The sequence below is a fragment of the Lactuca serriola genome, chromosome 5, assembly GCF_051521515.1.
Source record: "Lactuca serriola cultivar US96UC23 chromosome 5, Lser_US96UC23_V15, whole genome shotgun sequence".
NCBI lineage: Eukaryota > Viridiplantae > Streptophyta > Magnoliopsida > Asterales > Asteraceae > Lactuca > Lactuca serriola.
This window is the reverse complement of record NC_136412.1, coordinates 268728230-268800318: the sequence shown is the minus strand read 5'-3', so window position 1 is coordinate 268800318 and position 72089 is coordinate 268728230. Positions and strand designations below refer to the sequence as shown.

Below are 72089 nucleotides of genomic sequence, written 5' to 3'. Positions count from 1 at the left end.
ACCATTGATTCTAGGAACCGCCACAGTTAGTTTTACATTAATACCCTGTTTTTATTTTCACCTACCCAATTTAGTCCTTTTTAGTTTTTTTTTGTTTTATGTTCTCTGAAATATTTAAATATATTTTCTATCTGAAAACAAATGTGGTATTAAATTAATAACATATATTTATAATTCATCCTATTGACGCCACTGTTGTTTTTTTTCTTCGTGGATAGTAATTGTGTTTTTTAAAAGTGTCCTATTTAATTCGGTTGAGAAAAATAATATAAATATATTATTTTGTGTAATCTCTATTTTGGTTTAATAAAATAATAAATTATTTATATTTTGTATTAGTTAAAATTCAACAAAGTTCAATATGGCATCCATTTGAATCCAAAGATATAATCTCAATACTTGTAATTTGTTACTTTGTCTAACTTCTTCCTAGTTTTTAATAAAATCATTGTCGTTTAAAAAAAATACAAATTTTAAATAAGATAAATAAGTTAATGTTGGTAATTTTATTGTTACCAGACATTTTGTGTAATTGAACTGACATGTGAGTTAAGAGGTTTATCATTTGTGCTCTATATTATATTTTTGGAGAATGCGGAGTGCATGCATATATAAGATCGAATTATAAGTCGGTACGGCAGAAAGACGGGGGCCAAAGGGTTCACATCCCCTTGCAGGGCCTAGGGGCAGCGCCCCTAGTGGGGTCAATTTGGTAGTGAATTCAAATTGCACTACATGAATATGAATGAAAGTATTGCTATGTCGAGTGTAATTGAAAAACTTCCACCATCATGGAAAGACTTCAAACATAATCTGAAACATCAAAAGGAGGAATATCCATGGTTCAATTTGGTAGTCATTTGTGTATTGAAGAATCTCTTTGTGCGCAAGAGAGTGACAAAAACAAAGGAAAATTTAAATCTGGACAGCCGCGGTTCATATGGCTGAAAACAAGCGAAGAAATTCAAACAACAAAGGACATGGAAAACACAAGCAGGAACATGTCCCAAATACCCCTAACAAAAAGAAAATGGAACTGGTTTGTTCAAGGTGTTTAAGGGTGGGACATTGCAAGCATGATTGTCGTGTGAATCTAGACAATAATGGTACCGGAAACAATGAAGCAAATGGAAGTGGAAACGGGTCCAAGGACCAAGTGAAAGGAGGTCAGTTATTGACTAACATTGATAATTTTAATCGGAATTATATTTATCATGTTTCCTTTATTCCTAAATCATTCTATGTACAAAATGATGACGTTACTTGGTGGATCGACTTGGGTGCAACAAACCATGTATGCATGGATAAAAGGTTGTTTGAAACATTAACATTGCTTGAAGATGGATATGTGTTGCATATGGGAGACGATTCTTTTAAACATATTTATTGTGTCGGTGATGTTTGTTTAGAATTTACATCTGGAAAGATAATTAAGCTTTTTGATGTTTTATTTATTCATGAGATTCGAAAGAATCTGGTTAGTGGTAGTTGTTTGAATTTGGATGGTTATAAACAAGTTTATGAATCGAAACGATATGTCTTATCTCGAGGTGGATTATTTGTTGGTTTTGGATATTTGAATAATAGAATGTTTCGTTTGAATGTTATTGATAAATTGTCATTTATTCAAAATTATGCTTTGTGCCATCGTTTTCATCTAAAATTAGTGACTCTATGCTTTGGCATGATAGATTGGGTCATGTCAATTTTAGAAGGATGCATGAAATGTCAAAAGATGGTCTTATACCACCGTTGGACATGAATCTTAAAAAATGTAAAACATGCATGCTTACAAAACTTACAAAACAGCCCTTTCCAAATGTTTCTAAAAAGTCGGTTATTTTGGAACTTGTACATAGTGATCTGTGTGATTTCCACTCTACTCTATCTTTGGGAAATAAAAAGTGTATGGTCACATTCATGGATGACTGTACTCGGTTTTGCTATGTGTATTTGCTTAATCTTAAAAATGAAGCATTAGAAAAGTCCAAAATATACAAAACCGATGTAGAATTGCAATTAGGCAATCTGGCTAAATGTCTTAGAACTTATCAGGGAGGTGAATATATGGATTTCATACACTTCCAGTCAGTGGGTATCATTCATGAAATCACATCACCATACTCGCCCCAATAACATGGAATCGCCGAATATAAAAATCGAGTGTAACATGGGATTGAGTGAGGGATTCTGAGGAGAGGCCATGTTAACGGTGTAACGCCCGTATTTCTAGGCTAGACATTAATGATGATGTAATAGCCTAGGTTAACTTTTGTAACTCGTTGTGAAATAATAAAAATGTATTATTTTGAGTGTTATGTGTTCTATGCTTAATTGTGTAACTTAAATGAATTAAGAACAAGAATAAGCGTAATAATAAAATATTAGATAAGCATGATATCTATGAAGGAAGTTGTAGTGGTCGTGGAAAGGTTACCGAATATATAAAGAATGCCAAAATCCGAGTTATAACGAAGAAGTTATGACATGTCGAAGTTTCATGACAGAACCGGTACGACACTGCATGATCTAAATAGTGAATTTACGATAGAGCAATATTTAGCCTTAGTGGTCTAAATGAAATTCGTAGAATAAGTTAAACCGAGAGCGTGCATAAAAAGAACGTCTAAATCTGACTTTGTATGACGAAGTTATGTTTTTTCCAAGTTTCGACTTAGCAGTATGCATCCCAAAGTTCGAATATGAGATCGAGTGATTTCTAGCCGAAACAATCTAAATCATAATTGAAGATCTCGTCAATAGTAGTCCAACGGTAAAAAGACAGACGAAAATGGACGTCAGATGAAGGAGTTGTGAATTCCTAACAGAGTTTTCCTGTCCCGGCCTACTAAAAATAATATAATAAAAGTTAAAGTCAAAATTAGCAGACGGAGTCTAAATGAGAGTTGTAGAGCATAATCTCACCTACACGTGCACATAAAGAACGTCGAAAACGGAGTTTGTATGAGAAAGATATGAATTTCTAAAGTTCGGGGCACAAACCCCGACACTGTGTCAGAATTCACGACGTGAACACAGTGTTCACAATGTGGATTCAGAAGTGACGCCTCCCAGAGCAAGTGGACTGATGACGAACGCAATGACCTATGCCTGACTGAACTCACGACGTGAATTTTGAGATCCAAGACGTGAATCCAGAAAAATAGCCCTGTAAATAGAAATCGAAGGGCAACCGGCCATGGTTGCTATTTCCCCACTCTCTCACTCTATACCCTCTCTAAGCCATCTTGAAGTACCCCCGAATCCCTGGTATCATCCCGAAACCTAAAGCAAGTCTCGAAGCTCCAAAGATCCCGAGAAGAAAATAGTTTAGAGCCGAAGCTCTGCCCGCGAAAAGCCCGGTGTGTGAAGATATCATGGTTTCATCGAAGAATAATGCTTTAAGAACCGTAGTGCTGTCCGATAATCTTCTTATCAAGTGAGTGCATAGTCTCTTTCATAAACATGATTTTAATACAAGTATTGTTTGAATGTATTAAGTATATGTTTTCAGTGAGTGTGTAGTTGCTTTCTTCTAACACATAGATATGAATTAATCTCTATAATATACGTGCTATGTGTTCATATATTATCTGTTATCTGGAATGTGAATTGAATGGATATATTATATAGGTTTTAAAGTTGAATAAGTATATATATATATATATATATATATATATATATATATATATATATATTGATATTGATATCTACTAAAATGTTGGGTAAAACATGGGTAGATAGTTGACGTGTGATAAAATGATGAGTGGCATCGATGTTGTTGTTGATCTAGTCATCTAGCGGAGTATGGATGACGACCACGGACTCTTTCTAGACAGTCCAGTGGAATGCTGGCAAGCTTATAACCTGTAAGTGTTGTGAACGATGTGTTCACCGGTGTACTCTATCCCCCTCATGGTTGCCTTTAGGACATCTATTGTTGAGGAAACCCCTTTGCAGTAATGTTCATCCTAATGAAAATTCTAGACTAGGTCCCACGCGATAGTTGTTGTTTTAGGGACGTAAAGTGAGGATAACGGGAATGGGTAATCGGGTTATTGTTGGTTGGTGAAATTAAATATAATTATGTATTGTAGGTTGAAAACCCTATATGCTCACCAGGCTTCCTAGCCTGACCCACTCAGTTTCTTTGTATTACAGGTAGTGGCGCGAGAGCATAAGTTGGACAACTTGTGAAGATATTTTGTTTATAGGCCAGTAGTTATATATAACTGTTGTAAGACTTATAATGTGCCGTTTATGCTTTTGGTATGTATCGGAACATGACATCCCGAGTTCTGTTATATATGAAAATACATTTCTTTAAGGAATGCTTTGATAAATTTTATTTATCATATTTTGTTCTGGGAACAACTTCCGCAACTCTTTTAAATCAAATGATTACTCTGAAAATTATTTTAAAAGCATAAATTAAATCGGTCTTTTCTGGCCGTGATTTTGGGGATGTCACAAACGGCCTGCTATTTGCTAGACAAGGTTCCAAATAAATGGAACAAAACAGTCTCATATGAACTTTAGCTAAAGAAAAAGTCAAATTTGAGATATTTTCGGGTTTGGGGATGTCGGGCAGTTGTAAAACTCACCGAGCCCAAAAGGAAAACTTTGAAATAACATTGAATTAATTGTATATTCATTGGATATTCTGAAAATTCTAAGGCTTATAGGTTTTATGTAATAAAACCTAATGATTCGGTACCGATAAACACTGTTATTGAGTCACGTGATGCAATTTTTGATGAGGTGCATTTTTCATCGATTCAAAGGCCTAAGGATCTGACTTTTAGCACTAAAGAATTGCAAAATCCAGAAAGTCAAGATGGTGGTAATGGACAAGAACCACAAGAGCTTCGTAGAAGCAAAAGAGGCTGAATTGCGAGAAAATTTGGATCCGACTTCCAAATGTATTTGGGGAAGGTTCAAGGGATGAAATAAGTCTTGAATAATCATATTATTATAGTATTAAGGATGATAAGAAGACATATCAAGAGGCCATGGAGTCTTGGGATTTCGTCTATTGGAAGGAAGCAATTGATGATGAAATGTCATCAATTCTTGAGAACAACACTTAGGTGTTGTCTGATTTGCCTCCTGGTTCTAAACCACTTGGTTGCAAATGGATTTTCAAAAAGAAAATGAATACTAATGGGACTATACAAAGCACGGTTGATCATTCAAGGTTTTAGACAAAAACCCGATGTTGACTATTTTAATACGTATGCTCCGGTTGCACCTATTTCTACTATTATATTGTTGATTGCCTTGGCAAATATTCACAATCTGATTACCCATCAAATGGATGTCAAAAAAACATTTTTAAATGTTGAATCAGATGAAGAAGTTTACATGAAACAACCAAAAGGTTTTGTCATGCCCGATAAATAGCATATGGTATGTAAACTTGTAAAATCTTTCTATGGGTTGAAACAAGCACCCAAACAATGTCATCAAAAGTTTTATGAGGTTATTTTTGGTGGGTTTTTGAGCATTCCAACACTCCTATGGTGTACATGCAACCCTATATGCATTGGATCTATGTTTTCTCTATTATACATGCATACATTCAAAATTCCAAAGAATCATCCTAACTAGCACACAATGGAGTATTTATACTACAAAAGTCTAGTTAGATGACATACCTTTTGATAGAGCTTGAATTCTTGAACCTTTAAGAGCTTAATTCACCAAGTGTTGCACCTCAAATGGAATCACACAACACCACCAACAATTGGAATAACTTGAGAAAAGGTTACTTGGTTCACTCTATGAAATCGACTTTGCCCTCTTTGTGTATCCAATAGTTCCTCCTTAGTCCACTTTCATGAACCATGGGGTCCTTTATATAGCGTGGCTCATTTAGGGTTACACCATGTAACTCATGACTTTTCCACATTCCTCATGATCCATGGGTTTTAATCTCCATGGAATATCCATGGGTTACCACATGGGTTAAGCCCAACATGAAGGACTATGGATCACAAGCCCACATATATAAGAATGAATGATTTACATAATCAATCCCCATATATTTAATTAGTCTCTTTTGATCACAAAATTAATTCCAAATTAATTCTTCATCAATACTAATTAAATAATATGATTTCATATTAATATATTAGAACTTATAATATATTAATATAAATAACCTTTGCTCATTTGTCTATCCAATTATTCTGATGCCATGCAACCCAAATGGACCATGCTACTCTCGGGTCGAGTACATACCAATAATAGTTATGGGCTTAGACATCTAATCCAACAGTCTCCTACTTGGATAAGTCTAAAACTATTATTCAAGTATGACTCCAAGATCCCGACTAGCAATCATAGCTCTTAAAGCCGTTGTCGAACTCTGATCTAGACAATGATGTGTCCATTAGATAAGGGATCATATATTCCTCCATTCTATATATCATATGGAATGAGACATGGATTATAATCATTCTCTCTGTCCATCTGTTGTTTCCCAATTTCAACATATCTACATACCAAATCAACAAAAAGGAGGCGTGGTTACTCACTTATACGGTTACTTGAGGATGAATTTCATATTGTTGCAATTCATAATCAACTTTTGTCTCTGAAGCTGTCAAAACAACATATTATGGTTGAGTCTAAAACCTCAACAATATAACAAGTTTCTCTATGTATATTTAGCCTCATGAGGTTACCTAACCAGCCTCACCACCAATTCAACTTCTACATGGTTTGAGTCTGAACAACTAGTTTACTCCTTTTGATTTTCTCACTACAACTTTAATATACACCAATATATAAGCATACAATATTATTTCCAAGTTCCTAACAACTTACCCTAAATTAGGGTTTCATTCATCATCTCCGATCTTAGCATATAAAGAACTTGTGTTTCTAATTGGAAATTTAAAGCTAGAAAACAAGCATTCAACACTCTACCTATTATAGTTCATCAATAATTTCACTATTAAAGATTATAAGGTAATTAGGGTTTACAAACCATTCCCCAATTCAACTGTGAAATCAAGGATTATCAAGTGAATAAGAAGCTCTACCTTTGATTCAAGTTAGATGCAAGTATTCTTGCACACCCTTGATTCTACTCAGATTCCTTCAAGTTGATGTTCAAAAATCTTTTAGCTAGGGACATTCTCCCATGTTTAGAGAGCTTCTTGAGGGAGTTGAATGTGTTTTTGAAGGAAAATGCCTGACTTACCTTTAAATTAGGCTTATAAGCACTCAACGACATTAGACATGTAATGTTCCTCACAACATGGTCGTGTCCTTCCTCATATATACCCATAATAGCATTATAATTCATTAGAATAAGTTTTAAAAACTTTTAAACCATTACACGAATCATGTTTTCTCAAAACATGCTCATGCTTTTCTCCCAACCTAGCACTAGGACAATGTACTTTCAACAGAAACTTCAAACAATCATAAATTCCTCATTTGGTCCAAGTTTTAGCCGATTCTTTCGCTCACGCGTTCTATACTGTCATGGATACATTACAATACCAAGAATAAATAATTTAAATTTGTTAATTATTTCTTTCATAATCCTAAACCTTTTTTATCAACTAGCAACTAATTAATATGAAACCAACAAATCTTGTTGAAACAACACAACTTTCCATTGTATTACATTACCAACATATCCTTTGGGCCTTAGTGGGCCATCAGAAGTCAGATAATTTGGACCAAGAATATGTATGGGCTTAGGGTAAGGCCCATTAGAGGGATTGAGCCTAATTTAGCAAATTGGGCCACTAGTGGGCTTGGGAAGCCTACCTAGTGTTGGGCCTTTTTTGTATTATGGTTTTGGGCCTTAGATATGGACCAATTTCGACTAGGGGTAAAATGGTCATTCTACCCTAAGGAGGATTATTGTTTTGGACTAATTGTTATTTTGGGCAATGGTAGCTCGGGGAGTCGAGAGATCAGCAGTTTGGGGATCTGCCAGCTAGCAGCGAGAGGTTTATCCGCAAGATTCTTCAAGCAGCTTGTGAGGTGAGTTTTCTCCTGTAGGAACGGGTCTAAGGCACCAACACCGTTCCGTTTATGTATGTTAGTTATACCGGATTTAAATCCGATGTCGGGGTTAGCCCGATGTAGTTTTTATGCTTCCGGATTACAGTCCAAAGTCGGGCGGGGCCCGAGGAAGGTTTACATGTATGTTCCAAACTACGGTTTGATGTCGGGTGGTACCCGAGGAAGAGATGCATGTTTAGTTATACTTGTTGTCTTTGTGATACTTGTATGTGCCTGGTAGGGAGATAAGTGTGGACGGGGGTCCGTATCTCATCACTAGCTGAGTATGGACGGGGTTCCATATCTCATTAGTAGCAGAGTAAGGGCGGGGCCCAAGATATGCGGGGCCTTGAGACTAGCAGTTATAGTGTTTTGTTGCTTGTTATAGCTTGATTATGATTATATGTTTGCATGTGTATAACGGGTGGGGCCCAGAGACATGTGGAGCCTGGTAGAAACATATATGTATACCAAGCGGGGCTCGATACTAGGCAGGGTCTAATGTCGGGCGGGGCCCGGGGTAGTGGGCTAGGCCCAATATTTGCAGTATGTGATTATGTGCATGGTATGTGGTAGTTTGGGGAGACTCACTAAGCTTCGTGCTTACGATTTTCAGTTTTGATTTCAGGTACTTCCAGTTGCAAAGATAAGAGCTCGAGATAACTGCATTGCACACACCAAGATGTTTTAGCCTGGGATGTTTACTCTGATGTTTTGAAACTCTGATAATAATGTTTGAGATATTATAACTTATGTTTTGATGAAATGGTTTGATAAATGTGGTTTTACTATTAGATTATAATGAAAATTTTGGACCATATTTTTGGGATGTTTCAAAAACCCGGAATATTAGGGAGCGGTTAACATGTCGTGTTCCAAGAGGAAACATGTAGTGTTGCCCAAATAAAACCCACGCCTTTTAATATCCAGACACGCCATGTTGGTGCCTCCAACACGCCGTGTCCAAACCTCAATTATACCCAAAAGTGCTACCACTTGACCAATTGACATGAAATAGAATTATAGGGATGAATTTAAAAGTACCTGAACATCGGGGTGTTACATTCATCTCTGTGTTTACATGCCAATATGGCTTGAGTAGTTTCATATCTTTCAACTTAAGGAAAACGTGATGTTGGGAGAGTTACAAGAGGAGGAAGTGGAAGAGTTGAATAGAGATGATATCCAGTTCCGCCATTTCCTAAGGAAGGGAAGACATTTTCACCTTGGCTTGAAAGTGGAAGACCATCTCTAAGATATTGATGAAAATCAATTTCATAAGAACGAGGAAGACCAATTATATCCTGTTAAGACATCAAAATTAGGAGAAGAGAGAATTCAAGTTAGTTGATTTTAATCCTTAATTATTAACCCAAAATTTAAATTAAGGCTAGTGATTCGACCGATTTTTTCTTATACATCTAATTAATTTTAAATGCAACATACGTTGAATAACAGAAACCTAGTATTAACCCTAACAATTTTGAAATCTTGAAATTAAGGTTAAGGGTTTACATACCTTAAACTTGTTATAACAAACAATTTACTTGAATCCTTCATTTGAAGTGCTTGGAAAGTTAGAACCAAAAGGATGATGTCTCTAATGAGTCACACCCAAGCCTTAGAACTAGAAGACTCTTGAGGAGAGATGAGAATTTCGTTCATAACCCTCTTGGAAGAGAAAACCATGAATTACAATATCCAAGGGGCCCTATTTTTAATTTAGCTAACTTAGGGACAAAACAAGATTTAAATAATTAAATAATGAATTTAATTTCAATTCAAATCCTTTCCTTATTAACATCCAGGAGACTTTTGGAAACCCTAGAAAGGCTCCCAAAAAAGTCCACCCTTGGATGGTTCTAGAATTAACTCTTTTCTTCAACTATTAAACAATTACAATCCACCTTTAATTAATTCCAATTAATCCCAAATTAATTCCAAATTAATTCTGATTAATAATTAATTTTTCTACCGCTTTGGTTTATATCCTGAATAAAGAAATTCAGACTCCCGTCCATGATATCCCGTTGGAAGGAATGTTGCAAAGAGCTCACCGGCTCCACCTTACCCTTAAGGAAGTAGTACGCCTCCACCCTTATATTCGTATATGGCGAAAGTTCCATGATACGATAAATCTTTTGCTCACCAAACATAAGATTGAAGAGCCTATCTTGCAATAGACCCTTTCTTTCTAATACTATGAGTTCAAAATATTCTCTATCAAGTATGGACCTATAATGGGGCACATCAATAGCTTGCTCAAAGTTATTGTGAACAAGCCCCTCATACTCCCCGGGAATATTCTGGGGAGGAAGGTTGTAGTAATCACGGCTCTGGAGACTCCGTATGTGAGCATAAATCTCAGCTTCGTTATCGGCCGCTATTTCGGCTTTAAACGTAGCCAATGATTCACTGCTCGAGGAAGACTCCAAAGCCGGAAGACTACTTTCATTTCCACTTTCGGAAGATACTTGCCAAATGCAAGCGCTTGTCATTCCTGCCAGCAGAGAAAAACACAAATATCTAGCAAAAGTACAGAATACGTAAATTAGAATGAGAATGACGAAGAAAAGAAAAGAACTCTTCTTCCCTTTGGAAACTCAAATTATATAAACCAGTATTAAAGTGACCAAAAGTAATAATAAAGCGATACGGTGGAAATTATGGGGCAGCTGTCCGTTCCTATAAAACGTCCGACAAAGAAAGCCGACCCGAACATCGGAAAAAGCGTAAGGAATAAAGTTAGTGGCATCTTGATTCAGTGATGTGACTTCTCCTGCTCCAGTAAATCAGTCTGGAGACTTGCTAATTCAATTCAATTGCCTTGGTTTTTCCAAAAATACATGGGAAAAATAGGGAGAAAGAAATGGGATTGTGTCAACAGGCCCCTACTCCGACGAAAAACAACCCCTTTTCTTTTTGTTTAGCCTGTTCCTATCAGATAAATTCTTAAGAGAAGAGGAAAAACCCTCCGACATCAATTTCGAAGTGAATTTCCCCAGTTGAGGCATCTTGATTGAGAATAAAGGATTCCCCCCTAGGGTTTTATTTTCAGGGTGGTAACGCGCTACTACTTAAACTACTTATGTTAATTCTACTTACGCTAAATAAAAAAAAGAAATGTAGCTCCCTGTTAGGATCGACAATTGAGAGAAGGGCCCCATTGGAGGATGGGTCCCGAGCGGTTTTGCATTGAGTTTTCTTTTAGTGGGAGTGAGGGAACGGACTCATCGCTCTCCTGTCGTGAGTCCTTAAAGGCGGGAGAGAGAGTAGAGCATACTAGGTAGTTACCGAATGCCCCAAAGCATCTTCCTTTTAGGACCGGCGCTAGACTTCCTCTCTTTTCTATAAGATATAAAAGGCGAAATTGATGCTCTTAACTACCCCTTTTTCTTTGAAAAAATGGAACGAATCGTCGATTTCAAACTGAACTAACCCTTTTTTGCCCGCCCACTTACCCCTTCTTCATGATCCGGCTTGTCCGTGATATGAGAATACCTTTGCTCGAAACGGATTCTGTTAGCGCCAAACTTAATATGATGCCTGCTACTGTGACTTCCAGTCCTCTTGCCCTATTTTGGCTCCCACTCCCACTAGTTCCTGGTCCCTCCAGCTTCAGGTTGTTTTCATGAGTGCGAAGAAAGCGGACTCCTTTTCAATAGAAAGGAAGAAAAAGAAAAGAAAGAAATATAAAAATATAACAGAAGCCATAAATCACACCGCATAGATGAAATGGAACAATAAATGAAGAAAACCTGAACGGAGAAACAATAATTAAAGCCTTTTTGAAGCTCGAAAAAAGTCGGAAAACTGTAAATGAAGCTTACATCACCTAACCTAAAAAGATTTGTGCATATTTTGAAAAAGAACCTAAATCTAAGACTACCCATCAATCATCCAACACAACCAACTATTCAGAAAAGAGAAATGAATTACAGAACTCAGTGAGTGAAATAATACGGCGATCCAAAATAATGGAATAAAAGACCTAGGAACGAGCAAGGAAGATTTTTAATCGAGAAATAGGTTTGATTGTCCATCTTTTTGATATATTGGATATCTATATTTGATATATTGGATATCTATATAAGGCATTCTCCGGATAATTCAAATCGAAGCAATTGGATGTCCAATTCGGGCCTAGATGACATGACTGATCAATAGAAATACTCAAACACTCCACTTTTATCATATATTCCATACATCACACTAGATAGATATCATATTCATGGAATATGATTCACTTTCAAGATGCCTTGGTGGTGAAATGGTAGACACGCGAGACTCAAAATCTTGTGCTAAAGAGCGTGGAGGTTCGAGTCCTCTTCAAGGCATAATATTGAGAATGCTCATTGAATGAGCAATTCAATAAGAGAGCTCGGATAGCAATACCGATTCGATCCGAGCTCTCTTGGAATAAGTTCGGCAGCGGATCACGAAATCTTGGTCATCTTCTCTATCTAATGAATGGGGAGTCCGCTTTAAAATCGTCCGCCCTGCACCCACTCCCCGAGTATATGCTTCAACAGGAATTACACAAGGGTAGATTATAACTAGTAAAATGACCGCCCGTAACCCAACATATAAAGTACATTACATAGCATTACATAGTCCGTTTTAGGGATTGGCGACTTACCCATTCAGTGACTTTGGTACTGGACGTTCCCCAAACGGGTACTGTCGGGTCGGGTGAATTCAATAATAGACGCCTGTTGGCATTCCAGCCTTCCTTCGCCTTTCATGGCCACATATCTTTATGGCTAAGGAATGGGAAATCCTTATCCTGTTCCATGAATCCAATTTGCATTTCATCCGGGAAAATCCATCTTTTTCTCAACAATGCCTTTGTCATTTGATCCAATAGTGTTCCGTTAGATGGGAACAGATTTGATAAATACTGATAACTCTCGGATAGAGTATTAGAACGGAAAGATCCATTAGATAATGAACGATTGGTTCTAAGCCATCTCTAGCGATTAATCAACAATTCAAAGTGCTTTTCTTGTGTCTTCTTGATAAACCAACGTTTATATAGAAATGTAGGACGATTTTTTTGGGGAGTAAGAAGCCCCTTTGACATTTCTTCATCTGCAAATAATTCTCGATGTGAAAACACAGAGACAAAGGTCTGAGCTTTGAATAGGAAAAAGAGTGGATCTACAGGGTCCCAAATGAATTGGCTTATTCGAAAAAGGCCTTGTTCTTTGGAAGATATATCTCGTGTCTGGTACTGCACGGTTCCACTCTGCAAGAACTCTGAATCATTCTCTTGAAGCTCATCCCCTTCATCATAAACGATCCGCTTGCCCCGAAATGACCTGGACCAATAGGGAAATCCCAATTCATTGGGCCTTTCGATACAATCAAATAGAAAGCCCCAAGGGCGCCATATTCTAGGAGCCCAAACTATGTGATTGAATAAATCCTCCTCTATCTGTTGTCGCTCGTCCCCCTCTTCAAACTCTGATTCGTCTTTTTCATAGAGAAATCTCTGATCAAGGATAGAACAAGTTCCATTTTGCATCATATCTAAGGGATTCCTTGGTTCGGGTCGAAGAAGCAATGTCACTCGATCCTTATCAAACTGACTGCATGCCCGTGAGGATCCCACCAGAGCGCCTTCCACTTCTAATAGGCCACGAACTAGACCAGAATCATTCTCAACGAGTCCATAAGGAGTGATCCCATTTTTTTCATCAGGTCCGGGTAGAGACCAAAGATCTTGAGTGACCGATCCGGCAGAACAACTCAACTTCCTCGTTAGCCAGTCTGGCTCTCGACCTGCTTCAGTCTCTCTGGCTGCTGGGACTATTGCAATACTTCGTTCTGCTACCTTCCAATGTTGCTTACTACCAATCCGATAGCTAACCTTGCTTTTTGTCTACCTTATTAGTAACTGCTATATTCGGAGACTTTACCTAAAGAAAACGGAGACATAGAACTACTTGGATTCCATGGTTTCTCAAAGAAATGCCCTTATCTCGATCTTTCTTAGAGGCTCTAATTGATTTCTCGTTAATTTATTAATCATATAAATTAACAAATCAATTACTTTAACCATTGTTCTCATATTAATTTATTAATCACATAATAAATTAACAAATCAACTATCTATTTCCAATTAATATATTAATCATATAATATATTAACAAATCATTTCCTCATAATTTCCAATTAGTTTATTAATCATATAATAATTGAATAAATCATCTTATCTCTATAATGTCATTCTAATCAAGTTCTAGTTATGAGGGCAACCCAAAAAAGACTTTGTTTTTAATTACAAAAATATATCAATTTAATTATTGGCTTAGATACATTAATCTAACAATATATTGCTTTGAGTACATATATGCATACTTCTCCATGTTGGGCTTGTGATTCAGCTTTGTCAGTTTCTCTCTTCTCATATATTCATGTTTCTTTGCATTATAATGGTTGAAATTTTATATCCAATTAATTATGACATACAACTATAAAGTTCATAAACCAGTAAGTTCGCATCCTAATGTATGCATGTCATGACCCTTTAAATGACATTGGTTATATAGCTTATAAATAGCAACATGTGTCCATTTTTGAGTTAATACATGTCAAATAATGCAACATACTTCATGCAAATACCTTAAATGTAACAATGTATGAATACAAAAGATAATACACGTATACAACCATGAATCGTATTCATCATCTATAATAAGTAATAACTTTATAAACTTAAATATCATCTATAATAAGTAATAACTTTATAAACTTAAATATCACTTTGATCACATATTTTTAAAATTATTCTTAAAATTTTTAAATGATCTGTAATATGATATATTTTAAGATAAAAAAATATGGAATAGAGTAAATTACACAAATGGTCCTTATGGGTTGGGCTGATTTGCGCGCTGGGTCCCTAACTTATTTTTTTAACTCGGAAGGTCCCTACTATTTGTTTTTGTTACGCGCTTGGTCCCTACTGTTTGTTTTTGTTACACGTTTGGTCACTGTCTTACCTAAAAAGACTATTATTTAAATAAGAAAAAAATGATGAGGTATGTAAGGTAAGGTGATGGTTGGGGTTGAGTTGAGTTGTGTTTATTTAAATAAATTAAAAAATCAAGGGAAAAATAGTTTTTTTAGGTAAGACAGAGACCAAGTGCATAACAAAAACAAATAGTAGGGACCTTCGGAGTTAAAAAAATAAGTCAGGGACTAAACACGTAATTACTCTAAACCATATGGATCATTCATGTAATTTAATGTAATTTACTCTATGGAATATGATTTAGTTTAAGTAAAATAAAGACAAAATTACAAAAATGGTCCCTGTGGTTTACTAAAGGTCACAATCTCAATCCTTATAATTTTTTTATGCAAATGGTCGTTGTGGTTTGCAAAACTTGCAAGGATAACCCTTTTTACTAACTCCGTTAAAATTTTTGCAAAACTTACAAGGATAACCCTTTTTACTAACTCCGTTAAAATTCTAACGTTAGTGCATCCAATGTGGGGGTATTTTAGTCTTTTTCAAGTATAGGAGGGACTGAATTCGTTACATTTAGCAAACCAAAGGGACCATTTTTTGTTATTTTTCTTAAAAAGTCAAGAAAATGGGTCGAACTCACCACCTCCACCTCTTATGCATATACTTGGTTCCAAATGAGCTGATCAATCCCATGTTTTTACTTCCTAAAACTAATTATATAGTAAGAAAACCGTTAAAACATAAATAATAAAAATATACAAAAACATATTTTTTTTTTATTTTTTTAATCAAACAAATATATTTTTTCGTATTATAAAAAAATATATACAAATAAAGTTTTATGTTTTTTTTTATGTAATTTGCTTTGTAAAATATGTTTTTTATATGTTTAAAAATACATTTTCCGGCAAAAAAAAAGTTATGTTGTTTTTAATACATATTTTTTTAACCGAAAAACAGTATTTAGAAAACCTATTGGGCCAATACAAAAACTTATTCGACCGATTTTGCATTCCAATAAAATGTAATAACATATTATATAAAAAACGTATTTTTTAAATACATATAAAAGCATATTTACATAAAAAAATAAGTTAATTGTATACTGTTTTTCGGTTTAAAAAATACGTATTAAAAAAAATAACATAACTTGTTTTTTTTGCTGGAAAATGTATTTTTAAATATATAAAAAACATAGCAAATTACATAAAAAAAACATAAAACTTTATTTGTATATATTCTTTTATAATACGAAAAATATATTTGTTTTATTAAAAAAATCACGAAAAAATATGTTTTTGTATATTTTTATTATTTATGTTTTACCGGTTTTCTTACTATATAAATGAGATTTAGGAAGTAAAAACATGTGATTGATCCGCTTTAAAGTATATGCATAAGTGGTGGAGGTCGTGAGATCGACCATTACCACCTTAGTTTCTTGACTTTTTAAGAAAAATAACAAAAATGGTCCTTTTGGTTTGCTTAATGTAACAAATTCAGTCTCTAATATACTTGAAAAAACTAAAATACCCTCAGGTTGGATGAACTAACGGCAGATCTTGACTTTTTAAGAAAAATAACAAAAATGGTCCCTTTGGTTTGCTTAATGTAACAAATTCAGTCTCTCATATACTTGAAAAAACTAAAATACCCTCACGTTGGATGAACTAACGGCATAATTTTTGACGGAGTTAGTAAAAAGGGTTATCCTTACAAGTTTTGCAAATCACAATGACCATTTGCATCAAAAAAAAATTATGAGGAACCACAGCGACTATTTTTGTAATTTTGTCTAAAATAAATCGTTAATGTTGCTAATGTGTGAAATCTCCATGAGCAAACACAAATAATAGTTTGTTCTTGATTTTTTTTTTTGTTTTTGATTGATGTCTTATGTTTAAAATACACGTAATTACAATCTAAAAAGTCGACACTCTAGATAAAAATACGAATTTACAAAGTATACTGAAAATTAAAATAATAAATATATTTACATCGTCTTGTATTATTTTCTAATACCTTTTTAGTAAATTGTTTGTTTAAAAAAATTTATCAACATAGTTTATAAAAACAAGAAATTTAAAAACAGAAAACCAAAAAGACGGAAACAAAAATAAAATATAGTTATGCTTATTTAACCATGTTTGCACATTTGTTCCCAAAGGAATAAGTCAACAGCTTCTTAATTAATGTCAAAATTAATCCAAAATATTCGTTGAGTTCAAAATTTAATGCTACAGCCTACAAGTCCACAACATTGCTTATAAGATTGAATTATATTTAAAAAGTTACTTTAATTAATTTTCATTTCATTTTTTACTTTAAAAAGAATTATTTTATAAAAGAATTTAAAATACATAAAAAATAAACATACATATTCACATTTTTTTTACATTACATACATGAAAATCGTATAAAACTAACTTTACGATAAACGTAAATATCTGATTGGGAAACTTTTTAGTTAAATTTTACAAACTATAAAAATTAAATTAAAATAAAAAATAAAATTGTGGGGTTTCAAGTAGCTAAGTACTAACGAAGAAGTAACTATGATCTGTTTCACACACACTCACACAACCCCCGTTTCTCTCTCTCTTTAACTTTTGAATTTTATTTTGGTTTCTTTTTCCAACTTTTCCACCAGGGGTGCTTTACTTTGTTCCCAATCTTCTTCGTCCATCTCTATCGTGTTTAGATTCTCTATCATCAGTGCGACTGTGTGTTGGAGTTGGAGTTCTTCACTCAAGCTTCATCAATGGCGGACATAAGTCACCCGCCCATGGAACAACTTCAAGACCTGGAGTACTGTATAGACTCCAATCCGCCATGGCGTATGCGTCCTTCTCCTTCTCCTTCACCTTTTTTTTAACACAAAACGTTTGAGAAGGGTTTTAGCTTTTTATATTAAGTCGCAGGGTTTTACCTCTCGAAACAGAGCATCCGATAGAAGTTACCATGCAATCTTCTATCCCGATTTCAAAATTGGGTTGTTTTGTTTTTGGATTTTTGGGTTTCTTGGGAAAATTTTTATAATGTTGGATTATTTTATTTTTATTCTCTGGAGATGGCATTTCTGGGATGAGTATGTCTGTCAGGTATAGAAAATTATTCGTGTTTTGTGATGGAATTGGGAACAGGAAAAGCAGAACACCAATGCGGTTTTTTTTTAAAATAATTTCTTCTATCGAAATGTGTAGAAGAAAAGTCAAGGGTTCAGAATGTTGTCTTTGATTATTTATTGACCAAGTGGGTCACCCAATTTTTCATCATTTTCCTAATAATTCCTTCTTTTTCTTGTTCGTAAAAAGGAAGAACAAATCTATCTTTTTTGGATTGGAATCATTCAGAAATCATGATGATTTGAATGTGATCTTTATGAACTATAATTAGGGTTCTATCAAATCCATTCTCTTAAATCATGATCGGTGATTGCTAGTGTGCTACTTTAGGGTTTTTTTATAGCAAACAATACATAGAAATAAATACGAAATCAAGATTCATATCTCAAATTCTCAATTAATATAACATTGTTTTGCAGCCGAAACAATTCTATTAGCATTTCAAAACTACATTCTTATGCTTGGAACAAGTGTAATGATCCCTTCACTACTAGTCCCTTTGATGGGTGGATCAGATGTAAGCATATTTTAATTTTCTTCCTCTCCCTTTCTCCTATTTTTAATTCAATTTTTACTTTTTTAAATAATTTTCTTGTAGGGTGATAAGGCGCGTGTTATACAAACATTACTATTTGTAGCTGGGATCAACACACTTCTTCAAACACTATTTGGAACCAGGTTACCTGCTGTTGTTGGAGGCTCATTTGCTTATGTTATGCCCATACTTTACATCATAAATGATTCATCTCTGCAACGAATCCCCGATCATCATGATGTATGTTGTAAAATGTCTTTTATGCCCTTGATTACATATATAATGGTGAAAGAAATCTTTGTGTAAAATTGATTCTGCAGAGATTTATACAAACAATGCGAGCTATTCAAGGAGCTTTAATCGTTGCTTCCAGCATTCAAATTGTTGCTGGTTATAGCCAGCTTTGGGGTCTCTTCTCGAGGTATATTCAATCATTTCCAACCCTTAAATTCTATTTCATTTTCCTTTCTTTTCTAATTTTAATTTTGAAAAAAAAATTGCAGATTTTTCAGCCCACTTGGCATGGCCCCTGTTGTTGGTTTAGTTGGTTTAGGGCTTTTTCAGCGTGGATTTCCCATGGTATGTTGTCGTTCATTTCATTTCTAAACAAAAGGGTAAAATAGTCATTTTACTCTGATTCAGACTTAATCCAATACATGAATACATGACTTAATGTTAGTGCCATTTCAGCTAGGAAATTGTGTGGAAATCGGGTTGCCTATGCTACTTTTAGTCATTGGAGTTTCACAGGTAACTTTTTTTTTTTTTTTTGGGGGGGGGGGGGGGGTAATTCATTTCAATGATGTATTATTGCGTTAAAGAATCTAATAATTCCTAAAAAATTGCAGTATTTAAAGCACACAAAACTACTGAAAGAGGTTCCGATTTTTGAGAGGTTTCCTGTATTGATATGCATATCAGTTATATGGATCTATTCAATCATACTAACAGCTAGTGGAGCATATAGAAATAGACCAAATGCAACTCAAATAAGTTGTAGAACAGATAGAGCAAATCTCATATCCACTGCTCCATGGTTAGTATTTATTACTAATAAACTATAAAACTTCATTTAATATCTTTTTACATATTTGGTTTTGGTTCTAAAATAGTAAAATCATGTGTGAGTTTTCAGGTTTAAGTTTCCATACCCGTTACAGTGGGGTCCACCTACTTTTTCAGTTGGTCATTCGTTCGCGATGATGTCTTCAGTTCTTGTGTCAATGGCTGAGGTAAGCGCGTGTCATAATTTTTAAAAAAAGTTCCAAATATGATTTCTTTTTTCTTTTTGTTTTTAATGAGATTTCGTTATGACACACACAGTCAACTGGTGCTTACAAGGCTGCATCAAGGCTGGCAATTGCAACTCCACCTCCTGCTTATGTACTTAGCAGAGGCATTGGCTGGCAGGTGATCAATTGAGTTCTTATTATATTATATAAAAAAGATGAGATTTTTAAGGTCAAAATCTTCAAGTCAAATTTGTTTTTTTTTTAATCAGGGAATAGGTGTGCTTCTAGATGGTCTTTATGGAACAGGAACTGGATCCACAGTGTCAGTGTAAGAACCAGTTGGTGCTATTTAAATGGAAATTGACATGTTTCATAATATTACATGTCTTTATATAAATGCATAATTAGACATGTAACAACTAATATGTGGAATTGGCTATAAGTTGATGAAATATCTGCAATTCCATAGAACAAGTTTGAACAAAATCATCTTGTTTCAGGGAAAACGTGGGTCTTCTTGGATTAACCAGAGTTGGGAGTCGAAGAGTTGTTCAAATTTCTGCTGGTTTCATGATTTTTTTCTCCATATTAGGTTAGTCTTTTCAAGATTTTATAACATTAGTCCCCTTTTGAGAATGTTTCTATATATGAAGTGATATTTTTTTTACTAAGATCCATATTACGTGTGTTTCAGGGAAATTTGGAGCAGTTTTTGCATCCATACCATTTCCCATATATGCAGCATTGTATTGTGTTCTTTTTGGGCTTGTAGGTATGTGACTACAACTCCTTGTGATATATAAAGTACATTTCCATTTTCTTTATTGTCTTTAAAGACTTTATGTATGCATGCATATATGGTTTTGTAGGTGCAGTTGGATTATCGTTTCTTCAGTTCACCAACATGAATTCCATGAGGAACCTGATAATCATTGGGCTTTCTCTGTTTCTTGGAATTTCAATACCTCAATATTTCAATGAGTATGTAACTCTACATCATGGGCTAGTTCGCACAAATGCTGGTTGGGTAAGTAGAACCTTATAAGTTGATAGAAAAAAGATTTAATTATGGTGAGGTGAGGTGACAAATAAAAAATGAAAATGGTTTGTTTTTGCAGTTTAATGCGTTCTTGAATACGATATTCTCATCACCACCAACAGTAGGGATGATGGTGGCAGTGTTTCTTGACAACACATTGGATGTGGTGAATTCAAAGAAAGATAGAGGGATGCCATGGTGGGTGAAGTTCAGAACATTTAGAGGGGATAACAGGAATGAAGAGTTTTATACGTTGCCATTCAATCTAAACAGATTCTTTCCACCAACATAACAAACACAAACAGATTTTGATTTTGCAGTTGAAAATCATTTTAACTTTATGGACAAGAATGTTCCTTTAATTTTGGGACTGATTAGGGTTGGTTGTTTTTTTTTGAGGGGGGCATAAGTTGAGAGAGTTAAAGCTTATTGTGTTGATCCATTAGGTGGTATTTTGTGTAGGAGCAGGGTACAAATATTGAAATGTAGAGCTTTTCATCATTGGTTCCTTTTTAGGATTCTAAACTAATAAAAGGAAATAGCATAGAGAGATTTGATCTCAGAGTTTGTGCTCCTTTTGCTTTATAGGTCTCTCTCTCTCTCACACACACATACACGTATTTATGTATACATTGATTGATATACATATACATGCATACATAATACATATACATCTTATATCCATATACCTTGTACATTCGGATAAAAACCAAAAGGTGTACGAGCAAAACAGGAGAACTTGGAAACCTTAAAAATATGTAGCTTAACCTTTATTGTATGTCAATTCGGATTGCTTGTGTATCTATGTAGCTTGCTTATAGCAAAAGCAATGTGATGTGTGGTATTTCACGTTTGGTTTAAAAGGAGTATTGAATTACTTTATAGTTAAACCTTGAAACTTAGTATCTTCTCAATGTAGTGAGACCCACTTATAGTGATATGATCATTTATCCTCATCGACATAGACACCAAGAAAGGTATTTACATCTTTAAGATCTTCTATTTTAAAGTCTGAGGATATGTCGTTTTGTTTATCGGTAATACCACTTGGAGTCGTATCGCATATCAACGTATCATTATATATATATATATATATATATATATATATATATATATATATATATATATATATATATATTAAAGCGCATGGGATCTAACAACAGGAATGTTTAGAACTTTAGGTTTTTGACTTCTATGGGGGGTTTCATAATTTTGGTCCCTTCAATATTTATCCATGCAATCTCCACCCAAAAGTATATCCAATTGTGCAGTCTCCACGTATCGTATATCAACGTATCATTAGCATAAATACAAGTCACCATTGTATATTGTTTTATACTTTTGGTGTATGTACATACATCTATATATAAGCATTGTTATGTTGAAATTAAAACACGTAATTTTGGTATTGAACATCTCATGCCAATGCTTTGAACTTGTTTCAAACCATATAATGACTTGATAAGTCTGCACACCTTGTTCTCTTTCTTTGAGATCGTAAACTATTTGGGTTGATCTATGTTGGCCTCCTGGTTTAGGTTTCGTAAAGATTAGTTTACATTCATAAATGAATGTAGTCTTTTTTTTTTTTAGAGTCGATATTGCTAAGTTCTTATAAAATCAATCCTAGAATTGAAGCATGGCTATCAGAATAATCAATACAATCTTTTTGTATGTAGTCTTCAGCAACCAATCTTACTTTAAACATATACATATATCCATCTTGGTTCAACTTTCTCTTGAAATCCATTTGGATCATATAGATTTCACTCCTTGGGCGAATACCATAACTCTTAAGTTTGATTACTAATGATTGCATGTATCTAACGATCTATTATTTTGTAGGGTTTCATAATATGGATAATTGATAAAAACTCTCAAAACAACAAATCTATCGACAACATCAACAGATCTTTCATTAATGAAAAATAAGATCCAGTTGGTTTTCACGAACTTACAATTCAAAACTCTCTACAATAACACTCACACTCAAATATACACAACAATCAAAAAAGGTTCTAGTCTACAAAACAAGTTTAACAAAGAATCAAACTCTAAACTTGAACAAACTCTAAAACGATAAAGATGAAGACGACTCAAGAACAGAGAGACTCGACTTGTGTGTAATGGTAAAAATGAATTGAATTGATCAAAATAAGACGGCTGAGCTTACATATATATCTCGGGTAATATCCACGAACCAAACCTGAATAAACCCGATCCATACCCTTCCTGAAAGATTCGCGTGCTTCTTCTCTTATACAGATATCATGTTATACCCCCTGCACTTACTGAAACAAACACAATATACCCAAATAACACAAATCCATTCTTATTCTTTTAGTAAACCACTTCTCAAAGTTTTACAGTTTCAACCCAGTTTTAGGAAAGCATTCAATGTTAATCTTGAACTATAAATAACACAATATTTTAACAATAATACTTATGAAAATTCAACAAAAGAAAAGAACAATCTTGAAACTGAAAAGCCATAGCACGTAACACCAATTTTTTTTAGAATATGTAAGAGTAAACTGGAGGTGTAGTTATCTTTCAAAGGGGAATGGTTATATGATGACAACCCTTGAATATGTTTGTGGTTAAAAGGGTAAAACCAGAAAATTTGTTAAGTATTGGGGCTATTACAATTACGCTACACGTAATTTACGATGTGCGACGCATACAAATTGACATAAAACGATAGTGTATGTTGCTATATTGGAGCTAGTAAAAGTTGGCATGGGAAGTAGATTTACGCGCACATAATTAATGTTATGGTAATTTACTATGCTAGAGTTGCGTGTGACACGACACATTTGTAAGTATGATGCTAGGATTGGAAAAGGGATGTGACGCATAAGAGATACCCTACGCGACGCGTACGGGAGATGTATGTGACATGTAGAATTTGACAGCACACAAATAGAGTAATTATGAGGAAATCGGTCATTTATCCCCATTTTCCATTCTAACCACTTTGAAACCTTCCTGGAGCAGGGGAGATCGAATTATAGTGGAGTGGAGCTCAAAATTGAAGCTAAACTAAAGGGAATCAAACATCTAACCTCATCACATGGATTAGATGTATTGTTTCTCTTCCTATACGTTTGAATGAAATTTCATGATGGAGTTGAAAAGTGGTGAAACCTTACTTGTTTGATCTTTAAATGGAAGGAAATTGTATTGATGTTGTTGTAGTGAACTTGGTAATACCATTTTCAAGATAATTGTGTTAAAATTATGATTAGATAAATGAATTGGAGATTTGGATCATAAACCCTAAGTTGGGTGAATTATGATATGAATGAAATTGAGTTTATAACTAAATGACTTAAATCATATAGATGACTTAAATCTGGAATATAATTAGTTTTGATGAAATAAATTAAGTCGTGTATGAATGACTTATACTTTGAGTTATTATGCTAAAGTTGGTGAAATAATGAACAATGTGACATTAAGCCCATGTATTAATGAATTAATGCATGTCCACAACTAATTTATGGAGGAATAGTTGTTATATAATTGGGGATTATGAACTTGATGAAAGTGTTGAATCAAGTTCAGCATAAGCGAGTTGTACCTTGATTTGTAATACTCAAGAATTATGTGTTATTTTGAAAATTAATGGAGTTTCTAAAACAAGAGCAGTTATGGAACTTCTAGAGTTGAAATTCTATTCATATAAAACTTTTCAAGGTGCGTAACTGTGATTCCCTCCTAGATATTTGATATCTAGATATGTACTTATTCTTGTATTATGTGAATGATACAATATATTGATTGTTGTTGATTTATGTGTTACGAGTGAGTATATGTATATAGTTGAGATATCACAACATACTAATGTTGTATGGGGTAATGAACTGATATAATTGAGATTTACAACATATTATTGTTGTATGGGGTAATAAGGTGATACAACTGAGATTTACAACAAATAATTGTTGTGTGGTGTAATAAGATAGTGTAGTCGGGATTTATAACATGTTATTGCTATATAAGTAACAAATTTTTATAGTTGAGAATGATAGCATATTATGGTTAACTTATACAACTAGAGTTATATTTAATGATTGGTTGATTAATATGGGGAGCATTTATAACAAAGAGTTATTCATGTATGTTGATATATGGAGATAAGAGTTTGAGTAATTTTATATATATATATATATATATATATATATATATATATATATATATATATATATATATATATTTCTAATTTTATAGTTGGTAATTTACTATCTTATTATGTGATTAGAAGTAAATTGTAGGGAGAACATTAATGAAACGGGGACAATGAAACCTAATAGCCTTAGTGGTAATATTATGGTTTAGGGAATGTTAAATCCTGGTGGTAGCCTTTGTGGCCATAAATATCATGGGTGAATGTTATCAGGGTACGATGGTAGCCTTTGTGATAATAATATCACCGTTGAGGATTTACAAGTCAATGATAGCCTTAGTGGTCGTAATACGATATTTTTATGTTTTTAAACAATAGTGGTAACTTGAGTGGTTGTAATACCACTTGGGAATATTGTTAAACAATAATTGTATCTTGAATGACTATAATACCATGGGAAATGTTTTTAGGGTATAGTAGTAGCCTGAGTGGTTATAATACCACGATGAACTGTTATTGAGGTACAATGGCAGCAGCTTGAGTAGTTGTAAGTCCATTATTGAGGGTTGTTAGTCGAAATGACAACTTTAGTAGTTGTAATATTTAATATGAGTATATATTGTGGGGATGTCAAAAACCTTCGTAAGACCCCAATCCCGCGAGACCCTGTTTCCATATGGGCAGTGGCGAATCTAAAATTCAAATTTATGGGTGTCGAATTCAATCAGAGGATAACATAGTCGAAGATGTTTGGTTAATTATCGGGTTGGATTGTCAATAACATCATCTAAATAAATTATAATTTAAATACCAAATAACAAACATAAGTTAAAAAATACCATCTTAGATAAATATAATTCTAATAGCAAAACCAAACATAATTTTAAAAAATATCATCTAAAATAAATAAATTTTAAAAATGATCATCCATTTGCCAATGATTGTTTGTTTGTTTTTTTTTTTAAAGTTGTGCCGTTACTTAATTATTATATCCATATGTGAATTATTAAGTTACGATGATTGAAATTAGATATATTGAGTTATCTTATGGAGAAAAGAGTTTTTAACCATAATTGGGTAGTTGAAAAAAATATTTACCATTAAATTTTAATGTCCTTTCAAAAATATTTATCAAAATAGTATTTTTCTCATTTTCTTTACTTTTAAGTTTTCTTTTAAGTTTTTTTTTTAAATATCTTATTTTCTTCTCTTTTATTCACCTTTTTATTGTTTATATATATATATATATATATATATATATATATATATATATATATATATATATATATATATATATATATATATATATATATATATTTCTAAATGACAACTTTTATTTTAGCTTTCTAACCTTTTTTACTGTTTTTTTTAATAACAATTTTTTTTTTCTGTTTTTTTTTTTCTTTTTTTTAAGTATTTGTTTTTCTTATACAACCTTTTTACCATCAAATTTTCGTCATCAAAAATTAAAAATACAATATATTTTAAGTTGCAAAAACTCCAACATTCACGTACAATATTTTTAAGGTAAAAAACAAACAAAACTTCAACATTGTTTGTTAAAAACACACCACAAAATAAACTCCATCATTGTTTATTACAAAAAGAAAAAAACATCACAATTAGCTTGAATTTGAACTAGTAACAAATCTTTACCAGTAAAAAAAAAAGAGGAAATAACCACAACAAATACCATAAAAATATTTTTTTTAAGAACCTTGACATTGACGGGCATTGTTTTAGATTATGCTCCGGTTGCCTACAAATTCCACAAAGATTGACATTTCTTCTTTCTTTAATATCCATACCGAAAACGATGTCCGTCTATGCTAAGGTAGTTCAAAAAAATATTTTATGGTCTTTCTTGTGGTTATTTCTTTTTTTTTTTAATTTTTTTTACAGGTAAGAATTTGTTACCGGTTCAAATTCAAGCTAATTGTGATGTTTTTTTCTTTTTGTAATAAACAATGTTGGAGTTTATTTTTTGGTGTTTTTTTTGTAATAAACTATGTTGAGGTTTTGTTTGTTTTTTTACGTTAAAAATATTGTATGTGAATGTTGGAGTTTTTGCACCTTAAAATATATTGTATTTTTAATTTTTGATGGCGAAAATTTGATGATAAAAAGGTTGTATAAGAAAAACATATATTAAAAAAAACAGAAAAAAAAATTAAAAAAACTATTATTTAAAATAACAGTAAAAAAAAGTAATAAAAAAAAACTAAAATAAAAGTTGTCATTTAAAAAATATATATAAAAAAACAATAAAAAGGTGGAATAAAAGAGAAAAAAAGATATTTAAAATAAAATAAAAAAAAACTGAAAAGAAAACTAAAAAGCAAAGAAAATTAGAAAAACACCATTTTGGTAAATATTTTTGAAAGGACACTAAAATGGTAAATATTTTTTTCAACTACCCCATTATGGTCAAAAACTTGAAAATGAGACTAGAGTTATTTTGCGAAAATCAAGCTCATCATTAATTGAGTGTGAAACCATATCATCATAGAAAAATTAGTAAACGGTAAGAGGTGTTCATTTTTATTTGTTTAGTTATAGAAGCTTCTTCTATATTTAAATTTATTTTATATTACCCTTCTGTTATGAAAACAAACGGTGTCCATGGACACCCTTTCAATCAATGTAGATTCGCCCTTGCATATGGAGTATTTTTAGAATGTTTTCTGATTCGGTGGCGGAAGCGGGTATGGGTTTTACCCGCATTTAGTTCCATCCCGATTACCATGCATGGCCACCGAAATAATTACCATATATTTAACTATTTTATTTAAAAAAATAAATATTAAACATAGAGTAACCATTGTGTAATGTATGTTTTGTATTTGAATAACTAGTATAGTATGTAAGGTTAAATGAAATAAACGAGTGGAAAAATAAGGCTATCTTTTATGAGGGACGGATATCCATATCCATGGCCAAACAGGCACAAAATATCCAATAACAAGTTAATTCATTACCTTATCCTTGCATTAGTGTGTTATCAAAATAGGAAGTTCACGAACCAATCAAAACCACAAAATATCCACTGTATTCCACTGTGTTGCAACATGGAATAACACATAAGTTAGCACACACACAAATATAGATCACACAACACACAAACAAAAGACACATAAAGAAATAACAATGTAATTAGGAATATATATACCCATACATAGCACTCTACTTTCATTTTTCTATATTTGTCAAAATAGAAAATAAAAGTACGATGTTATATTTGACAAAAAAATAAATAAACATACATCGCTATTGGCAAAATGCAATTTGAGTCTATCTTTTTCATTCATGTGGTATTGCAAAATTGAAACTTTTTAGGCAGATTTGGTCATTCGAGTTAAATGTCATTTAAATAAAAATAAAAATAAAAGATAAAATTGCACTTTTGGGGTTACTACAAGGACAAGCTTTGCATATAAGTTTCAATTTTGAACTGACCACACAAATTAAAAAATATATAGTTCAAATGCACTTTTTGGGATACTACACGAACCAAATCTACATAAAAGTTTCAATATTTAATTAAACATACAGATGAAACTGACCATACAAATTTTAAAAAAATAAAAAATAAAAAATAAAAAATAAAAAATAAAAAGAAGAAGAAGAAGAAGAAGCTCAAACTGCTCTTTTTGTGATACACAAGGACCAAATCCATATTAAAGTTTCAATTTTGCACCGAACCAAAAAAAAATGCATTTTATGAGATACCATTAGTATCAATTTTGCAATTTAGTCAAAAAACAATTTGAATATTTTATGCCAATATAGTGAAAAAAAACCGGTTATTTAGAGAGGAAAAATTACAACTTATTTATAAATGAAACAAACAATTTTTATAATAACATACCTAAAAGAGCAACATATAAATTCCTATTTAACAAATGAACTCAATTCACCTTACAATACAATTGCAATTTGAGTTTCAAAGCATGAAAAACAATACAATTCCTTTTGTAGCATCTCGTGTGTTTTCCCAACTTCTGTGACATTAACATTAGGGGGTACGTAGTTTTGGAAGAAATGGGAGAAAAAGGCATGCGGAATCCATCAATATTGCCTTTTTTTGCAGGACGGGAACTAGGGGTAGTTTTGGAATTAATATCTGGTTTGGGAGTTGCATGTTTTGGTGCACCTAATGATAATCTTCTATTGCTTGTAGCATTTGAATTGCCAAATGACAATCTTGACCCTTTCTTAGTAGCAGTTTTGTTGCTTCATTGGACTTGGTTTGGATCTAAAAAGTGATTCTTCTTCTGCTATCAATCCTAAAATACCAAAAAAAGACATCGTGCTTCGCACGTGACTGAATTATTATTACTATTATTATTTTTTGTGCATCTGATGTGGAAGAATAGTTAGTCGGATAATAAATTGACATTTCATTACTTGATGTGGATACAAATACCAAAAAAAATACACATAGCGAAAGATAAGATTTTTTTTTAATTACTATCTGATGTACAAGATTAGCAAGTGGGATAATATATTCAAATTTCATTACTTAACCTGAAGTATCTAGATACAAAAAGATATAAATAGCAAAAGATTGAGGATTCAAATCTCATAGATACACTATTTGCAAAAGATTTTCTTCTTTTGTCTTACCGCTCTTACTCTTACGGATTGCTTTTTAACATAAAAAGTCCTTTTCGACAAAATGAATTTTTGACTTATGACTTTTTTCAAAAAGAGTTTTTAAAACATCTCATTTTTCTTCTTGTCAAAAAATCAATCTAAAAGCACTTTTGAAATTGCCAAACACTTTTTTAAACTTTTAGTTTTTTGAAAAAGTCAAAAGTCCAAAAAATCAATTTGAAAAGTAATCCCAAACACCCACTTAGTCGTTAACAGGGTTTTGATCATCTTTTTGTAAGCAAAGATAGATTTTGCCACATCCTCCATGTTGGAAATAAAATCGATAAGGTTGGCGTCAGCCTTTTTTGCATCATGCAACGGTTTTTAGAGAAAATATAATTCATATTGTATGGATTAGTGGGAAGACTTTCCATCTTTTGTTTGATTTTTGTTTGACTTTCTGAAGCACTGATATCAAGTCTTTTTTCTTCAGTTGTAGTTAGTGAATGAGAGTGTCAAGCATCATTTGCATCTCGACCGATTCCATTTCATGATATATGTGGGTGACAAAGGTAACGATGGTGAATTATTTCTTAAGTAATAAAGAATCACATATACATCATTATCATTCTCTCCCACACTCTTATCATAAAATGAAATCAGAAAAGATGCTTGACACTTTCATTCATCAACTACAGCTGACGAAGAAAGCCATGACAACAATACAACATAAAATCAAGCAAGATTATGACGTGAGTCAACAAATCATGGAAAGCCAGCCCACTACTCCACACTATATGAACTATATTTTCTCCAAAAACCTTCTCCATGATTCAAAAAAGTCCAACACCAACCGTGTCGATTCAACATGTCGTAGGATGTGGCAAAATTCATCGCTACATACAAAAAGATAATCAAAACTCTTAACTCTTACAGAAAACTAAGGCAAACAAAGAATTTTTTTTGCTAGTACTTGTATCCATGGAATATGAATCCTCAAATTTTTTGCTATGTGTATCTTTTGGTATCTAACCCAAATTAAATAATCAAGTGTGAATATAATATTATCTAATTTGTTAATCTTCTACATCAGTTAGTAATCAAAACAAATTTTATCCTTTTTCTATATGTATCTTTGAGTATTCATATCTAGATTAAGTACTGAAATGTCAATAGATTATCCAACTTCCTAATCTTCCACATTAAATGCACGAAACAAAAGAAAATAACTTCAGTCTCGTACGAGTCATGGGCATATCCCCTAGTTATAAAGGATAAAAAACTAATTTAACATAAACATCAACTTCATACCTCTACATTAAAAAAAAGAAATAAATGATTTTTTAAAACAAAAATAAAAAAAGAAAATTACAATTATAGTCATACTTCCTAATTACTTTTCACTTAATAGTCAAAAACTAATCCTTAATGTAACGACCCAATTTTTATCAAGAATTTTTTTCATTTTTAATTACTCAAACAATTCCCATAATCCGTAGATTTCCAAACCATTTGTTTCCCAATTCACAATTATTACAATTTCATTATACATTTGAAAACATCAGAGACTCTCAACACACAAAAAGAGAGGTAGAGTGCACGTCACGTCATCACGCCTTGTCTTTGCCCTTAGGCTCTGAAGTACCTGAAACAATTAACAACTTGTAAGCGAAATGTTTAGTGAATTTCCCAGAGCATACCACATACACAAACCACATATCATATATCCTGTTAGCTATAAAAGCTATACACATATCATGTAAGCCATGCATGCATGAAAACTGTTAGATTGCCATGGGCTACCCCACATGGTTTTTACCTAGGACTGCCATGGGGTCCCCCACATGGCCTTACATCCAATGCCATGGGCTACCCCACATGGTCTTCACCTAGGACTGCCATGGGCTACTCCACATGGTCTTACATCTAATGCCACGGGCTTCCCCCGGGGTCTTCATACAAAACATGCAATCACATAACAAACCCAAAATGTCTAACACATATAACATAATCACATAATGGGCCGGCCTTGGTGCCTTAGACCCATAGGTATGGTGAGAAACTCACCTGTCACGAATGTTGAACTGACACTTTGCGTCCAAATGTACCCCACAGGCTGCTCCACGCAACTGCCTAAAAATGTCATACAATATCCAGTCATTTCCCCAAAGTCCATCCTGGTCAACCACAGCCCAGATCAAGTCAATCGGTCCCTGTTGACCCTAACTCGCCGAGTACAACTCGTGACTCGCTAAGTTTCCCGGGATAACATCTACTCGCCGAGTCATTAAGGTGACTCTTCGAGTTCATGCAGTCTTGATCGATAATCTAAGGTCGTATGTCGAGTTTCCTTGCTTGCCACTCGATACGTCTACGAACATCCAACCATTGGGGAAATCTTACTCGACTCGCCGAGTTGTTCCTTCAACTCGCCGAGTTCTAGGTAATCTTCATCCGACTCGCCGAGTTGTTCATCCAACTCGTTGAGTTCATAGCAATATTCATCGGGCTCGCCGAGTTGTTCGTCCAACTCGTCGAGTCCATGCCTGCCTTCATATGACTCGCCGAGTCGCCCCCTATGACTCGCCGAGTCCTATCAGATCTCAAGCCATACAGACCCTTTTTGAGCCATGCAATGCTTCCAAACTACAGATCTAGGCTCCTGAGGCATGCTTTCCACGTAAAGTTGCAAACTTTACGTGCATGCAAGGCTTTAAGGCCCTAAAATGGCAAGTCTAAGCTTGGAATGGAGTCATACACTTGAGGGAAGGCACATGCTAAGCTCAACTGATAACTTTATGCATCTTAAGGCCAAAAGGGGTTCAGATCTGAAGTTACAACTTCAGATCTTGGCATAAACACAAAAGCCCTTTCTTAGAATCCATGCACAAGAGGGTTTTGGGTGGAAATGAGCCAACAGAAAGCTTAATACCTTCAGAAAGTGCTCTACAGAAGTAGATCTTGAATCCCCACGAGTCCCTTGCTCCTTCTAGCTTGATTCCTCAAGTGATTCCTTCACCAAATCCCTCCTTCAAGCTTTAAAACCACCAAGAAGCACACTCACACTCGAATCAGGGTTTTAGGGAGGTATAGAGCTGTAAAAGGGGAGGCCAAGGGAGGCTAATGACCCTTTAAATAGGGTGCAAGGCCCTGGAATATAGGGTTTCATCTGCCAACATCTACTCGTCGAGTACCATAATGGACTCGGGAGTAGATCATTAACCTCGCGCCCCAAACCCGCTACTACTCGACGAGTAGGGAGGCCAACTCGCCGAGTAGGTTTTCAAAAATCCCAAACCGAAATGTTAATGTTAATACCTGATGGACAGGGCGTTACAACTCTCCCCCACTTAAATTAGGCTTGGTCCTCGAAGCTTGCTAGTCCAAACAACTTCGGATAGAAACCTCGCATCTCATCTTCCGGTTCCCAGGTCCATTCGGAACCCTTTCGGTGTTGCCATTGCACCTTTACCAACTTCACTTCTTTATTACGGAGCTTCTTCGTCTTCCTGTCTAGGATCGCAACTGATTCCTCAACATAATTCAGACTTCCATCCAACTGAATGTCGTCTAATGATATGACTGAAGATTCGTCGGCAACACACTTCCGGAGCTGAGACACATGGAAGATGTTGTGAATCCGACTAAGCTCCTCCGGTAGCTCTAAACGATATTCCACCTTGCCCACCCAGGCTATGATCCTGAACGGACCTATGAACCGAGGTCCTAATTTGCCCCTCTTGCGGAACCAGATAACCCCTTTCCAAGGTGACACCTTCAGTAAGACAAAGTCTCCTTCCTGAAATTCGAGATCTGACCGTCGTCGGTTCGCATAGCTCTTCTAGTGACTCTGTGCGACTCGCAATCGGTCACGCACCTGCTGAATCAGTCTGGTGGTCTCAAGTACCACCTTCGTGCTCCCCAACACTCGATGTCCAACCTCATCCCAGCACACTGGAGTCCTGTACCTCCGTCCATATAACATCTCAAATGGTGCTCGATCGATACTGGCATGATAACTGTTATTGTACGAAAACTCTCCCAGTGGGAGGTACGTATCCCAACTCCCTCCGAAATCCAGCACACATGCCCGTAGCATATCCTCCAGCGTCTGGATCATCCTCTCACTTTGGCCGTCGGTCTGGGGGTGATATGTCGTACTAAAATGCAGCTGAGTACCCAGTTCCTCGTGGAACTTCTTCCAAAACCTGGATGTAAACCGAACATCCCTATCTGAAACCACTGATACCGGCACTCTGTGCCTAGCCACCACCTCTCGAACATAAATGTCTGCCAACTTCTCTGCAGATATACTCTTGGAGATCGGAATGAAGTGAGCACTCTTCGTCAATCTATCCACGATCACCCATATGGCGTCGACTCCCCTTGTTGTCCGCGGTAGCTTCGTGATGAAGTCCATAGTGATCTCTTCCCACTTCCACATGGGAATGGGTAGTGGATGAACCTTTCCATGAGGTCGCTGGTGCTCGGACTTGACCTTCCTACAGGTCAAGCATCGCTCCACATAACTGGAGATCTCCCGCTTCATGCAGGGCTACCAATAGTTCATCCTCAAATCCCTATACATTTTTGTCGCACCTGGGTGTATGGAAAATTTGGACTTATGCGCTTCCTCTAACAATCTCTGCCTCACTCCCCCCGACATCGGCACCCATACTCGGCCACATTGTGTCAACAAGCCACGACTATCCTTAACAAACAAAGGATATTGCCCCCGAATTCTTTCTAATTTCCAGTTCTCCTTCTTCACCCCCTCGACCTGAGCCTCTCGAATCATGTCTATCAAGGGTGGACTTACCGTCACCCTCATACAAATACCCCTGATCGGCGACCCCGTCGCTTTGCGACTCAAAGCATCTGCCACCATATTGGCCTTCCCTGGATGGTATAGGATCTCGCAGTCATAGTCCTTTAGCACGTCCAACCATCTCCTCTGACGCATATTCAGGTTTTGCTGGTCCATCAAATACTTCAGACTCTTGTGATCGGTATACACAACGAATGTCACCCCATATAAATAGTGCCTCAAAATCTTGAGGGAAAACACCACTGCCCCCAACTCCAGGTCATGTGTGGGGTAATTTGCCTCGTGAAGCTTCAACTGCCTCGAGGCATATGCGATCACACGTCCCCTTTGCATCAGTACCGCACCCAGTCCTGAAATCGATGCATCACAGTATACCACGAACTCGTCCAACCCCTCGGGCAATACTAGGATCGGAGCCGCACATAACTTCTGCCTTAGGGTCTCAAAAGCCCTCTGTTGATCCTCACCCCATCGAAAGGCCACATTCTTCTTGGTTAAACGGGTCAATGGCACTGCAGTCTTGGAGAAATCTTGGATAAATCTCCGATAATAACCCGCTAAGCCCAAGAAGCTACGAATCTCCGAGGCATTCCTCGGTACTTCCCATCGCATCACAACCTCCACCTTTGCTGGGTCAACCGAAATACCCTCTTGATTAATGACATGACCCAAAAACTGTACTTCCCGCAACCAAAAGTCACACTTAGAGAACTTCGCATACAGCTTCTTGATGAGAATTATTACCGAGATTTGAGAAAGCAAAGTTTGATTTGAGTAATTGAAGATTTAGAACACGAAGAGTAAATATCAATTAGATCTCATATTGATAAAGACTGATTACAACATAAGCAGAAAAGAGATATTTGTTATGAAAAAGTCTCTTTCTACTTCTAACCTCAGTCCCTATTTATAGGGAACATGAGTGTACAAAAAATATACTAAGTCTAGACATTTAACTTCACATAAAGATGACTTAGTAAAATAACATAAAATGCGAAACTATACAAAACACTATATTCGACTTTTACAATTTTACATCTACATTCTCCCCCTTTGTAAACAGTCGAAGCTATTCATCCCATAAGCTTTTGAACAGCTGAGTGGATTGTCTTTCGCACTTCTCCATACCAGGAGATCACCTTCTTGAGATCTTTCTTGTCTCCTTCATTGTTCTTCTTGTAATTGTTCATACGAACAATAAAGTGCGTATATTGCGAAGAATTATATATTTCCACCTCTGAGACTTTAAACAAGAACTTCTTAGGTTTCCCTTTTGTATCTCTTCCAGAAAACACCATGCCGAACGGTTTCAGACATATTTCTCCAACAACATATTTCGATAATGCTGATTGAGATAAAGTTTCTTCCCAAGGAACGTTTACTTCTCTTCCCAACACATTAGCCAGTTCTTCATCTGTAAGGGCCAAACAATCGAAGTAATTATCGATGTATGTCTTAACATGTGCGAAACCTATCTTGAACACTTCAGTCTCAGAGCCTTTGAGATTATTTTCTTCCAAATGCTTCAAAATCAGAGCCACTTGAATTAAATCATTGCAGTTCATTAGAGGAAAATCTGCTACAGTGAAGTCATACTGCTTGTTGTCTGCTCGGATAACAAAATAACGAAAATTTTGAAGCATGTCTTCAAACAATATGTCTTTCTTGATTGTTAGCACCTTTTTGATCTTCATTAAAGACCAAACTTCATCTGGATTCTTCCCCAAAACAGCATGAAATCTGATTTTCATGTGTATATAATCATCAGGATTATCAAACTTCTCACTAATTTTGTACTGAGCAGTGATGAATAGCATTTCATTTATTGGAAAATCCAGCTGACAATTGTCTGAATTCGCAATATCATAACTTCTCTTTGGCTTCTTCTCGAATTCGTACATTTCCCTCCCCACCACTTTTGACTCTATAGTTTTGTAAGAGTAAAGCTTCGCAGGATCTCCTTTGTTCATCGTGGGAGGATCACTTGCCTTCTGCCTCATGATGCTTTGTACTTGCCTCATCCTTTCCAACTCTGCTTCAGCCTCAGCTTTCTTCTCCTCCTTTGATTTTCATATAAAATCCCTTTTCTTTTCCCACCATATCTGTTTGAGGTTTTTGAACTTGAACCTCCTTCTTTTCCTCCAATAACGATTCCTTTAGCAATCATTTTTGTGGTTACTGTGGTTGAGGAAATTGGCTTCGTAAGTATGGGAAGAGTAGTTATAAGCTAAGTAGATATAACTTTTCCAACTGTCTTCGCATCCTCTTCTTTACTTAAACTTTTCTCTCCCCCTTGCACCCCTGTGAAAGCAGGTGGGGCACCCTTTGGTAGTAAAGAAGTAAAATTGGCGAGTGGAGCAAGAGCTTTCTGAATTGCTTGTTCTAAAGTATTAATCTTTAGAGATAAGAACTCAGGAGTGAGAATTTGTGTAGTTGAAGATTGCGAAACCACCATTTTAAGCTCAGACACCAACTTGGTTAGCTGATCAAGCTTCTCCTTTGTTTCTTCGTTATGGGCTTCAAGAATAGGAACATCAACAAACTTTTGTACTCTTGAAGAAACCTCCGCAATCTGCTTTTGAACTTCAGCATTTTGAGTATGAATATCCTGAATGTAACAGCCCGGAATTCCAGGTATCGTTATTTTTATGTTTTGGGTGTTTTAAGAGGGGACTCGGCGAGTTGGAGCCTAGACTCGCCGAGTAGGATCGCGGATCTGGCCACGGGTTCGCGACTGGACTCGACGAGTCCGGATATGGACTCGGCGAGTCTGCGCTGTTTAGCGAAAACCCTAACCGTTCAGGTTGGGACGTATATGAGGGACTTTATGGCCGTCATTGTTCACCCTAGTCCTCTGAGAGAAACCCTAAGTCGTTTGTGAGCATCTGGAGCAAGGTAGAAGACCATTGTTGATTTTGGAAGTGTTGTTTTGCAAGGAAGAGAAGACTTGGTTAAGGGAACAACAAGGGAAGTCACGTTCTGAGAATTGGGGACACAGAGAGCACATTATTCAGGTAATATTTCGAATTGCATCCTTCTATGATTGATGTGTGTATGGATTTAGGGTTTATTGAACCCTTTTGTGACTAGATTGAGTGTTTCCCTAGTCCCCCAAGCGATTGGAACCCTATATTGGGACCCTTAGAAGTCCAGAATGTCCCATGCCTGAGCATTTCGGGAATCAATGGAGGTTTTGGATTGGAATCCTTATGCCTTAGGTCAAAATGTAAATTATGAGTCTTTGGGTGTGTTATGAGCATCGAATTGAGGGCTTTACGTGATGAACCAGTTTAGGAAGGCCAGACCTGTGAATTGTCGGAGCAGATCTGACCTTAGGAAGCAGTTTGAGCGGTTGCATGGCATGGACTCGCCGAGTCCGATGAACAGACTCGGCGAGTAGCTTGAAGATTAACTGGGACTCGCCGAGTTGTTCTTCAGACTCGGCGAGTTGAGTCGGGGTGGCCCCGCGATTCTTCCAGGAGGAACTCGTCGAGTCAAGGGGGGGGGGGGGTACTCGACGAGTAGAAAGGGAATCTTAGAGAATTGGTGAGAACGTGTAGACTCGCCGAGTCGCCCTAGCACTCGCCGAGTCCGGTCAAAGTTGACCGTTGACCGTTGACCAGAGTGGACCTGTGTTGACTTCTTAGGGATAGTCAACATTAGAGATATAGAGTGTTAACTTGGGACATTATGATGTTATAGGAGGATTAGAGCTCGGAGAATCGGGCACGAGGGATTCCCAGGTTGTGAGATATCGAGACACGCGAGGTGAGTCTTCTCACTATACTTTACCTCGAGTAGGTAACCAAAGTTACATGATAGAGTGTTTGTATGCTATGTATGTTATGTGTTGCACTGCATTCTTCTATGTGATTTATGCTATGCTGGTGTACAGAGTTAGAACCTGAGGGTTCACAGAGTATGGGTGCACGGACCCACAGAGTTATAGCCTCGAGTGGCTAATATGTGTTATATAGTATTTTGGGGAACTCACTAAGCTTTATGCTTACAGTGTTGATGTAATTTGTTTCAGGTACTAGTGAGGATCGCGGGAAGGCGCCGGCCTGATCAGTGCACACACACGCGGGATTTTATATTATGTGATCTTGGGGTTTTATATATGTTATGAAATAAATTATAAACAATGATGTTTTTATGAATATTAAATGAAGTTTGACTTTATTAAATGCGAAAAAATTATTTTTAAATTCACGGTGTTACACTGAAGCTCCTTCGCAAGTTCAAATTTCAACTCTTGAAGCTTATAGTTGACATCCTCCCGAACTTTCTTCACATCCTGTACAAAAAGAACATGACGTTCTTTTGCAACAGCTTTCAAATCCTAGACCACTGAAGAAAAATTGCTCCCTTGTGCTTGAATGCGAAGCTCATTATTCTTGTCAGATTGATCAACCTTCTCCATAATACGCTTCTCAGCACCTTTGATCATTACATCAATCTCCATTGTTGATATAGAAGACATCCTGCCAGAATCAGCTTGCGACTGAATAATAGCATTCAACTTCTGATTCAGGATTTTAAATTGTTTTCCTGTCATAAGCATATGATCAGGAATATCCTCCTCCTCTGAATCAAAATGAATGTCTTCAATTATCCCTCCAAAGGCACCTCCTTCAGCTTCATTATCAGATAAAGGTTGCGAAAGTTGAGGATTTTCGGGTGATTGAGATGGAAAAAGTGTTGTAAATGGGTTTTGAAGAGCATGATCAAAAATTGATGAAGTGGTGGATAAAGTTGTAAATGGAATTGAAACAATTGGTAAAGAAATAGGTAAGGAGATTGGGATTATGGTTGCAACACTCAGGATAGGTGCCCCCGTATCAGATACGTTGACAACCGTATCAGAAATAGGTACCTCCTCAGAAACTGATTTGGTAGTGACTATTTCGAGTGGTTTGGTGAGTGGTAAGGTGGTAGAGATTTGCGAAGTATGGGTGATAGGTAATGAAACATTTACCATAGATGTTACTGGTGGAGTTTCTGGTACTATTTCTTCATCAGATGATTCATTGCGAATCACCATCTTCCTTCTTTTGATGAGAGTATGTTGCATGTTCTTGGAAACATCTTCAGCTCTTTGCCTCTTCTTTCCTGGAGAAACCGGAGCTGGAATACTACGAATAGTAACGCCTTTACTGCTCACCTCGGCCTTGCGAATTTTCTTCAATACCCCAGACTTAGAAGGTATTATTTCTTTCTTTGACTTAGATGAAGTTTCTTCAATCTGAATATCTTCATCTTGAACTTGTTGGGTAGATGAACCTTTCGCATCCTTCTTTATGAGCTTCTTCTTCTTTGACGGAGCAGCAACATCCAATAGTACTCCAGTCTGCTCTGATTGATCAAGTGTTCGCAAATATCTCACCAAGACTTTGTGAGTTTGAGATACCTTGCGAAGCATCGCATCTGGAATGCGAGCCACATGAGTAAAGATTGCTTCATCATCTTCTACTGCCTTTGGAAACTGATACAAAGAAAATTCAGCAACTTCAACATCCTCCATTACTGGAATTGCTTCTTTTTCATAGACCTTCTCCAGAATCAAGCTCCAATATCTTGCACACGAAATCCCCTTTTCCGAATTTGTGTTTTCAAGACTCTTAACAAATTCCTTCCATAATTGGGTTGCATAATCAACATTTATATCATAGTATATGCCCATAACCATGGAATATACTTCCATTCGTCCTCTATCCAGTCCAACTGATCTTCCTGTAAGACATCTGAGAAAAATTCCAAATAAGAAATTCCATATGCACGGCAACCCAGACTTTCGAAAGTCACTGATCTTATCAAGCTCTGGTTGATGACCCATCTCGTTGAACATGTGAATGATTTAAGAGTTAACAGGTTTGACAAATGGAGGGTTGTTTGGAATCTGCAAGAATTCAACAAACATCTTCTTGGATAGTTTGACCCGTTTGTTGTTGATTAAGTTGAATGTTATCACATCCGTTGTATGATTGTATGATGTCGTTGAAGTTGCCAAGGATAACCATGTCATCGGAACAGAGAAGGAACTAAACATGGCAGTTGACAGAGGTGATCGTTTCAGGGCAACGATAAGCATCTTCAAGCCTTCAGGATAAGAAGATACATTTGGATCAACTTGATAGTTTGTGCTTTGGATTTTCATCAGGGATTGAGAAAGAACTTCATCAGTGTTGGATTGAGTGGATGCCATTTTTAGGGTTTGAAAAAGATGAAGTTTGATCAAGGTTGAAACTTTGGAGGTTTGTGAGAGTTCTGTTTACGTAACCGTATATAGTGTTCTTGATCCCCCTTTTATAGGTTACTCAAATTGATTTGAAATTAAAGTGGGATGCATTCAATGTTATCCGATGTGGAACCTTGAAAATCGGATCATGACTGCAAAAGATAACCATGCTTCAAAAAGTAACTGTCACATCTCCTTGAAAACCGGATAGAATACCAACCATCTTGAGTACACAGCCTGTCAAGTTTCCCATTATAGAATCTGAACCGTTAAAACCCTTCGCATGGAGTCAAGGCTCTTTCACTTTTGGGATATAAAGTGAAGTCATATGCCAGATTTGCGAAATCATCAGTCTGAGTTGGTTTTACTCAGAACCTCAAGGATTTCGTGTGTGCATTGTGTCAACAGAATAAGATGAGAAACAAAAAATTTGGAATTTTGTGATGTCAAAAATTTAATTTGACATGAATGCAGTGAAACCCCAGGCAAAGGTTGCTTCGTTAATCATCAAGAGAGATAATCAACAGCTTGTGTAGTTTCCCGTGAATTACAATCGAATACTTGTAGAGAAGTATCAAAGGGCTTCTTTTAAAAGACATTTTGGGTTGGTTTTAAATTTCATTACATATCAGCCTTAACATAAGGTGAGAAATTGTAAATGAAATTACTTGTTTGACCAGTGTAGTCAGTGACAAGTTGGCTTGTGAAAATATTTATCATGACTAGGATTTGCGAATGAAACTTACACATAAATCATATTCAAAAAAAATTGTTCTGGATCTTGTTGGGTAACAAACATTGTTGGTTGTGAATATTTGATCAAGACCACACATGCGAATTGAATATGATTTGAAGTTTCGAAATTTTTGATACTGAAACAAAGGTTTCGTAAAAATCTGGAACAAAGTTCCCCGTCAATTCCTTAAGGTTTATGATTTTTGGGTTTCACTTCCATCACGAACTCATGATGGTAGATCATAAACACAGACTTGTGATTTGTCTAGGTTTTGATTGGTTTGATCAAAGACCTCAAGGGCAAATCTCTTCAAAAATTTGGAGTGTAAGAATTGTTTGGTATAAAAAGATTGGATAAGAATCAAAGTATACCTCTGTTATAATGGACAAAATAGAAAACTCTTAACTCATTTGAGAAGAGTAAAGTAGCTCTTTTGACTTATGCGAATATAAGCCTTTTTGGGAAGAAATTTTCATGTGATAATTTCATTAAGGCTTTCTTTTCACACATAGAGTCTTGTTGAGGCTTTTGGTCTACATACAGCATCATGCTTCTAGGGACATCCTAACTAGTTTTTTAAAAGAAATTTGATACCTTCCCGTAGAAACACATAAGTATGACATCATTGCATTTTAGCCCTGTATTAAATTCTCAGCACACAAAGTTTAAAGAACGAAGAAAACAAAAATATTTTTGTGATTTTTGAATTTTTCAAAATTAAAAAAACATAAAAAATAAAATCTTTTTGGATTTTTAATTTTTCAAAAGTTAAAAAAAAATTAGTCGTAAACCTTACCTTAGTTGTTAGGATCTCAGATGCGAAAAGATGTGGATGCGAAGCCATGCGAAGTCTCTGAATGAACAGTAACCTCTGAACAAATTTGACTCATAACTGCTAAACCAGACTTTTAGGCATGAGTTTTTGAAATTGAATTCGCATTAATCATCCCCAAACCTGCTAAAATTCTAACAAATGATTTTTCATCAACAGGTTTTGTAAAAATATCAGCAAGTTGTTCAGTTGTTTTAACAAAATGAATTTCAATATTCCCATCTTCCACATGATCTTTGATAAAATGATATCGAAGAGCAATGTGTTTTGTCTTTGAATGTTGTACTGGATTATGACAAATGCGAATTGCACTTTGCGAATCACAATACAAAGGAATCTTTTTCATGTTTATTGCATAGTCACGAAGTTGACTCTGAATCCAAATAATTTGCGAAGTGCAAGCAGCAGCAGCAATGTATTCTACCTCAGCGGTTGATATAGCCACACAAGTTTGTTTCTTTGATTGCCAACTCCCCAACTTCCCATTCAATAGTTGACATCCACCACTCATACTTTTCCTATCCAAAGTACATCCTCCTAGATCAGAATCTGAAAAAGCTTGAATGAAAAACCCCGTTTTCGTAGGATACCAAAGTCCTAAAGAAACTGTTCCCTTAAGATAGCGAAAAATATTTTTCACTGCAGTCAAATGAGGTTCTCTGGGATAAGCTTGATATCTAGCACAATTGCAAACCGAAAACATAATATCAGGTCTACTTGCAGTTAAGTACAACAAAGACCCTATCATGCTTCGATAAAGTGTTAAATCAACAGCAGGAGCATCTAACGAAGGAGTTAGTCTTGTTCCTACTGCCATTGGTACTCTGAGTTTCGTGCTATTAGACATTCCAAACTTTTCAAGCAAATTCTTCGTATATTTTTCTTGATTGATTAAGATTCCATCCCTGTTCTGTCTTATGTTTAAGCCAAGAAAATTATTAATTTTTCCCATCATGCTCATTTCAAACTGACTTTTCATTAGATTTTCAAATTCAATTGACAATGCTGGATCAGTTGAGCCAAAGATAATATCATCAACATAAATTTGAACAAGCATTAGATGACACCCAACTTTGTTGCGAAATAATGTGGGGTCAGCTGATCCTTGTTTAAATTTAGATTGTTTCAAGAAATTTGTAAGTGTTGCGTACCAGGCTCTTGGTGCTTGTTTTAATTCATATACAGCCTTATCTAGGATGTAAACATGATTAGGATGTTCATTGCTTATAAATCCTGGTGGTTGTTTAACATACACTGTTTCTTCTAGTTCTCCATTTAAGAATGCACATTTAACATCCATTTGATAAACATCAAAGTCTTTGTGAGCTGCATAGGCTAAAAATATGCGAACTGCTTCAAGTCTTGCAACAGGTGCAAATGTTTCTTCATAGTCTATCCTTTCTTGTTGCGAATAACCTTTAACCACTAGTCTAGCTTTATTTCGAATAATATTTCCATCTTTGTCGGTTTTGTTTTTAAAAATCCATTTTAATCCAACAATTGAAACATCAGAAGGTTTAGAAACTAATCTTCAAACCTTGTTTCGTTCAAATTCAGCCAGTTCAGATTGCATAACAACAACCCAATCTGAGTGTTCCATAGCATCTTTTACTGTCTTTGGCTCTATTTTCGAAATAAAGACATTAAACATACATAGTTCTTGGTTCGCATTCAGTACCTCATTTTTCGCACGAATTTGAGCTCTAGTCAACACACCATCTTGTGGATTACCAATTACCTGTTCTTTTGGATGATTTCTTGTCCATTTCTCAAGTGGTGGAAAATTAGGATCAAATTCTAATGGTGCATCTTCATACATATCTTCATTTTCAGATCCTGCAACAGAAAATTATCATTTAGTTCATGAAACTCATCATTTTCATCAAGATTAATTGTCTCTGTTTCATCATGCTCCCCCTCAACATGATCTTCATCTTGATGCTCCCCCTCAAAATGATGTTCCTGTTGATTCTGCGAATGCTCCCCCTCAACTTGATGATTCATAATTTCATTCTCCCCCTCGAAAGTTGGCTGACTATCTTCATTAATACTCGTATGTTCCTCCTCCATACGAATATCAGGCGTACTTTCACAAGTTATTGATGTTGTAGTTATTGTCGAATCATCAGTATGTTTTGAGGATTCTGATGTTTGATTATCAGGAGCTTTATTTTCTGCTTCAATTGCCCTGTCAGGAATTCCGAAAATTAAGTCATAATCATAATCATTGATTTCAGAATTATCAATTTGAGTATTTGAATCCACAAGTATTGATTTATTTTCAAATTTACTGTCTATTTGTTTAAGATAGTAATCATCAAACGTTAAATTGAAAGTTTCTTCAACTTTTCTTGTTCTTTTATTAAGCACTCTGTATGCAACTGAATTCTGTGAATATCCTAAGAATATGCCTTCATCAGCTTTAGCTTGGAACTTGGACAAATTATCTTTGAGATTCATGATAAAGCACCTGCAACCAAAAACATGAAAGAATTTTACATTAGGTCTCCGATTATTGATTATTTCATATGGAGTAACATTGAATATTCGATGAATGAACGATCGATTCTGAGTAAAACATGCAGTGGACACTGCTTCTGCCCAAAGATATTGAGGTAGATTTGCATATGTTAACATGGTCCTGGCTGCTTCGCATAGAGATCGATTTCTTCTTTCAACAACACCATTTTGTTGTGGAGTATATGGTGATGAGAAATTATGCAAAATGCCTTTGCTTGTGAGAAAAATATCAAGAGTTTGATTTTTAAACTCAGAACCATTATCACTTTTAATTTTTCGTACATTCTTCTTTAGACTAAGTTCAATCTTTTTAATAAAATCAATCATCGTCTGAGCAACTTCAGATTTCAACCTGAGAAAAAACACCCATGTGAATCGAGAGAAATCATCTACAACAACTAAAATATACCGCTTTTTATTGATTGTAGCAACAGTCGATGGTCCACATAAGTCAATGTGAAGAAGTTCCAATGGTTCTACGATTTTTGAATCTATCACAATCGAATGACCTTTTCGATGTTGTTTTCCTTGTTCGCAAGCTGCACACAAAGAATCATTGTCAAATTTTAGTACTGGTAACCCTCGAACTAGATCTTCAGTGACAAGTTTATTAATATTTCGAAAGTTTAAGTGTGACAATCTTCTATGCCAAAGCCAGCTGAGATCATTAGATGCTTTTGATAGTAAACACACAGCAGGTTTTCCCACAATTGGTTTGATGTCCAGTGTAAACATATCACCATATCTTTTGGATTTGAGAAGTATTTCATTTGACTTCGCATTTGAAATGATACTTCCATCTTCATTAAATACAACTTGATTTCCAGTACCAACAACAAGTTGTGACACGCTTATCAAATTGTGTTGAAGTCCTTCAACATAAGCAACTCTATTCACAGTGAATTTTCCATTTGTGACTTTCCCATAGCCTTTCACTTGACACTTGTGATTATTCCCAAATTTGACTACTCCTGCATTTTCCAAGCTTCTATAATCTCGCAAGTTTTCCTTTCTTCCAGTCATATGACGAGAGCAACCACTATCAATATACCATTTCGAATCATATTGCTCGTCACACATCACCTGCATTTATTGAAAGAATTTAGGAACCCAAGACTTGTTGGGTCCATCATTAGTAGAATGAAACAAATTCTTTGAATTTAAAAACCATGTTTTCACTTTGTTTGTGACAAAATCCATTATATCAACATCATCAGATCTAGATATTGAGATATAGTCATTCAATAGTTTTGGATTTTCATTGATTGTAATCTTATCCTTCACAACATTCACATTTTTGATAACTGGTTTCCATTTTTGAACTGGAACTTGCGAATGATAAGATGATGAACTAGCAGTGGAAGAGTTATTTGCGAACTTGTCAAATGCATTCTTGATTTGTTGCTCTGAAAACTTCCCACTTTGATATTTTCTTCCTTTCCCTTCAAACCATCGATTGATTGTACTTACATCAGATTTTCCTTTTGTATATGAAACTTTGGTCTGTTTTGAAACTGAAGGATTTGGAAAATTTGGTAGTTTTGGTGAAAATTTTATTTTTGCTTAAGTTGAATCTGTCAAACTTGATGAAGTTTTCGTGAATTTGCCAACATTTTGAAACTTTTGATTATTTGCAAATTTTTGCGAATTCTCAAATTTTCGATTGTTGTCATATTTGCGAACATATGGACTTTTATCAACAAAATTTGTTTTGTTTATTATTGCTCTGAAATTTAGATGATTTTGTTTTTGAAATTTGTTCTTTTTCATCTCTTGGTTTGTCATTTGACACAACTTGCCAGAAAACTGCTTTTCTTGTTTTTTTTTGAAACATTATTTTCTGTTGAATAATTTCCAACCATCAATTTGAATTCATGAGAATTTAATTTCACTTCAGCGTTTGATTTTTCATCTTTTTCAAAAATTTTGTTTGGTTTTTCACCTTTAACCACCCATTTTTGTAATGATTTTTGTTTTTGAAACACATAAGAATTTTGAGTTAAATAGTTTTCTTCTGTGTTTTGATTTGCGAAAAAACTTTCTGTGGTTGACTTTAGATTATCTTTTTCAATCATTTTGTTGAATTCAGGATGAACTTTCTCAGCATTTCCAGTAGTGACAAAAACTTGATTTGGAAAAATGGTTTTATCAGTACATACAAAATTTGGATATACCACTGTGTTGGTTTCCAAATAATGTGCGCCTTTGTCATTTAAAATTTTGTCAAATTCTTTTGTATTTTTAAACACTTGATCAACCACAACTCGTTGAGGTGTTTCATTTGAATCTTTCTTTTCTTCTCTGTTTTCTTCATTATCATTAGATTTCCAGCTTTCAACTTCCACATTATCAAACTTACAATGTTGTGAAGTTAAAGGTTTATCAATTTCATCCTCTACTATCAAATCAACAATAATTTCTTTACCTTTAATCTTAGATGTGATATTAACTATTGACAATTGAGAACAATCTACCTCTTCTTCCTCTTCTATCTCACTGATTTCACTCATATTATCTGAATTTTCATCAATATCAGCATAATTGAATTGAGAGGCAAGAGTTGAATTTTCTGTTTTCTTTAAGATTTTCACTTGTTCACTCTTTGTCAAACTTTCATTGACAATGTTAACTAACTCATCAGCATTCAGAAATTCATCAATTTTGACAATACCATATGTATATCTATCATCAGGTATTTTGTCAAATTGAGCAATTGTACTTTCACAATCATAAGAAACAACATCAACTTTTTCACGTTCATATTCAAGAAAAGGTAACAGTTTTCTATGTTGTTCTTTGCTAATGTCAGAAGAATGATGTAAAGCAGTTAATTTTGCATATAGCCGTTTGGCAGAATTACAATATATGTTCCTTTGTGCTAGCAACAACCTAACATCATTTGTAAGATTATTCCTATCACAATCTATATTTTTGATCTGCATTTCAAGTTTTTCTACTCTGCTCCTCTTTATTTCTAATTCTCTCCTTGTCTCACCTAGTTGCATACTTAATTTTTGAGCTTCAGTACTAGCAGACACAATAACATAATCAAAATAAGCCACAGTTTCATCAAATGAAACAATTTCAGCATCATAAGCAGATAAAGGAATATTAAAAGATTCAAGTATTGCACGTACCTTGGTTGTCATGGGTGATTTGTCTGTGGATTTGGATACGATGCACCTTCCTGAAATTTCCTCTTCGCAATCTTCAAAACTTGTGAACATTGCTCCATATGTGGGATGCCTCATTTCCTCGTCATCAGATCCTGAAGACCAGATCTGATACGTACCACTTTCTTCATTGTCAGTTTCACCTTTCGCAACCAAAGACACTCCTTTGGTCTTAGCACGTATCTCTTCAATCTTTTCAGAGTAGTATGCTTCATCTTTAACTTTTTCCTTCTTCTCTTCTTTCTTTCGCAACATGCAATCAGCTGCAAAATGATTCGCATCGTTGCAGTAGTGACAGTAAATTCCTGAATCACCTTTCAGCTTCTTCACTTCTTTCTCATCTTTTTGTTTCTCATCAGCTTTCTCCAATTTCTTCCTCTCCTCCCCTCCAGTTCTTGTGACTGCATTCTTCACATCTGTGACAACCCTATATTTTTCCAAAAGCAGTGTAACGCTCAAATGTCAAATACAACGAAAACTATTTGGAATCAACTAAATTAACCTCAAAAATAAAGTGTTCAAATATCTAAGTTGGGATGCATCAAATATTAGATATCGTGCCAAGGTTTCCAAAAACATAAAGAACGTTCAAAACCGGGTTATATTGAAGAAATTATAACCACTCGTATATTTACGACACACCGTTAAAACACTATTTAACGTAAAAAGTGAAATTTCAATAAAATACATTTTTGCCTTAAGTATCTAAACAAAAGATGTAGAGTTCGTTAAACTGTAAACGTACATAAAAAGATCGCCCAAATTGGACCCCGTATGAAGAAGTTACGAATTTCCAAAGTTTCGTAACAGTAGTAGGGGGCTAAAAACTCGAATTGAAGATCGAGTGTTATTTAGCTAACGCAACCTAAATGAGAGTTGAAGATCTCCACAATAGGAGTAAAATGATAAAAAAGACAAACGAAAACCAATGTCGAATAAAGAAACTATGAATTTTTAACGGACTTTAGGAGTCCCGGCCTATTAAAAATATATCATTAAAAATAAAGTCAAAACTAGCCGACGGAGTCTAAATGAAAGTTGTAGAGCATAATCTCACCTACGCGTGGGTATAAAGAACGCGAAAAACGGAGCCCGTACGCGAAAGTTACGGAATTTAGAAGATGGGAGACTGGAGTACGCCCAGCCTAATCCCAGATTACGCCCAGCGTACTAGACCCAGAGTCGAGTCCCATCGGCTGCAACTCTACGCTTAGCTAGACCGGAGTCGTAAGCCGTGACGCATTTTTACGCCCCGCGTAACCGAAGTACGCCCCGCATACCGCGTACGCCCAGCGTACTCCGGAGGTACGCCCCGCATACGCCATCCTCCAGCCCTATAAATAGAAGGTTTGAGCCTCGGGTTTTTGCACACTTTCTCAAACTCCCAGTCACTCTCTCATACTTCCAAGCTCCAGAGACCATCCCGACGCCCTCGGTTTCCACACCCGAGCCCCCGACGAAAGATCTACGCTACCGAGACCCCCGAAGAGCCCGAAGACGCAACTTTCCGCGGTCGAAGTTCTGCTCAACTCTAGCCTCTCTCTCTTCAAACCAAACGAGTGAGTTCATACCCCAACCTTTCAATTCTTTTCATGTTTTAGGGGGGAAATACAAGTACATTACAAGTCAAAGTATCATTTTATAAACATAAATATAATATCTATCTTATAGAGTATTGATACAAACATCTTTATGTTTAAAGGGCTATTATATCACCAAGTTATTTTTACTAAATGGAAACATACTTTCTGAGAAACTATAATGAGTATAGTTAACAAGTTATTCATACATTTTTACATATACATCTTGACAAGCGAAATACTTTCAAATAAAGTAAAGTCTTTCTTATCGTAAATCTATTTATACCAAGCAATGTGAGACATTCAAACTTCAACGTACTCTTATGTATGCATTTCAAGTCCTGTATTATATACCATAATCTCTTGGAGGGAGAGCGTGATACTTGTGTATAGATCTATACGGGATTGACAACCCCACACCTAAACTATTAGCTATAGTTAGACCGGCAGGTCTGGGGTGACAAATGTCATAACACTACAACACCTGAAGAATGTTGTTACAGGCAGTCAGTGTCAATAGTATGGTTATAAAACTCACATAAAAGTATAAAAACAAGTTTGATTTACGAGATTCATATATGCATTCAGTTTTTCCACGTTATTTTTAGCACAAAGTTTATCATTATTATTCAAATATGAAACACACTAACGCAGTCCAATTCTGGGAACTTTTCAAACCATTTATAGAAAATATTGGATTTTCTGAAAACCTCGTTCATTGATTTACTACCAAAAGGGCATACTTTTCAATACAAAACACTTATGAACTCACCAACTTAATTGTTGACACTTTTTCGAAACCACTTGTATTTCTCAAGGAATCAGTAATACAGGTAACCACCAGCTTTTGAAGAAGGAACGCTAAGGACGTTTATCATTAAACATTTATATCATCATATTGTAATATTCTTTTGCAAATATGTATAACGCAACAATATACGTTTTTATTATATATATGATGGTTGTGTTACTTTCTTTACAATATTCAATTGTTGTGATACTACGTGAAGTCATCCACCCCCGAATGTTTCCGCCATTCTGGTTTGGGGGTGTGACAGATTGGTATCAGAGCATTGTTTATAGTGAACTAAGTATATCAAACCACATAAGATATACAAACTATAAATGCAAAGGGGACCAAAAACCCTCTGACAAAACGTTTTCATGAACAATATATTTCCTTTTAAAGATATACATTTTTACTCGCATGTATTGGTCTCGTATCATGACAAGTTTTCTAAAAAGTATTAAGGCAAGTTGCGACACTACGATTGGGCCTCGGGGTATGTAATCAGGTCGAGAATAAATATAGCATGATCAACTATATTTATCCTAGATTTGACCAACGTACGTCGAGGAATGGTCATAGTGGACAACAAGCCAAAAACTTACCAAATACAAATTATTTTAGATTCGCCAATTTGAAATACTATAGGAGTATTATTAAAAATAATTGTACAATGAAACATTTGCGCTCCGTAAGGATATAGTTAAACGTAGGAAGTCGTTAAATAGAAATTTCTTTTCTTATAAAATTCTCATACCTCTATCCTAGTACAGACAAATGGCCGGATTCCATTTACCGGGAGATCCCTACTACCCAAACCAAGGCAACGGCAGCTGGATAGAAGAAGACCCGGAAGAAGACCCAGAGGAAATCGAAGAGGAGGTCGAGGAAGAACTCGAAGAGGGAGTCGAAGAAGAATTCGAAGTCGAAGTCGGAGAGGAATTCGAAGTCGACGAGGAGGTCGAGGAAATTACTAGTGGAACAGACTCCGAGCCGGAAGTAATCGACCCTCCCATCCCTCATCCTCCCGAAATCAGACCATATCAACCGGGACCCATTCCCATGTAGGGAAGCCACCTCTACTACTGGAGCCGCCAGCAAGGTGTACGCCCTCCCTTCGGCATGTGTCGAGATTTTTACAATGTCAGTGGGGGAGGCTCAGCTGATCGAGCACTTCCTGTTATTGTGGGCGCTATAGCTACCCAGAACTACCAGACGGACAAGCAAGCAGCCAGAGTTCGCGAGATCAATGCTGCTACTCAAGGTAACGCCGCAGACATCCATCGTCTGGAAGGACTACATGAGAACACCCAAATCTACACAGGGACGCTTCAGAATCAATTGATAACGGCACTAGCAGAAATAAGAGAGATGAATGCTCTAAGCCTCTCTTCCATGATCTCCATCATGCCCTCCTTGACCGTCCCAATATGACTGGGGTAGCGTCAAGGATACCCCTCGTAACCTCGGCCGCAATCAGCACACGCAGCCTCTCATCGATACCATCAGTTGGGCCGCCTAACCCAGCCCCGGATCCCGATCCTGATCCCAATCGCGTAACCACCATGCTGGACTGACATTTCATAAAACATAATGACCAGGTTACCCGTAGCGAGGTTACTTCCATACCGTTTTCCTTTGAAATTCCCAGGTAGAACATGGGTTTGGGTACAAGTCCTGTGCTTCCAGTAGTACGGGCCCAATATTACCTTCCACACCTACTCGTATTTTACCCCGCTGCTTTAACTGGTACTTCCAAAGCTATTCACACAAACCATGACCCACGACCCTCGCATGGATCAAACCCGGACACCCTATGGTTGTCCTACTCATAACAGTCCGACCAATCACTACAAGTTGCTTTTAGGCATGCAAATTATACACAGAAAGGACCAATAGACTAAATCAATCATCCTGGGGCTATAAGCTCCTAACCGTATATAATTTTAAAACATACACTTAGCAATTTCATATAATTGACAAAGCTCACTATCATATAACATTGCTATTCAACTTGGGAAACTACTTACTTGGCTCGGCTGATCACGCGCATTGCACTCTCTTATTTTTGGCTTAAAATCCTTTTTAAGTTTCTTTTGAAAACATTTTACCACTTCCTTAGTTTGAGTCCCGACACACCCGAGAATGTGCCCGAATTCCTCAAACCAAGGCTCTGATACCAACTTGTAACGACCCAATTTTTATCAAGAATTTTTTTCATTTTTAATTACTCAAACAATTCCCATAATCCGTAGATTTCCAAACCATTTGTTTCCCAATTCACAATTATTACAATTTCATTGTACTTTTGAAAACATTAGAGAGTCTCAACACACAAAAAGAGAGGTAGAGTGCACGCCACGTAATCACACCTTGCCTTTGCCCTTTGGCTCTGAAGTACCTGAAACAATTAACAACCTGTAAGCGAAATGTTTAGTGAATTTCCCAGAGCATACCACATACACAAACCACATATCATATATCCTGTTAGCTATAAAAGCTACACACATATCATGTAAGCCATGCATACATGAAAACTGTTAGATTGCCATGGGCTACCCCACATGGTCTTTACCTAGGACTGCCATGGGCTCCCCCACATGGCCTTACATCCAATGCCATGGGCTACCCCACGTGGTCTTCACCTAGGACTGCCATGGGCTACTCCACATAGTCTTACATCCAATGCCATGGGCTTCCCCCGGGGTCTTCATACAAAACATGAAATCACATAACAAACCCAGAATGTCTAACACATATAACATAATCACATAATGGGCTGGCCTTGGTGCCTTAGACCCATAGGTATGGTGAGAAACTCACCTGTCACGAATGCTGAACTGACACTTTGCGTCCAAATATACCCCACAGGCTGCTCCACGCAACTGCCTAAAAATGTCATACAATATCCAGTCATTTCCCCAAAGTCCATCCTGGTCAACCACAACCCAGATCAAGTCAATCGGTCCCTGTTGACCCTAACTCGCCGAGTACAACTCGTGACTCGCTGAGTTTCCCGGGATAACATCTACTCGCCGAGTCATTAAGGTGACTCTTCGATTTCATGCGGTCTTGATCGATAATCTAAGGTCATATGTCGAGTTTCCTTGCTTGCCACTCGATACGTCTACGAACATCCAACCATTGGGGAAATCTTACTCGACTCGCCGAGTTGTTCCTTCAAATCGCTGAGTTCTAGGTAATCTTCATCCGACTCGCCGAGTTGTTCATCCAACTCGTCGAGTTCATAGCAATATTCATCGGGCTCGCCGAGTTGTTCGTCCAACTCGTCGAGTCCATGCCTGCCTTCATATGACTCGCCGAGTCGCCCCCTGTGACTCGCCGAGTCCTATCGGATCTCAAGCCATACAGACCCTTTTTGAGCCATGCAATGCTTCCAAACTACAGATCTAGGCTCCTGAGGCATGCTTTCCACGTAAAGTTGCAAACTTTACGTGCATGCAAGGCTTTAAGGCCCTAAAATGGCAAGTCTAAGCTTGGAATGGAGTCATACACTTAAGGGAAGGCACATGCTAAGCTCAACTGATAACTTTATGCATCTTAAGGCCAAAAGGGGTTCAGATCTGAAGTTACAACTTCAGATCTTGGCTTAAACACAAAAGCCCTTTCTTAGAATCCATGCACAAGAGGGTTTTGGGTGGAAATGAGCCAAGAGACAGCTTAATACCTTTAGAAAGTGCTCTACAGAAGTAGATCTTGAATCCCCACGAGTCCCTTGCTCCTTCTAGCTTGATTCCTCAAGTGATTCCTTCACCAAATCCCTCCTTCAAGCTTTAAAACCACCAAGAAGCACACTCACACTCGAATCAGGGTTTTAGGTTGGTATAGAGCTGTAAAAGGGGAGGCCAAGGGAGGCTAATGACCCTTTAAATAGGGTGCAAGGCCCTGGAATCTAGGGTTTCATCTGCCAGCATCTACTCATTGAGTACCATAATAGACTCGGCGAGTAGATCATTAACCTCGATCCCCAAACCCGCTACTACTCGACGAGTAGGGAGGCCAACTCGCCGAGTAGGTTTTCAAAAATCCCAAACCGAAATGTTAATATTAATACCTGATGGTCAGGGCGTTACACTTAACCAAAAATAACAAACAAAATAATAGTTAATAATAATAGTTAATTAATAAAAAGTAGTATTTCCTTAGAAAACTAGAGTTTGGTCCAAAAATATTTTAAATGAACTATCATTTATGATAAACGGGAACTTTAGAATCTATCGGTTGATGGCTTATTAACCCTAAATATATAAAATCGAAAATTTCATTTTAGGTCATTTTTCATCTTACAAGACTAAAGAAACTCTTTCAATGGGGCTCTTAAAAGTAGAAAACCATAGGTTACAGAAAGCACGTACAGAGTACAAGTTCTTAATGTACAAAAGGTGTATTAAGAACTTATACATCGTAGGCAATTTTCGATACCTATTGTTTCCTCTATTATTTTTGTTTTTTTTGTTTGTTTCAATACCTAGGGTTTGGAATAAGGTTTCAATACCTACATAGCATATCAGCATACCGTTTCAATACCTACATGCATACCGTAGGTTATTTCAATACCTACGATTTCATTCCCAAAATTAATTTTTTTTACTAAACCTTTAAAACGTAAACAACTCAGAAAACTATAACTATTTTTTTTATAAACTACGATTTTCATGGTTACTTTTAGTTATTTGTAAAATTTTGGCTATTAAGCAAGAAGTAATTAGGAATTTTGGTTAAGTTAATCATTGTTATAAAATATAATCAAATAATAAGATAAATTATAGAGTAAAGAAAGACATGAGAGTGAAAGAACTTTTATTCCAATACTTGTGATGAAAATCATCAACTTTCTAATACATATGGCTCACTATTTATACAACAAAAATAACATAAATTATAAAGTAACAAGATAAATTATAAAGTAATGAAAGACATGAGAGTGGGGCTCTATGGTAGAGTCGTGTTGATAACAAGAGCGATAAGGAGTTAGAGCTCTATAGTAGAGTCGTGTTGATAATGTGTTATAAAATATGATGAAATAACAAGATAAATTATAGAGTAAAGAAAGACATGAGAGTGGAGAGAACTTTTATTCCAATACCTATGATGAAAATCATAAACTTTCTAATACATATGGCTCACTATTTATACAACCAAAATAAGATAAAAAATGAATGCACATTATGATGGTGCATTATTACACTCATAAAACATATTGAAATGGTTGTTACTAATGCTAAATAATAATAGAGAGTTATGGGAGAAATAGGGAATCCAATGGTCATTCACAAACTAATATTTCATAACGCTCCCCCTTGAATGACGATTGTCGATTGTATCATGTCTTGTTGAAACCTTAATAGGTAAAACCTCATGGGAAAAACCCTTTACTAAGGAAAAGAGTACATGATTAATAATATATATTGGAAACAATTGCCTCGTTAAAAACCTTGCTAAGAAAACCCAGTGGAAAAAACATAGCTAAGGAAAAAAGTACAATATGTTTCCAACTCCCCCTGACTAGCACATCACTTGATTTCCTTGAAGCGCCACATAGCAATGTTTCATACCATATTTTCCAATTTGGATGTAGAAAGTGGTTTAGTGAACAAATCGGGAAAGTTGTTACTTGATTGAATTTTCTGGATGTTGATGTCACACTCTTTTTGAAGATCATTAGTGAAAAAGAACTTGGGCGATATATGTTTGGAGTTGTCTCCTTTGATAAATCTTTCCTTGAATGGAGCTATAAAAATCGTATTATCCTCATATAGTATGGTTAGAACATCCATGTTAGAAGTTAGACCACAATTCTTGTGAATGTATTGAGTTAACTTTCTCAACCAAATACATTCATGACTTGCCTTGTGAATTGCTATAATCTCTGCATGGTTAGAATAAGCATTAACTAAAGTTTGTTTAACATAATGTCAAGAAATTTTCTTACCTCCATAAGTGAATAAATAACCTGTTTGAGTTTGAGCTTTGTGTGGATCAGATAAATATCTAGAATCTGCATAACCAATTAACTTCGCATTTGATGAATTTGATTAGTATAAATTTATATCCACTATACCTCGAAGATACCAAAGAATGTGTTTGACTCCATTCCAGTGTCTTCTTGTTGGAAAAGAACTATATTTTGCTAATAAGTTTACGACAAAAGATATATCAGGTCTTGTATTAATAGTAAGATATATTAGTGCATCAATAACACTAAGATATGGTACTTCAGGACCAAGAAGTTTTCAATGTTTTTCACAAGTCCGGAATTGGTCCTTTTTGGCATCTAAGTGCCTTACCACCATCAAGTTATTTAATGGATGTGAGTTATCCATATAAAAACCACTTAAGCACATGTTCTAGATAATTTGATTAATGTACAAAAACTCTATTTTTTTGGTGTGCTCAATTTGAAGACCCAAACAAAATTTTGTTTTACCAAAATCTTTCATTTCAAATTTTTCTTTCAAATAAGAAGCGGCATTTTTCAATTCTACAGGAGTTCCAATTATGTTTAAATCATCTACGTAAACAACAATTATCACAAATTCTGATCTGGATCTTTTTATGAATACACATGGGCTTAATGGATCATTTTTTAGCCCTCTTTTAACAAAAATGTACTTAAACAATTGAACCACATATGGCCATATTGTTTCAATCCATACAAAGATTTATTTAATTTTACTGAATATACTTCTCGAAAATTAGAAGTTTGTGCTTCTTGCACCTTCAATCCTTCTAGGATTTCTCTAGTTTTGCATGTGTTGCCAGACTTATTAGATAACAGAATGTAATTGCATCAAACAAAGGAGCGTACGTTTATTCATAATCAATTATGGGTCTTTGGGTAAAACCTTGTGCAATGAGTCTTGCTTTATATCTCATAACTACATTTTTATCGCTTCTTTTAAGCACATATACTCATTTGTGTCCCACTGGTTTTACTCCGTTTGGTGTACGGACTACAGGTCCTAAAACTTTTCGCTGAGGAAGTGAATTAAGCTCTTTAATGATTGCATCTTTCCATTTTGGTCAATATTTTCTATTTCTATATTCATCTATAGATTCGGGTTCAAGATCCTCATTTTCTTCCATAATCTCGTGCGCAACATGATATGAAAAATTATCGTCGACGACTGTCTTATTTCGGTTCCATCTTATTCTTGTCATGACACAATTTATTGAGATCTCTTCATTGTCATAATTTTCAGGTACCTTAGTTTTTTTTTGTCATTGGACTCTTCTAGAGTTTCACTAATATTTTCAAGAGATTTTGTTTTCTCTTTTGGACAATCAATTATATTTGCTCCGTTTCATTTTCGAGTTTTTTTTATCTTTGGAACTGGTTGGTCTTCAACGCTTCAGGCATGCCTAAGATTCATTTGTAGTTGTATTTTTTCTTTCTGGTATATCAATTATAATTTGAGTATTTATAGTTGGTACATGAGACTTTGTTACTCTCTTAGGGTCAGAAAATACTTATGGCAATTGATTTGCTACATTTTATAAATGAATTTTTTTTTTACTTCAAGTTCACATTGACTTAAACGAGGATCTAAAACTGAAAGTGATAATTCATTCCAATAAATTTTATTTTCCAGCTTCTTTATTTCTCCCCTAATGTTAGAAAAACTGATTCATCAAAATGACAATCATCAAATCTGGTTGTAAATAAATCTCCAGTTGATGGTTCTAAATATTTTACTATAAATGGAGATTCATATCCAACATAAATTCTCATTCTTCTTTGAGAACCCATTTTTGTGCAGTGAGGTTGAGAAATGGGTACATAAATTGTACATCCAAACATCCTTAGATGGGAAATATTTGGTTCTTGACCGCAAACCAGTTGAATATGGGAGAACTTATGATAACAACTTGGCATGAAGCGTATAAATGATGATGCATGTAAAATTGCACGTCCCCATGTCGATGTAGGAAGTTAGAATGCATTAGTAATGGTTTTGCAATTAATTGAAGGTGTTTGGTTAACGACTCAGCTATACCATTTTGAGTATGAACATGTGCATCAAGATGTTCAATAGTTATCTCAATCGACATGCAATAATCATTAATAGCTTGTGATTTAAATTCTCCAACATTGTCAAGTTGAATTTTCTTAATTGGGTAATCGGGAAAATGTGTCCTTAGGCGGATTATTTGTGCAAGTAATCTTGCAAAAGGGAGATTACGACTAGACAACAAACATATGTGTGACCATCTAGTTGATGTGTCAATTAAAACCATAAAATATCTAAATGGTCCACATGGTGGATGAATTGGTCCACATATATCCCCTTGAATTCTTTCTAAGAAACTAGGACTTTCATACCCAACTTTTGTGACAACCCGAAATTTATTCCGTCATTTTTAACCTCCTTCCGTTAATAAGCCTCGCTTTATTTATTTGCTTGTTAACCTTTTGGAAGAGGTTAATTAATTTGGGACTTTCATAATGACTTGGTAAGGGTTGAAACAAATTAGAAACACCCACAAAATGCCCTTAAAAATGTTTAGTTTCAACCAAGGCAAAATACGACCACTAAATCGGGTGCGACCAAAAGCCCCGTTTAACGGCAGTATCGGGTAGATTTCCACTGAGCCCCAACTCAAACCCCTATATAAGGGGGAGTGGACTTCATTTCCACCCTTTTCACCCTCTCTCTATACTCTCTCTCTACAACTTAGTTTTTGAGCCAAAATCGTCCGTTTCGAGCCCCAAACAAGTGAGTAATCTATTCTAACTTGTTGTGTAGCTTAGTTAACATACAAATTTGTGTTTAAGACATCAAATAGGGGCCAAGTTATGTGTTTACGGCCCAAGAACACTCTTGGACCGTGAACACCATTTAATGGAGTTTTTAAGCCCCAAAACCCCTCTAAACTACCCCTAAGGCTTAGATATGGCTAAATGGCTTATGGAATCGGACTTAGAACACCTTGAACTAACATTTTAGGGAGTAAACTTGAGTTTACTACCCAAGATCATGCTTGGGCCGAAAAATCCTCTTCATGGGGAGTAAACTCAAGTTTATGTGTTAGAAATGCCCCAAACACCTCCTATGGCCTTGGAAAAATGTCTAGAAGCAAATCCCATAGATGTAAATGCTTTAAACATTAAAGAAACCAAGGAATGGGAGTTTACGGCCGTAAACCCCCCTAGGAAAGGTCCATGGGCCGTAAACACCTAAAATGCACCCAAATGATACGCTTATACTTCACGATACACTTATACTTCACGATACGCTTATACTTCACGATACGCTTCTACTTCACGATACACTTCTACTTCACGACAAGCTCCTACTTGTTAACACTTATACTTTGGGAAACACTTCCACTTCGTTAAACACTTAACTTGGATTCTACTCAGTTAAATGTATGCCTGTGCTTGTATAGATATATATAAGTAATGTTTAAAGGACTTAAGAAGGCTTGTCCGCCCTATTTCCTTTTCTTCGTTGAGATGTGGTCTGGTGGGATCGGATGTCCGTCCGAAGGTCGTTTGATCATTAGTTATATATTATGTATACAAGCATAGACATATAGGTTTACATTAGTCAGTTCAGTTGTGAGTCTCTATCATTAGTCCAGTATTTTACATCAGATCTCACTACACGAGATACATCTTCAGTACAAGGCCTTCTCCGTTGTCAAGTTGGTAACCAGAGTCTCTTGTAGGGAGAGCGGACATTGTGTGTATAGATCTATACGGGATTGACATGCCCGCACCCTGACTGCTAGCTACAGTCTACGGCCTACCAAGCCAAGGGGTGACAAATGTCATACTTACACAGACGCTTGTAGGGCGTCTAGTTCTCTAGTGTCTATCAGTATGGTTACGAGTATCTCAGGGTTACCTTATAATTCATGTTCTTAAGGTGACGGGTTTTAACATTGTGTTCACTGTATCCACTGTTTTTAGACCTTGCTAGACGTATCATTCAGTTGATACCGTCTGGGGTCTGTCTCCACTGTTTTTAGACCTTGCTAGACGTATCATTCAGTTGATACTGTCTGGGGTCTGTCTCTACTGTTTTGGACCTTACTAGACGTATCATTCAGTTGATATTGTCTGGGGTCTGTCTCTACTGTTTTGGAACTTACTAGCTGTATCTTTCATTTGATACTGTCTAGGGTCTGTAATCACTGTTTTTAGACCTTGCTAGACATATCATTCATTTGATACTGTCTGGGGTCTGTATTTCACTGTTTTTGGACCTTACTAGACGTATCTTTCATTTGATACCGTCTGGGGTCTGTGTCTCCTTTTGTTAGACTGAGCCAGGCGTGTCGTTCAGTCGATACTCTCCTAGAGTCTATGATTCCTTTTGCCTTAGTCAGCAGTCCTCACTACTGAGGCATATGTTATTTTCCCTGATATTCTCCTACTTTCTTTAAAATCAAATCCCCTATTTTTGATAATGATAGTTTTTAAGGGAAAAATTCTTTTACAACATAACTCTGACAAGTCTTGGTAGAAGACTGCTTTTAAATAAGAAAATATAGGATTTTCTGGAAAGGAATCTAATCCATTGTAGACTCTAAACTACCACTTATATAAAGTTATTTGGATAAAATGACATTAAATACTTATGAAATCACCAGCATTTGTAAAAATGCTGATACTTGCTTTTCAAATAACTTGTATTCTCAGGTCAACAATAGACAGGCACATCCCCAGAGCTTTTGATGAAGACCGTTTAGTACCAAGCTGCACCTTTATTATTACTTGTATTACTTTGATGTTCTATGTAATGTACACCAATGTAAAGCTCTTACTATTAATGCAATGATTGTTGTACTATGATTACTATACTGCATATGTTGTGATACTTGACATAACGTCATCCACCCCAGAACGTTTCCGCCGTTCCGGTTTTGGGGTGTGACAGATTGGTATCAGAGCATTGTTTATAGTGAGCTAAGTATATCAATTCATAAAAGATATATAGCCTATAAATACATAGGGATAAAACACTCTGACCAAGAATTATACTTTAAAATATAACCATATTTTATCAAAGTATAAGAACATCCAGAATCTAAACACTCGAACACAAGTATCACAAGAAGAACAAGAATAAAAGTCTTCGGATGTTGAGCATTACCGTCAAACCTGGGAAGTTATGTAATCGTAAGCTGGAATAAATGTAACCTGATCAACTACATTTATACGAGATGCGATGAACGTGTGCTTGGGAGTGATAGTGGTGTTGCAACAGGTCTGAAACTTACCAACTATGAATGCTAGAGCCAAACATAAAGTTTAAAATACTATGGGAGTATTTTGGAATACTAAAAGACTCACATTAATCCCAGAATCATATTCAGAAGATAAAAAAAAACAAACAAGAAATTAAAATACCATAGGGGTATTTTAGGATCCATAGACAACCTTGTGTGAAGAACTAAAAAGATCCTTATTGATATACCTACAATTACAGAGAGTATACTCCCAAGGTTATATATAATAAGGATCCCATAGGCTAAGAATATGTGGTTTCGCCCTATTTCCTTTTCCTCGTTGGGATGTGGATCTAGAGTAGTATCACATATTCAAAGGCCTGTCGGATCTAAGCTATATATGATTTGTATACCCTATGTAATCGTAGCAGGAATCGATATGGATCACCCAGTGAAATGTTAATAATCTCTTAGGATTCTTTAGACATTTCCATTCTCGCACGAACCCTGTAGAAAACCCTATCCACTTCAGTACTCGGCAGAAGAGGTGATGCAGATCCAGGAAAAGTTCATTGAGAAGATTTCCATTTCGGAAATAAATGAACAAGGTCGAGACTATTGAAACCACCAAGTGCCTATATCTTTTTAGGGACATGGTGGGAAATTCGCCTAAACTTCCGAGATTTCCAGTCATCCATCATGAAGTGATGACACTCAGAGTCGGATTCGGAAGTAAGGCGAAGTAGAAAATTCAAAATGTCCATAAGAGAAGAGAACCCTAGGTAACTACCCGAAGGAAACCAACGTCGGTCCCAGTCAGGGATACGAGGTAGACAGAGGGAGCCAGTGCATGGAACCCGAGAAATGTCTCTTCCTCGTGTTCGTCACGCTAATACACCCATAAAATAATACAATTTAGTGAGTTAGTGGTTACACTACTCACGCTATGTGTTAGGTAAAATCGCCTTTTTCCCGTTGCCAGTTACACGATTAGAGCGGATCCCCACACCTCTATTGAGAGTGTTTAGCCATAAGCCTTCATGAGCCTCTCTTCCCGAGGTGTTCGTTCCGAACTGTTCTCAAATCTTTCCAGGCCGGAGAGTGAAACCTTTCCCAGTAAAAAGGTAACTTAGTAGGAACGACTACCACCTTATGGCCTTTTTCTGATACTCATACTCCTACCTTGAATACCAGGACTACATCATAGGGATGTAGGTCGACACTCAGACAGCCAATATCCGAGGCACGGGAAAAATTTAGGTCTAACATAGTAAGGATAGATATGTCCAGGGTTAACCTTCGTCTCTCATCAGCTTGTGTTCCTTTTCCGTGTAGGAAAAACCATGCCTCCGAAGAAGCGTAACCCATCCACCGGCAAGAAACCTACTCTCCTATTCGATGAAGCTACGTTCCAAGCTGCAGTCTCGGCAGCCGTAGCAGCTGTCATGGCTCACCTGAATGCTAACAACGCCAATGTTAGCAAGAGCCCTATCGGGAATTCCGATCCTAGTGGTGGACAACAGCAACCAACCTCTGCATACCCAGCCACCCAAGAACCTCACTCAAATCCACTGAAGAGAAAGATCAAGATCGAAGAGGGAAGTACCTCGACTCAAGGACCTTCCGAAGGGCAACGAGCTGAGACAGTCAATATCCTTGCCAATCCTTCCATCCCTACACCTAGGAGACCATATCTAGGAAACCTTCCCCACTGCAGCAAGTGTAGCTACCATCATCATGGTATATGTCGGGAACTCTATTGTGCTAGGTGCCGCATGAAGGGGCATATTGCTCACGTCTGCAGAACCCCGGTTGAGTTTATTACATCAACCACCGATGTGGCAACCAATACAGTTTGCCACCTATGTGGAGAGATTGGACACCTCAAGAAGGACTGTCCAACTGAAAGAAAAGACAAGGACACAGGAGGAGTCTGACTCTAATGCTTAGGGAGAAGCATCAAGGAACTCGGTAGATTTTGGTACGTCTCTCAATCTCAAATAACTAACCAAAAACATTAAAAAGGATAATTTTAAATGTAATTATTTTCCCCCATTAAGGCGAAAGTCGCAGCACTGTTATAAAATTTAAAATTTCATTAGGTAAAACTATAATGGCTGAGTATATACGTTACGGCCATGTATAATTGAGATGGATAGACCTAGAGTGAGTGAATGTCGCCTCATTTCCTGTTCCTCGTTTGGTTGTGGATTTAAGGCGGAGTCGCTCAGTCAACAGTCCTCCCCACCTTAATTATACATGACTAGTATATGTGAGGCGATTATAGAAATGCCTTGTGAGAATCCATTCATAAAAAGGTACTCTACTCAGAAACATTCAGGACCCTCTATAGTTCTGCGCCGACCCTATCGGTCCAAGTATCCGCGACAGTGATACACAGGACGAAACCCGAGACGCCTAGAACTTGTGTGCTCGTTCGGCACATGACTCTATCGACCCTCCTACTGTATCATGTCGAAGTGTGCCAACTTCGACGACTCTATCAATTATAGTTCGACTTCATGCAACCATGTGTAAATCCTTAGTGCTGTGTAAAAAGAACTTTCTCCATAGCCATTTCGACAAATAAAGGTTCTTCCGAACCTAAACAAAATAAGAACAATAAAAACTAATGCGATCCGTCAGTCGTCACTCTTATCTCAAACCTTCCGAAGTAACCAGGAGAAAGGTACCATGCGCTGTTAACCAACCCCTCTCAGACAGATTGGAACCGAAGCAAAAGACACTGCAGGTATTCCAGAAGACGATAACCACCCGAAGCATACTCCGTAGGTTCCCCAGAAAGACCCTTCATCCTATCCCATGGAACGGGAGCTAGAGTCAAGAGAACCCTTGCGGGTTGAGCTACTATAATGACCATAGATCTGAAGCTTGTTGTCATCCCGGTTAAGCCAACATAGTAGCTAAGCACCCTCAGTTGGTGAAGAAATCTGAGTCGTAAGAGTCAGGGACATTGACTACGACCATCCATTCACGCTTAATCCCCCGAATTATGCATCGCAGCGGATATCCCAGAAATCCGAAAGCTGCGATGAGTTAAACTCTTAGAAGAATGGATGAGGAGATTAAAGTTCCAAGTGATGGAACCCTATACCCGCTAGATTTGACTTAGACCGAGAAAACTCAGAACCTTCGGAAGAGTAGTTGCAGAAGATGTTCACACTACTTAGGCACTTCGTCCATCCCGTTACCGACGAGTAGTGCCTAGAACCCTCCGTCTCTTACATGGAGGAAATCGTTGTCGCCTTGTAAACGATAGACTACATTCTCCGAAGTGAACACTAGAATACCGAGAACCACAGGATAACCTCCGCAGCCAAGAATACTTGATCAAAGTGCGAAAGTAGTTGCGTTAAGCCTTATAACCCAGATCCCGAAGAGATTATAGACTTGACACCAGTCTAGGTGTTAGTCGATGGGTTATATAGGAGCACGCGCGTTCCGCACTAAAATAAGCCAACGCCATAGATAGTAGGGCATATCTTAGAGATTCGTTGGACTACTAGGTGTTCCACGAATACTATCTCGCCCAGAAATAGTAGAACCACCTCCCGAGATAGTCCAACACTCGTCTGGTGAAACCCTATCTCCCTGCCCCTGAGGGTTTCCGTTAGAATATCTCAAGAATCAGGAGTGAAGGCTCATCTTGCACAAGATTGAGATAGCCACTCTACAACAAAAGATACCGTAGACACGCAACTCATCTGATGATCTAGAAAGTCTCTAAAAGCTAATTGACAGGAAACGCGAAACCAAGGACAACCCGAGCTTTCTAAGAACCAACCTGAAAGACTACACTTCCAGTATGAGAGAGAATGTTAGGAACTTCGGAATGGCGATCACGCCAGTGGTGATCTTGCCATAAAAGTACACTATGTTCTAAGTACTGAAAAGCTCTACCCTTCCGAGAGCTTTGGACCATCCGAGATCCTTTACGGAGATTGTTCCAACCCTCATCAGACCACTACTACTTTCGGAAATTCCACAAGCTTCACCGCAGATCGATCCACTTCTTAGACTTGACACTTGCTTGCCCGATGTCACACTTTGTATCCCACTCATCTTGATAGAAACCATTAAGAACCCTAACTTCGTAGACATACCTGTAGGAAATCGATAACTGCACGAGACGGAATCCGCATCCCGTAGGTGAAGGTTTGTTGGAATGACAAACACAGGCCAGAGTTCACTTGGGAGTGCGAGGACAAACCGAATAGGAAACACTCTCCTGCCTCTACTCGGTCATTCATACCTACTTCCTTGCCTAAACCTAAATTTCGGGACGAAATTCCCTCTAACGGGGGGGGGGGGGGGGGGGGTGATGTGACAACCCGAAATTTATTCCATCATTTTTAACCTCCTTCCGTTAATAAGCCTCGCTTTATTTATTTGCCCGTTAACCTTTTGGAAGAGGTTAATTAATTTGGGACTTTCATAATGACTTGGTAAGGGTTGAAACAAATTAGAAACACCCACAAAATGCCCTTAAAAATGTTTAGTTTCAACCAAGGCAAAATACGACCACTAAATCGGGTACGACCAAAAGCCCCGTTTAACGGCAGTATCGGGTAGATTTCCACTGAGCCCCAACTCAAACCCCTATATAAGGGGGAGTGGGCTTCATTTCCACCCTTTTCACCCTCTCTCTATACTCTCTCTCTCTCTACAACTTATTTTTCGAGCCAAAATCGTCCGTTTCGATCCCCAAACAAGTGAGTAATCTATTCTAACTTGTTGTGTAGCTTAGTTAACATACAAATCCGTGTTTAAGAAATTAAATAGGGGCCAAGTTATGTGTTTACGGCCCAATAACACTCTTGGACCGTGAACACCATTTAATGGGGTTTTTAAGCCCCAAAACCCCTCTAAACTACCCCTAAGGCTTAGATATGGCTAAATGGCTTATGGAGTCGGACTTAGAACACCTTGAACTAACATTTTAGGGAGTAAACTTGAGTTTACTACCCAAGATCATGCTTGGGCCGTAAACTCCTGTTCATGGGGAGTAAACTCAAGTTTATGTGTTAGAAATGCCCCCAAACACCTCCTATGGCCTTGGAAAAATGTCTAGAAGCAAATCCCATAGATGTAAATGCTTTAAACATTAAAGAAACCAAGGAATGGGAGTTTACGGCCGTAAACCCCCCTAGGAAAGTTCCATGGGTTGTAAACTTCTAAAAGGCACCCAAATGATACCCTAAACTCCCCATTTGACTTGGAAAAATGCATAGGATTTTATTCTCTACCATTTAAGACCTTAAAACACAAAAGAAATGAGCACATGAGAGCTTACGGCCGTAAACTCCTTGTTTAGGGTCGTAAGCTCCCTAAAATGGTGCTTTTGAGGCCTTAAACCTTTTATAAATCCTGGATTTGAGCCTAACATAATTCCACAAGTGATATAAGACACTTTGGCATCCTAGAACACCTTCACCATGAGTTTATGGCCGTAAACTCATGGGAGTTAGTCCTAGGGCCATGAACTCTATAAAGAGTTTACTCTTGGAGAGTAAACTCCCTATTTAAGCCATTCACACCCTTAAATGTTACCCGGGACACTCCAAGCACTTAACCAAAGTGTTTTCCGCACTTTAGGATGCGTATACTTGTTTAATTAGTATTATGTGTACTAATTGTATGTAAACGTATGTTATCATATGTTAATAGGTCACTAAGAGTGTTCAAGTCCTTACTTGACACCGAGCACCCAACCGGCACCTTCGTCGGATCCACTTACATCAGGTGAGTTCATACCCCTGAATGAACCTTTTAAATGTTTTACATGTTTTAATGGGGGGGGGGATACAAGTTAAACATGTCAGTTATCATATCAATCACATGTGATTGATAACCCGCATGCACAAGGATTTATTACACTGTTAACTGTTTTACCAAGAATGATACCGTAAATGGTTTTCTAAAATGTCTTTACTTGTTCAACTCGTACTGTGACAACCCGATATTTCAACTCTTTGAAATGACCTAAAAGGGGTCAAGTATTGTAACCACTTTTGAGTTAATAAAATTAAATTTGATAATAAAATTTCCAAAAAGTTATATTTAAATTCCCTCTATGTTTAAATGTCATTAAACCATGATCGTACGTAAAAAGAACGCCCAAATCCGACTTCGTATATTGAATTTAAGATTTTTACAAGTTCGGCTTAGCAACAGACAACTAAAAACTCGAATCGGAGATCGAGCGACTTTTGGCCGGAATGACCTAAACGAGAATCGAAGGTCTCGACAATGGTATTCCAGCGGTAAAAAATCTGGCAAAAACCGACGTCAGATAAAGAAGTTATGAATTTTTAAAGAAATTCCTCAATCACGTCATTTTATAATTAAATAATAAAAATAATTTCGGAATTTGCCAACGGAGTCTAAACGAAAGTTGTAGAGCGTAGTCTCACCTTCGCGTGGATATAAAGACCATCGAAAACGGAGTTCGTATGAAGGAGATATGATTTTTTGAAGTTTATTAAATAATTATATATATATATATATATATATATATATATATATATATATATATATATATATATATAAAATCCGGTAATATCCGAAGGAAGAGTCAGCGTCCTCATCCGAGTTACGCGCTGCGTAACCTCGTACGCCCCGCGTACCCGAGGGCCTTGGTCTCGGTCCGTCCACGTCGCCCCTATGCGAAGCTACCGACCCGATCCGTCCCATCCGAAGCCGAGGCAGTCAAGGACTCGGTCATGCATGACGTACGAGTACACGCTGCGTACGAGCGTACCCCCCGCGTACCGAGGCTTCTCAGACCCCCTATAAATAGAAATGCGAGGGTTCCGGAAAAATCACCCCTTTTCTCTCATTTCTCTCACGATCTTGCCTCGTTTTCCGTGCCCGCACTACCCCGAAGCTCTGGTCTTTTTGCTCAAGTCCCGAAGGTCGATTTTACTCCCGAGATTCCCAAGATTCCCGAGAATCCCGAGAAAAATCCGTTTCCCGAGACGAAACTTTGCCCGGTTTTCCATCTCGCTATCTTCAAACTTTCAAGTGAGTTCATACCCCTAATAGATATTTTAAATGATTTTAAATGCTTTAATGGGGGGGGAATACAAGTAGAAACAAACATGTTATTTAATCATTGATATGTATTTTATAACTGTGTTTGTCATTTAACATATTTCACATGCTACAAAATGTGATGCATGAAATGGTTGTACATCTTAAAAACACATCGTTACCAAATGTTTTACCTTTGAAATGTTTATTAAAATGACATCAAGTCATTGTTAATTATTGTTCAAAACCCATAAGATGTCTTACAAAAACCATTTTTCATTCTTGAACTAAATTATGCATATACACTTATATTCTTATATATGTATTGATGTTATAGCGTACATCTTTCATTTAGTTTCCCACACTCTTGAGTGGTAAGAGTGTACAAACCTACATGATCATCCAGTTATATTACAGTAGATTATCATAGGGATAATTTGAAGATATCAAACATTACTTCTATTACAAGGAATCACACAAGAGTCAGTTCATTCATGAGTTCTTACTAGAACCTTACCTGATACATGAGTACCTTTACATATGCTTACATGATACATGAACACATTACAAGAGTACCTTTACGTAGATACCTTTACCTGTGTATACTTGTTTATAGTGAATATTTGTATCTCAAATTACGAGGATGATTTATTAGTACCTTCTGTGTAAATCTTCCTGCATATCCCTAGTACCTCAGGATATCTAGACAAGACCCTATCCCTAGTACCTCGGGATATATGGACGGGACTAACCATTCCGGAACCCATCTGTTAGCAACAGTGGGTGATGAACATCTACGGATGCCTACGGTTATTACTTATACTAGGAGTACCCTTACGGGGACTAACCCTTCCCTCGCCCTGCTGCTGCTACAGAGGACAATTGGACAATCTTCGGATGTTCATTAGGTTATATAAGTACATGTTAGCACCAGTACCTCCGGCTAACATTTACTTTATTACGTATTTCCTATTACTTTATTTTGTGATACCTTTCACATAAACGAAGAGTTAGACTAAGCACTTTTAGTACTAGTCAATATAAAGGAAAAACTACACTTCATACTTACAAAACATTCGGGTCTTGGTAGAAGACTACACTTCATACATACAGAACATTCGGGTCTTGGTAGGAGACTACATTTCATACTTATAGAAAATAAGGGTTTTTCTAGGGAATTCATACTTACCTCAACATTTTCATTTAAAGGTTTACATGGCTTTCATAACAGATTTTCACAAACAAGGCAATGGCACTTATATACTTATGAATTCACCAGCTTTAAAGCTGATATTCGCTTTCAAAATAACTTGTATTCTCAGGTCATCAGTAGACAGGTGCGGAGGCCAGGTTTTGAGAAGACGGAGCAGACAAGTTTCGTCTTTTATTTTGATTGTATATTTTTGGTGGCTTATTACAATGAAAGAACACACATGTACTAAACTTTACTTATAATGCAATGGATGATGTTGTTGCTTGTTTATTATATTACACTGTTGTGATACTGTACATGACGTCCTCCACCCCTGAACGTTTCCGCCGTTCGTGGTTTTGGGGTGTGACACGTACTTATATTGTTTTTATTAAAGTTATGATTAAAAACTTGTTTATGATAGGTTTCCAAGGAATTTCTAAAGGTTTTCAAACTTATTTTATAAAAGAATACCAAGTCGTAATTTTCTCAAGTATAAAGGTTTTCCCAAGTTTTTCATTAAAAATTTCTCCCATGTTATTATACTCTTACTTGGTTAAAATACTACTGCTTCACTTCTACTTAGTTTAAACTCCTACTTGATAACACTTTCACTTCGTGATACGCTTATACTTGTTAACGCTTCTACTTCACTTATACTGTTAATGCTCCTACTTCACGATACGCTTATACTTCACGATACGCTTATACTTCACGATACGCTTATACTTCACGATACGCTTATACTTCACGATACGCTTCTACTTCACGATAAGCTCCTACTTGTTAACACTTACTTTGGGAAACACTTCCACTTCGTTAAACACTTAACTTCGATTCTACTTAGTTAAATGTATGCGTGTGCTTGTATAGATATATATAAGTAATGTTTAAAGGACTTAGGAAGGCTTGTCCGCCCTATTTCCTTTTCTTCGTTGAGATGTGGTCTGGTGGGATCGGATGTCCGTCCGAAGGTCGTTTGATCATTAGTTATATATTATGTATACAAGCATAGACATATAGGTTTACATTAGTCAGTTCAGTTGTGAGTCTCTATCATTAGTCCAGTATTTTACATCAGATCTCACTACACGAGATACATCTTCAGTACAAGGCCTTCTCCGTTGTCAAGTTGGTAACCAGAGTCTCTTGTAGGGAGAGCGGACATTGTGTGTATAGATCTATACGGGATTGACATGCCCGCACCCTGACTGCTAGCTACAGTCTACGGCCTACCAAGCCAAGGGGTGACAAATGTCATACTTACACAGACGCTTGTAGGGCGTCTAGTTCTCTAGTGTCTATCAGTATGGTTACGAGTATCTCAGGGTTACCTTATAATTCATGTTCTTAAGGTGACGGGTTTTAACATTGTGTTCACTGTATCCACTGTTTTTAGACCTTGCTAGACGTATCATTCAGTTGATACCGTCTGGGGTCTGTCTCCACTGTTTTTAGACCTTGCTAGACGTATCATTCAGTTGATATTGTCTGGGGTCTGTCTCTACTGTTTGGACCTTACTAGACGTATCATTCAGTTGATACTGTCTGGGGTCTGTCTCTACTGTTTTGGACCTTACTAGCTGTATCTTTCATTTGATACTGTCTAGGGTCTGTAATCACTGTTTTTAGACCTTGCTAGACATATCATTCATTTGATACTGTCTGGGGTCTGTATTTCACTGTTTTTGGACCTTACTAGACGTATCTTTCATTTGATACCGTCTGGGGTCTGTGTCTCCTTTTGTTAGACTGAGTCAGGCGTGTCGTTCAGTCGATACTCTCCTAGAGTCTATGATTCCTTTTGCCTTAGTCAGCAGTCCTCACTACTGAGGCATATGTTATTTTCCCTGATATTCTCCTACTTTCTTTAAAATCAAATCCCCTATTTTTGATAATGATAGTTTTTAAGGGAAAAATTCTTTTACAACATAACTCTGACAAGTCTTGGTAGAAGACTGCTTTTAAATAAGAAAATATAGGATTTTCTGGAAAGGACTCTAATCCATTGTAGACTCTAAACTACCACTTATATAAAGTTATTTGGATAAAATGACATTAAATACTTATGAAATCACCAGCATTTGTAAAAATGCTGATACTTGTTTTTCAAATAACTTGTATTCTCAGGTCAGCAATAGACAGGCACATCCCCGGAGCTTTTGATGAAGACCGTTTAGTACCAAGCTGCACCTTTATTATTACTTGTATTACTTTGATGTTCTATGTAATGTACACCAATGTAAAGCTCTTACTATTAATGCAATGATTGTTGTACTATGATTACT

General features: G+C 36.4%; 1 protein-coding gene across 1 annotated transcript; it reads left to right on the top strand.

Annotated features, from left to right (window-relative positions):
- The first annotated feature begins 17565 nt into the window (after positions 1–17565).
- On the top strand, positions 17566–21500 carry LOC145054257 (Xanthine/uracil permease family protein). Its single transcript, XM_079002406.1, has 14 exons — positions 17566–17844; positions 18552–18649; positions 18731–18907; positions 18988–19088; positions 19171–19246; positions 19358–19417; positions 19516–19703; positions 19803–19899; positions 19991–20077; positions 20169–20227; positions 20400–20491; positions 20594–20671; positions 20769–20926; positions 21018–21500. The coding sequence occupies exons 1-14, from the start codon at positions 17769–17771 to the stop codon at positions 21228–21230; spliced, it is 1560 nt and encodes a 519-aa protein (XP_078858532.1). The 5' UTR covers positions 17566–17768; the 3' UTR covers positions 21231–21500.
- The last annotated feature ends 50589 nt before the right edge of the window (positions 21501–72089 follow it).

What these genes read in the sequence shown, in the direction of transcription:
- LOC145054257 (XM_079002406.1), top strand. Translation starts at nt 17,769, where the DNA reads ATGGCGGACATAAGTCACCCGCCCATGGAACAACTTCAAGACCTGGAG. An exon ending in CTTTGATGGGTGGATCAGAT is followed by an intron (nt 18,650 to 18,730) that starts GTAAGCATATTT and finishes ATTTTCTTGTAG; the next exon opens with GGTGATAAGGCGCGTGTTAT. An exon ending in GATTTTTTTCTCCATATTAG is followed by an intron (nt 20,492 to 20,593) that starts GTTAGTCTTTTC and finishes CGTGTGTTTCAG; the next exon opens with GGAAATTTGGAGCAGTTTTT.